The 72,089-nt window shown below is 44.4% G+C and overlaps 1 protein-coding gene across 1 annotated transcript; it reads right to left on the minus strand.

Moving 5' to 3' along the window:
- Positions 1-12,340: 12,340 nt before the first annotated feature.
- On the minus strand, positions 12,341-45,164 carry P3H4 (prolyl 3-hydroxylase family member 4 (inactive)). The gene is made up of 7 exons (XM_088474689.1): positions 44,207-45,164; positions 32,367-32,516; positions 25,231-25,402; positions 24,042-24,170; positions 21,528-21,673; positions 17,990-18,076; positions 12,341-12,977 (listed from the first exon to the last, which is right to left on the minus strand). Exons 1-7 carry the CDS (start codon positions 44,684-44,686, stop codon positions 12,840-12,842), a joined length of 1,302 nt encoding a protein of 433 aa, XP_088330815.1. The 5' UTR covers positions 44,687-45,164; the 3' UTR covers positions 12,341-12,839.
- Between the last annotated feature and the right edge of the window lie 26,925 nt (positions 45,165-72,089).

The following is a 72,089-nucleotide window of genomic DNA, read 5'->3' on the forward strand; positions in this document are numbered from 1 at the left end:
CTGCTGCAATAGAGATTAAAGCACTCACAATAAGCAGCAGGGAGTTGGCATTCAAGTGTTAGGTGCCCTTATGGGGAGTAAGGAGTAAAAGAAAATGTAAAGAGAAGTATATGAGGGAAGAGGTCCCTGCGTGTGAGAGCTTACATTCTAAAGAATTTAAATAAGCTTTAAAGATATGTTAAATAATAAATTACTTGTTGATGAAAACACACTGATACTTCTCAGAAAATGCATGTAGCCATAGGGATCATTGTGCCTTATAACCAATGCAGGGAAATTATACTAATTATCCCATTTGAATGTATATATCTCTGATTTTTTTTTATTTTTTACATAACTGCTTCATAATAAGGGTAAGGTGCAATCAGGGAGATTGCTGGACTTTTCAGTGATTCAGGGAGATTGCTACTATTTCAGGGAGTGGAAAGTTGGCATATTTGTATATGAGCGTCTGCTACCAAGCCCTGGGGTCTTGCATATCAAGACCGAGGGATAGTTCTCCTAATGTAAGTGCATAGGTACAGACCAGGGGTGTAACTAGACCTAGGGGGTCCCCATACGTCCTCCACCCCCCACTTTGGCTCCACCCCCTCCCCCTCTTTAACTTACCTCTACCTCGTAGTTGTCCTCCTTCAACGTGTACTGCGCAGGGCAGGCATAGTCCTCTCCCGGTCAACTCAGTCTCTCCTCACTGACTGATGCTGGGAGGAGGCGTGGTTGTGCTGAGCCTGTTGGAACATTTCCGGATCACGGCCACGCCTCCTCCCAGTATCAGTCAGTGAGGAGAGATGGAAGCGGAGCCGACCGGGATGGCAGATGTGCCTGCCCTGGGCAGCACACTGCTATAGGAGGACGCAACCATGGTTTGCCTGGCAGAGTAGGTGCAGGGGGAGGGCCGAGCCCCGGGGCCCATGAGATGCTCATATACAATTACACCTGATATGTAAATTTTGTTCCACAGCTCCAGGTACGCTGTGTGACAGCAGCTGGTGGGACAGAGTCAGACAAACTCACTGAGTTTCAGCGACTCTGCAGCAGCATAATTGTTGTGATGCAGATTCAGCGGTTATGGCAGTTTGCTCTCTCTATCTGTAGTCCCTGGGATAGGAGATCAGACAGGTGTCTCGGGTCCCAGTTCACTGTCCAGCAGCAGTAGCGGGTGCACCATCGCTTGCTGCAGCGCAGGCTGAGGGTTATCAGGCGGGAGCTTTCCTATTCCCTATTGCAGGTCTTAGCAGGGCTCCCGGGACAGAGCTGATGAACGCTGCAGCAGCAGCAGGTGCACCGCTGCAGTGGAAGATCAGTGGTCACACTCATTTTCCCCTGTGAACCACACAAGTGCTGCTGTACATGCTATAGATGGAGGAGCTCCTTCAGGGCTTGTCACCCGGAGGCAGGCGCCTCCACTTTGTACATCGATAAAGCTTTTCTGCGCTGTGCAGAATTCCTATAGAGCTACACCCAAATCAGTAGCAGCTGCTGCTTGGGCAGACATGGTTGGTGGGGGTGTGGTAGGAAATGTTGACAGTCAGAATGTCGACACCAAAATCTCAACATGTTCTGCATGTCGATATTCGAAATAACGACTTGGTCAAAATGTCAACATACTCATATGTCAACTTACCATGTCAACACCAAAAATGTTGACATAAAATTGTTGTATATTTTAGCCTACCTCTAACCCTAACTGTGACCCAGCACTAACCCTAAACCTAAAACTAGCCGTGACCCTAGTTCTAACCCTAAAAATAACATTAGAATGTACTGTTTGCATTCTGATGTCAATTAGTAAAGGGAGAAAAGATGACTCTTTGCTGGGGGCACTCAAATGTAGAAAAAAACTTTTTTTAAAAAATTTTACTTTTATTAATGTATATCTAAAAATTATTGTTTTGAAAATATTATTTATATATCACACTCATTACATACAACACATAACATTTAAATGTACTTAGAAGTACATTTAAATGTTATGTGTTGTATGTAATGCGTGTGATATCTTATAAATAATATTTTCAAAACAACCTGAGATCGTTAAAAAACTTACAGCAGACCCAAGCCGTGACTCTGGTTCTCTCGGAACCCCAAAAGTGATCCAAGCCAGGACTTGATTTGACTTGGAACCCCAAAGTTCGGGTGTGTTTTGTACCACACATCTCTACTAAACATTATATACACATGCTTATAGTAAATGAATGCCTGTGTGTCTTTTGCACATTCACTCCTTCTGATCTCACAGGGAAGCATTTGCTTCAGTTTTTCCTCATTAGTTATATATGGTGGCCCCTCCTGTGCCAGACATTGCTCTCCTATCCTCAGGCATTTTTTGCTGTCAGAAAATCACTGTATGCAGCTCCTCTATTTGACCATGAACAACTAGGTTGTTAACATGGGTATGGGTATGAAATCCCGGCAGTCGAGATGCCTGCTGTCTATATACCTGACAAGGGTCGGGTAAGTATACTTACCCTCCCCCCTTCACCCCCTAACCCTCTGTCTGTACATCCTAACACTAACCCTCCCCATTAGTGCCTAAACCTAAGCCCCCCCTTGGTGCCTAAACCTTAACCCTCCCCCCTTACTACCTAAACCTAACCCCCCCCCCAGTGGCGCCTAACCCTTACCCACCCCCGGGGGTACCTGACCCTAACCTCCACCACCCCTAGCCTAACCCTAACCCCCCCCCGTGACACCTAAACCTAGCCTCCCTTCCCTTCCCCCGCGGCTAAGCACTAACCAGCCCCGCTATACTCACATTCGGCATATTGGTTGTCACATTGGGCATCCTGGCTTTCAGGATTCCGGTATCAGGATGTCACCTCCTGTCGGTATTCCGGTGCTGGTCTTGTCGCTGGGTAGTGGCATTCCAGTGCCGGGATGCCGCACGTGGGGTTTATAACTACATCCCGCTAACATGTGCTCACAGCACGATGTGATACAAGGACACAATTTTCCTTATAGGTAAATCTGACATTTTGTCCACATTTTGTCTTGCCAGATGTAGTAGTCCACTGGCTCCTATCCACCCTCCTCTGCTAAATGCTGTTCTAAGAGAAAGTCTACCGCCTATTCACTAATATCCCTGGTCTGATCGACTCGCATCCCTTTATCCATCCTACCAAATACAAATAATAGGGGTCTATTTACTAAGCAGTGTTAGGAGACAGAGTGAAAAGTGATAAGGTGCCAGCCAATCAGCTCCCAACTGTCATTTTGCAAACACAGCATGTGAGATGGCAGTTAGGAGCTGATTGGCTGGTACCTTATCACTTTTCACTCTGTCTCCTTATGGAGCATAGACACGGTCAGATTTGTCAGATCTGTCAGATGAACGATTTGAACGATTTTACCAAAGATTTGAACGATTGAACGATTTTTGACTGCATTAAAATGAATGGAATCGTCCAAGTCTGACTGCAAACACATCAGATGTCAGATAGCGTTATCTGACCATCAGGAACGCGCATCGTTCAAATCGTTCATCTGACAGATATGTCAGATGTCAGATTTTCCTTCAGATATGAACGTTTGAACGATTTTTTAAATTGTTATCGTTCACATCTGAAGAAAAATCTGACCGTGTGTATACATACTAACACTGCTTAGTAAATAGACCCCTTAGACCGAAAATACAGAGAAAAAAAGATACTAACAATATTTACACTCACGTCACACCATTCTTGACTATGTATGCACTCTGACACTTTGCAAAATAAAAAAAAAGTCTCTACTGCTCTTATCAGAGCCCCTCTGCTGGACAGTGCCTTTGAGTGCCACATTGCAAGGGTTCCGGGAGCATGCTCTGGATAATTAAAAGGAGGCATACTGTGGACTAAGGGCCTTTTTCAGCAGTGCACGCTAGTGCACTCCTGAACGCAGATTCCTGATGGGCAGGAATTTGTGCAGGCACCAGACCCGTACTGCACATGTGCAGTACGGGTCCTGAGTGTTCGCTCGCAGTCCGGCAGCTGCTGCTTGTGGGCAGGAGGTGACGATGGCCTCCGTTTGAAAAGAAACTGAGGTGTGTCACTGCCGTTGGAGGGTAGGGAAGAGGCCATGTCTCTTTGTTGTATCTGTGGCGACTGGCTTGCGTGACCCCATGGGTCACTTAGCCAGCTGATGTTATCGCAGATGGACGCAGCTCTGATAAGTAATGCATGCAGGAGGCTGCTGCTTTACCAAATTGCAAGTGCAGAATTGAAGCTTTGCAATTCCATCCGGCGCTGAATCAGGCCCTAAGAGTGTTGTGAGAGAGCTATCTGCTCACTGTTCAATTCAATACCACCTGTGTGGATAACACCTTGTTGGATGCAGCAATGACTAACAACCAGTTTACTACCGGGTTTTATCTGCAGCATCTGATTTCTCATACTGTGGACATTAGTACTAACCTGATATGTTCTGTTAGTTTACATTTCATTGGTTAGGAGCACTAAAAAGCATACCTTCCGACCATCCCAATTTTGGCGGGACAATCCCCACGCTCTTGCCATGAGGCCATGCCCTCTTTTTCAGTCGTGCGTCTATGGCATGCACAAATGTCCCTATTTGGTATATCACAAAAGATTTTTGGCCTTTAGAGTAGATTACCCATACTTACCAACTTTACTTATCTGCTCCCCGGGAGATGCCATGATTCCCGCCATTTATCTCCCCATCCTGCCCACTTCACTAGGAAGTGGGCGGGATGAGGGAAATGTGGATACTTTTCTAGGGGTGCAGGGGGCTCCCCGACAATTCGGGAGCCTCCCGACACACATCCGGGAGGGTTGGCAAGTATGAGATTACCAAGTCCAAAAGTCTGGTCATCCCTGTTCTAAAGTCAGTATTTTGGTTGTTTTTCCACCAGTTTTGCCTTTAGTAAATGGTTAATTTGCAAAACCAATGGGAAAACAATCAAAATACCAAACTTGACCACTAGTAAATTTATTCTTTAGTCTTCTTCTTTGCCATATCACATGCTATTAACATCTTTGCAGTACCATGCTACGTAAAACAAACTACGAGTATCCTTATTACGGTTGTGAACATGCTAAATATTCACTGCACAAACATATATGTAGTACCCAAATAAATTTATAGTAAATGTTAGTGTTTTTCACTATCGCAGGCCCGATGTTACCCGTTTGCCTTGTGTTGGCAGGAATCCACACTTACTCAGGTACTCTGTTTGGGCAGCAATATTGCATCTTCCCTTCCTCACTCCACAGTAGGCATATGTACAGTATGGGATTGGCATGAATGACCGTCGAACATGAGCCCAGCGGTTCAAATCCCAACGCCGGCAGCCCAAAAAGTGCAGATCCCGACGGAGGTAAGTAAACCACCTAACCCTCCCCTCTCCTCCCCCAACCCTAACCTCCCCCCCTAGTGCCTAACTCTAACCTCCCCCCTGGGGTGCCCTTCCCCTTTCCGTAAGTCCGAAACTCAGTAAACAGATCCAAACTTAATTTGGATCTGTTTACATGCAATCCAAAACCCGAGATTAGTTTTTTAGAGATGAGCGGGTTCGCATCTCAGAGTTCCGAACCCACCCGAATTCCGGGGATCCGGGCGATCCGAGCAAAGCTCGGATTTCCCTGCCTGCCCCGTATCCCTCACCCAAGGCAAAACCTTGCGACCCCGCTGCCGGGTCGCAAGGTTTTGTTTTGAGCGGGCATAACGCTCAAAGAAGATGGCGCCCACCATCCCCTGCCGCCTGACACCGCCGGCACCCCCTACTGCTGACACCGCCGGCACCCCCACTGGCAGCATCCCCTGCTGCCGACACCACTGCTGCCGACACGCCTGCACTACTGCCCCACGTACTGAGGACACAGTCAGCGACTCCCACACTGCCGACACTCCCACACTGAGGACACAACCAGCACCCCTGCACTGCCTACACTGTCAGCACACCTGCACTGAGGACACCGCTGGCACCCCACTCTGCCGACACAGCCAGCAAACCTGCACCAAAGACACCGCTGGCACCCCCACACTGCCGACACAGGCAGCAAACTTGCACTAAAGACACTGCTGGCACCGCCGCACTGCCGACCCAGCCAGCAAACCAGCTATAAAGACACCGCTGGCACCCCCGCACTGCCGACATCACCCGTACCCTTCACTGAGGACACTGCCAGCACCGCAGCACTGCCATTCCATGTACTGAGGACACCGTCAGCAACCCCGCTCTGCCGACACTGCTGTCACAGTAAGTGCACTATTGGTGTATCCAACCCACATTGTATAACACACTGTATCCGTGTTGGAAATTACAAGTTGAACTGCCACATGTTAGTGCCGCCCACTGTGTCAATTAGCTTAGTCAGCCAGCTAGCTGGATGCAACCTTTTGGCCTTAACTAGATGAAGCAAATAATATTGATTGGAAATTACTGGAAATAAATGTTATTCAGGTTAATTATACTGTAGGATTTTAGTTGTTTTTATGTTTTTTTAAGAAAAAAATCCAGATTCAAAACCAAAACACGAAAACGTAACACGGAGGTGAGGTTTTGGCAAAACCAATCCAGATCCAAAACCAGGGGGGATCCAGATCCAAAACCAAAACACGAGGGTCGGCGCACATCTCTAGTTTTTATCAATTTTAAAGAAATTCAACACCGAACCAAAACATTTGCAACAACCAAAACACAGGGGTCCACGCACATCTCTAGTTTCATATAATCTGTGATAAGTGTGAACATGCTTAAAGGGGCTCTAGTAATAATAGGGTTATACCTATATTTCACTGCATAACTCTAGCCAATTAAATACTAAATTATATGCAGAAGCATCATTTAGCCGGCATAACTTCTGCTTCACACCATCAGTTAATAATTTCATTGCTAGAAACCTATTTGTGAAGCTATTTATTGTGAAGTAAATATTTAGCTTCTTGACATATTGTAGCACTACAAGAATTTTTGGAGACCAATACGTTTTAGTTATTACCTACGCAATTGCTCCATATATTTAACAGATGTTAATAAAAGTTCATTTTTAAATGTAATACATTTTTCTTTAAGCATGCCCCCACACAGAGAACTTTTTCCTTTTCTCTTAAGGGCCAATTCATCATCGATAAATGGCCCGGTAACCATGCGGAAACACTAGTTTCCTCATATTTTAGTTACCGGGCCATTCATCATCAGGGGTCCGATAGGACCCCCTGATATTCAGCAAATAGATGGCGCTTGTTCTCGTAGCCCTGCTCCTTCCTATGGGAAGGAGTTCCGGGGATGCGAAGTGGGATCCTAGCGGATCCCTCCGCCGCCTTCTCAAGGACCCCCCGGTGGCTTTGTGCACGTGAGACCTCGGGTCACGCATGTGTAGCTGGGCCAACGAGGAAGAGGTAAATAAAGTAGCAACTGTAGCTGCGATACTAACCAAGGGGACAGATGCTTTTCAGAGCAGCTGTCCCCGCACCAGAGCAATGATGAATTAGTTCCGGTGTAACCGATCCCCCACTGCGAGTTGGATACTTAAGTATCCCTCGCAGCAAGAACAATACTTCTCGCTGCCATACGGCCTCCAATGATAAATACGCCCCTTAGTTTGCAAACTTAACATGGGGAAAAGGAAAGAAGGAACACTTCCTTCTATAACAAAAGTCTAGATCAACATACCCCCTAGCTACTTTCTTTTTATCTAACTAAATCATCAGCTGAACACTGCTGACATCTGCATGTACAATAAACACAGTTGAGAACAGTGGTTGCAATATCAAAATGATATCAAAATTACGATATCAAAATGACACAAGTCTAAAGCTGGGTACACACTAAACGATGTGTACCCGGCGCGATATAGCGAGCGGCAAGGGTCCAGCATCGGAAAGTGCATACACAGTTGCCAATGCCGGCAGTGACTTGCTGATGTTAATGCCTGACGATGTCGCTGACGACGCAGTGGAGCACGCATCGGCAGCGACATAGCGAATACACACTGGCTGATGTGCCCGATATGTGACATATCGTCTAGTGTGTAGATTTGTCTGCAGCAGCATGGCTATGGGACATCACTGGCCGTGGCTGCCTGGTACTAAGAGAAAGTGATACCTTGCAACTGCGGGTATCACATATATGCTTTATTGCCATACAATAAATAAGAGAAGAATGACAAAGTCGCCAAGCTCATGCGGAAACTCTTCACACAAGATGGCAATGGACGTGCTGATCCCTGTCTCCACAGCACAGTGTACTAGATATATTTTATTTGCCATAGCAGGCCATTCTGTGTCCATGGTATACCAATCTATCTTTTTTATGCCACACTTTGCAGCCCTCCAGCTGGGCTGGTCCAGGAACAGAGGGAAAGGGGGTACAAGAGGACTCCAGCCACTAAGGGGCCCATCCATACTTACCGGATACCTGCTTATTGGACAGTAGGCAAAAATATCCCACATTTGTGTAGATGCCGACTCCAAAATTATCAACTATACATACATTAGTGTACCGAGCATCAAGATTTCCATTGCTGGTCCTGCATCTGGTTAAAAAGTTATTTAGCCCCAGAGTTGTCAGAACCTGGACAGCTGCAATATAAAATAGAAATCTCCAAACTAAACTGTTTGTGACAATATAGAGATTAAAAGTTTATAGCTTCATGTGAATTCTGTACAGTGAAGAAAGAAAAAATTAGGAGTCCTGTGTTCCATTCAGCCCTAGACTTGCCTCGTCAGCACACGTATAGGCCTCCAAGGCAGGGTGCTGCTTCTAGTCATACAGGTGTGTCACAGAAGCGAGGAGTCAGATTGCTAAGGGAGGAGGCCAGAACTCAGTCTGTGGCTGTGAAAGTTCCCTCCAGTAACCCATGTTAATGTGTAACCAAAGAGCAATGTGACAGAGAATAGTGACAATTGCTGAAATATTTACTATTCTTCTGTAGACTGCCATGCTGAGTGCTGACCAATCAGCAGTGATCGGCAGCACGGCAGACACTGGGGGAGCGTGCAGGGATGCAGATGGGCTGGGAGATCCCCCAGCTATTGGCGGCTGCTGTAAGATTATCTTTCAGCTGCCGCCCACTGTGCGTTTCTGACAGGTCACATCGTTTGCAACCATGTCAGTTAATGCACTGCCTGGTATGGTCGCAAATGATGCAACCACGCCACGCAAGTGGTTAAAAACATGGTGCAAACTGCAAAAATGGGCTGTTATCCAAAGCAACAATAAAATTGTTTTATGCTAATGGTGGTGATAATTCCTATAAAATATCATTTATGTACAACACAATCTCTAAAAACTTCACAGAGAGCAAATTAAACAAATACACACTATAAATGATTTTTTACACCCACAGAATCTGTCTTCCAGTGGTTTGTTTTGGTTGATTCAGTAATTAAAGATTTGCAGGCCCAATATTATGAATCGTCTTGTACTGCTGAGTGTTGCTCATTTTTACTTTGCTGTAAAGGTTTTAACAATATTAGATAGTTAGAAACGGTAAAAAAGGCAAACGCCCTGTAGGTTCCAGCTGTGTTAAGCCAAAGGAAGGCAAATTGCCAATATTTCATACAGTGAGTGACTCCTGGATATACCTGGATCAATCATTCCAGCAGGGATTCCTCCGAGATAAACCTAATGATTTTGAAATTTGTCCCCACGTTGTCGATAATCCCCATCTAATGACTGTACGTAAAATCTGGCACAACCTTAATACGGAGGCATATCTTAAGTCCTCATTATTCCCAATACCTTCCCTTGTTAAATAACCTCTCATCCAAGATGGCATGGCAGTCTACTCCTTCACTCTATGGCATGTGATGGATCTGAGTCATATTGGGCCATTTTTAAACCCTTCCACCAAATCCCAATCCTAATTCTCATTTCAGGACTTGCTTGATGATTAGCTCCCAATCTTTTACCATTCCTTGAAGCCCAATAATATGCGAGCCAAGGAACTTGCTTTATCTCCCCACACACAAACGGCATCATTCTATTCATTCCATACTCTCCCGACCCCCTCCAAGATCCAAGGCTATTTCGTGCTTTGGTTTACGATGTCTTACTTAGATATATTTGTCATATGCTTATGGAATTACTTTAGCCTCAAAGTGACATTTCTGCTTTTATTCTGTGCTTCTTTTCTCTTTCATGAGTTTGTGACACGTTTTAATGAAAAATAAATTTTTAAGAAAAATAATGTTATATTTGCTTATGTTACTATTTGCATCTTACAGGATCCAATCCACTTGGGTAGTTATTATTACTATTAACTGTAATGTCATTACATTGTGTACTGTTATTTTCACTTTTTATGAATTCGCAATGAAATCATGCCTCCAGTCGGAACCCAGTCTCGTCTCAGTATCATCCAATCCAGGTAACAAAAGGGGGAGCCACAGCCATTGGGAGGAAGTCATAGCTCAATATCTGCGTATGTGACCAATGCTGAGTACTCTCTGACAGATATATTGGCTGATCAATTGATCGGCCAATATATTGGGTGCTCATCGACCAGTGTGTACCAGCGATAGGTTTGTGAACAACGTTGTTCACAAACATATCGTGTCGGCTCTGCTGCACAGCCGATGGACAGATATATCTGCAGATGTATTGGGGCATTGTGCTGTGTGTACGGGCGGTCTGCCGTCCACCCGTACACTTGCTGCAGAGGCTGCGGAGAGTGGGGCGCGACACGGCCCCCGGCCAGCAGGACCCGTGGCTAGAAGACAGATGATGGTTGTTCAGTATGCATGAACAACCATCATCTGCAGATCACACGATCTGCAGATATATCTGTTAAGTGTGTACCCAGCTTAAATCTGAATTGGTCATACAAAGGTGAATAGACTAAACAAAAAGATGGTAAAAGAAAAATGTTTTCATCTCAAATTGCCAACTATTATTTGGCAAATTCAAGAAAAATCTTTTCCTTTTAGGAGATTTGCATGTAAAAAGAAAATATTTACTTTATTTGTATATATTCTATAAATGAAGCAGAAAAGCCTGGTCAGATGAAGATTTATGACTGGGTGTTGCAGAGTTTGGCCTGTGTACAGTAGCGCTGTATCCGTTGTGATATTATGCCTTTATTTATAGGCTGCCGAACAATCGCTTTGTGGAACAATATGGAGTCTTTTGTGAACAGCTAAAGCCCTTCCTGGGTATATCCTTAAGACTTGCAGCAGAGGACCGGGTTATGCAAAAAGACAGCAAACAATGATTGTATTATAGACACATATTTACATAGAATTGAAGTGGTGGAGATAGGGAAATTGTAAGGGTTTACGTGGCAGTGGAACACTTTTTCGATGAACAAATGCCTTGATTTTTTTCACTGCGTTAGTTACTATTTTCTGCTGGGGGTGTACCTCATCCTTAGTGCAAAATTTTAATTACAACACAAGGAAATCAAAGTATTTAAGCTGACAAAATCAACAAATATGATATATGAAATATACTAAGTTCCAATGCTGCCTTGCTATCACAAGTCCAATATTAGCTAAATCAGGATAACTTAGAAAGGTCATATAGATAGTGCTTTGTTTTCAAGTCCTACCCCATACATAGGAACAGCAGTAACCAAGGGACGAGAGTTTCTAAGTAGATGGACAGTTTTATTGTTCATCATAGAAAGAATGCAATTATCCAGTGGCTTTCACAAAATAAAGACAAAAATGAAGAAAAACTAGATGTAAAATGTAATGTGCCTCCTTACATATAGGATCTAAAAATAACACTTGTTTAACCATAACACAGGAGTTACTGCAGGGAACCAACTCTGGTGTTATATTCATGTATACCGGAAGACTGCCCTGCATCTACATCCATATACAACGGAGCTTCACAATGTAAATGTCACACAGATATGGTGACTCTTAGCAAACAAACATTTACATTTAATAGTCTAATTTATACTGGATTGATGAAAGCCATTATTACGGTGTTGGATTTTATAGATTACAATTGCTGCTGTACCCTAAAGATGCTGGAACCAATATATAATCATATAATATGCACATTTGTATTGTATACAGCATGCAGTGCAAGACTTAGGGCAGTGCTGAAGTGCCTCCAAGTGGTAACCAACATAAATGACACTCAAATAAAAGAATTCCCAATAATGAACTAACCACTAACCAAGGAATCACTTGATTCAAGACATTAGTTTAAAATTAAATAAGTTGATTGGGGCCATTCTCTCTCTGTAGTAAACAATATCCTATGTGCATTACTGGAGGTAGCAAATGGGAAAAATATATATATTTTTTTAAACTTGTGACATAATAATGTCACTAGTTCCTAGTGAACAGGTGTAGTCTTACATAATTCTTCAAATACTAATTCAAATATTTATTACATCTAATTGTGTAGTATGAACTTAGTGAAGGGGAGAATACAGTATAACTATTTACAGTTTAAGATGATTTTATTACACACATAACATATTAGATGCATTAATATTTTACATTAACCAAAAAAAAAAACCCCATACCAATTTTTCAGTATAGTCCCTTAAAATGCATGGGATGACAAATATGAGGACTGTTATTCCAAAATGTTCGGAGTTATAGAAAGATAAGAGGTGCAGTGATGTCTAGAACAGAGTTTGTAAAATACACAACTTATTAATTCACCAAAAAGGTAAATTTGTGCCCAGTCCCAAATTGCAGCAGTCACAGATGTGTGGGACAATGTGTGTTATCTGACAGGGAGTGAGTGCAGCAACAAGCCATGGCCTGGCCTGAATGGGATAATTGCCTTATTTGTCCTGATTTCCTATCGGGAACAGTGAGAGATGAGTAAAATGCACAGTTCCAAACTTCTTTGGCATGTTATTGGTCCAATATATTGATGATAAGAATAGCCATAGATCCGTTACTAAACCAGTTTTCATACAAGTTCAGGTTCATTTTACCGCCAGGTCCCCTTTAGTTTTGGGTTGTGTCCACCACTCAGCATAAATTCCTTCTTCATAATCCCCAACCCCTTCAAATTCAGCATCAGACGGGGGCAGGTCCGAGTCCTGCACCACTCCAATTTCAATCTGCAAAACAATATGAAATCAATCAGCAACTTAACACAGGATTTCATGTAGTTCTAATAGTGATAACAAGTTTATAGCTAAGGTCGTCACAGTGACCTAAAGGTGAAAGATAAAGCTTTCTGATAAGTTTATAATCAATACTTTTCAGTGTAATAAACAATAGCTGTTACCATACCAACAACAGGGTAACTTCCTCCTTAGAACAAAAAGAAAGGTCAAAGTACTACTTTTAATAGGAGTGATCTGTCTTGGCAACAAGTCTCCCAGGTGATGTGAATGGATCTTATGACCGACATACAGCTATATTAGATTGTACCTTTTTCCTGCACACTAACTAGAGAAAACATACTTATCCTGGGGAAACTATTTACATATTAAGTATAAAGTGTTAAAAAGTACTTAAAATAAGTTACTTATAATACACATTTATGCCTACATTAACTGTATGGGGAAATAAAACCTCTACTAGAAAGCAAATCTCCATTGCAATTGTAGCTGAGCAAGAAACCCGAATAATTGTTAAAAATCAGCTTTCTTAAATTAGCCTACTAAAAACACATGATTATCCCCAAAACAGTTCTAAGATCACAAGCTACTTTTTAAAGAGATTAATCAATTTTGAATAAAAAAATATATAATTCATATAGTAGGCCAATCTAAAATCTAACAAATGAATCAAAAATATGCTCATTGATAGTCAATTGTATAAATAGTATCAGAATCAATCAGGTCCAAATATTATAAATTCTAATTCATGATCATAATCAGGGGAAATAAAGTGGTGGTCAGACAAGGCCTGTCCTTATACACGCTGCCACCTTACAGGAGTTCCATATGGAGAGGAAAAGATAGCGGTATTCATTGTTACCTTTCCTAATTGCAACTGGCTGCAATATACTGACATTTGTCTATTCCACAACAATTAGGGATCTACTGTATTTATTCACTTGCCTAACATGGTCCCATCGTTTGCAACCACGCCAGGCTGTGTGTTACCTGACGTGGTTGCAAACAATGCGACCAGTCAGAAACGCCCACTAGGTGGCAGCCGGAAGATAATCTTTCAACAGCCGCCAATGGCAGAGGGAGCTCCTGGCCCCTTTGGATCCCTGCACCCTCCCCCAGTGTTTGCCATGCTGCCAAGCACTGCTGATTGGGCAGCCTTGCCGTATCCCACAGTGTATTGCTCTCAGCTTATTTTTGTAATAAATTTGTTTAGTAGCTTGACAGTATTGTTCAGCCCGGTGTTAACCCATATGGTGGATATGTGCCTCTGTATCTATCTAAGAGGATATGGGTAAGGAAAGGAACTAATTTGCTATAGGTGTAAAGGCAATATCATAAATTTAATAACAGACCTGCGCACTGAGTGGATGGTGCTGTAAGTACTTAGAAGTGCTGCGCTCTGCCAAGTATCTATTTTCTTATATAGGGATCTGTGTCCTTAGTAAATTATTAAGTAGAGTAGATAAAGTAGTGTCACTGATATAGAACAAATAAGTATGCAGTATCTAGGATATGGTGCAAATGTTCTTTACTTCTAAAATAAGTAAGTATAACACATAAAATATAAAACACATGCAGTACAATAGTAAACAGTAGACAATTCTAATGCATCAATCTCATCAAGTATGGATTCAAGTGTTTCTGGTCCACCTGTGGGTGCACAAGACCAGGATAATCCAGGTCAAGTGACCCGGGAATCCAACCCAGGTAGCTACCAGGGTCGGACCCAGGATGGACCCGGGGAATGGTGCAGTGTAAACGGCGTAACCCGGGTTATCCAACATGGGTCTGATCTGGGTTGGAACCATGTTTGAAAACCCAGGTCGGACACGGGGTTTCTGGTGGAAAAGGGGTATAAGTGACTGCCGCAGTCTGCCTGGACTGTCACTTAGACACACTATCCATCAGTAAATGCATCAAGCTTTAATATTATCATTTATGCAAACTGTAAGACAGCATTTTGAGCATTATGTGGTATACAATATGGAAGTGTCTGAAATAAAGTATATAGTAGTCATTTTAAAGGTCCACAAAGCCTAAATTACAAATGTATTTTATAAAAGAGCTATAATGTATAATGCTTTGCAGAGCTTGAAAGGTTTCATTATATTGATATTTGCGAAACAGAGATCAGCACAGTGGTTTAGTTTGTGTGACAAATCTTGATACCTGAAAAAAACTCTTTAAGAAAGTCTATTTAAAATATGTTATAAACAGATTATAAAATATGTTTTAGCGTTACTTGTTGGAAATTCAATTAGACGCTAATAAACTAAAAGTTAACGTCGGAGAAGTTTTCTAACACGCCTTGCCTTTTGAGTCTTTTGTTCTATGCACGCTCCCAATTTTTGCACTATCCAATTACAAAAGATGTGAAAACGCATTCGCACGAAAGTGGTTCGTTGAGTAACCTGAGAAAAGTACAGCTGCATTTTGGGATATCTGTCTGTACCCCTTAAAATAGGTAACTGTGTCAAATTGCTGTTATATGCATATTTGTATAAGTGTGGAAAAAATAATAAAAAGCTATTTTTTTTGAGAAAATAATGGCTGCAGTTAAATTGGGAGTACATTAAAATGTGTGCTAGTATATTTTTGAGTCTAAAAAGAGCACTTTTACATTTTTTTTTTAAATACACCAGGTGCAACCACATGCAATGTATAAAACACTTGTTCCATCCATACAGCCACCCAAAATACCTGACTCACTACTTTAAACCCATTTTCCACTACTTTTATTTTTTTCACTCCAAAACTAATATGTCCATTATTGGCCAAATTAAGCGGATTAAAAAATGATGTTTGCCTAATTTGTCAAGTCCCCACATTTTTTAACAAAAATCAAGATTTTGCACAACTTTTCACCTGCAGTGTGACATTCTCCTGCAGCACTTGCTCCTGTCACAGAGGAGGAGCCGACACTGAGACACTAGCCTCCGAAGGACACTGGGCACACCCTTGGAGGGATTTCCCGCAAGGCCAAGCCTCCTTTGTGTCAGGCCACACGAGGGGGAAATGGAGTGCGCACTGGGTGTCACCAGACCCGGTGACGACTCTGTGTTATACATTGCCAAAATTACGGCGACAGCAATGATTTATACAGCATACCGGACACAGCTACAATATGATGAACACCAAACATGGAAAAGCACACATCTGTAAATCCTTTACTCTCTCGGTTTACGTGACACTGCCCTCTCCTGGCTTTCCTCCTACCTCTCTGATTGTTCCTTCGCTGTGTCCTCTCATGACTCCTCTTCCCCTCCACTTCCACTAAAGGTAGGAGTTCCCCAAGGTTCTGTTCTTGGACCTCTCCTTTTCTCCCTATATACATCCTCTTTAGGTGAACTCATTAACTCCTTTGATCTCCAATATCATCTCTATGCAGATGATACTCAAATTTACCTTTCCACCCCTGAGCTCTCCCCCTCGCTCCTTACCCGTATCTCCAACTGTCTCTCTGCTGTCTCTTCGTGGATGTTCCAGCGCTTTCTTAAACTTAACATGTCTAAGACTGAGCTGATCATCTTCCCACCCTCTTCCACTACATCACTTTCCACAATTTCATTATCTATTGATGGCACAACTATCTGCTCTAGCCCCAAAGTGTGCTGTCTTGGAGTTATCCTAAACTCCTCCCTCTCCTTTAAAACGCACATTCAGCACCTCTCGCAGTCCTGCCGTTTTCACCTAAAAAATATCTCCAGGATTAGACCCTTCCTCACCCAGGATGCCACTAAAACCCTCATCCGCTCACTGGTCATATCCAGATTGGACTACTGTAACCTTCTCCTAGCTGGCCTCCCAGTCTCTCACCTCTCTCCACTACAATCTGTTCTCAATGCTGCTGCTCGGCTCATCTTCCTCTCCAGACGTTCTACATCTGCTTCCCCTCTCCTTCAAGCCCTACACTGGCTCCCCTTCCCCTTCAGATGCCAATTCAAGGTTCTTACATTCACCTACAAAGCCCTCACCAAATCCTCTCCCGCATACATTTCTGACCCTCTCTCCCTTCACACTCCCGCCCGCCCACTTCGCTCAACTAATGCAAGCCGCCAACTGATTACTTCCTCTCACTCCCGCATCCGAGATTTTGCCCATGCTGCTCCCTACCTTTGGAATGCTCTCCCTCTCCCTATCAGACTCTCCACCTCTCTACAAATCTTCAAACGGGCTCTCAAGACCCACTACTTCATCGAGGCCTTTCAGCACTCATCCTAACACACCTCATGCTCTTTCCTTCCTATCTTCCCCTTCTGTGTCACGCCTGTCTGTCTGCCCCTCCCCTTAGAATGTAAGCTCTCATGAGCAGGGACCTCTTCCCTCATGTGCTTCTCTTTAAATTTTCTTCTACTCTCTACTCCCCATTAGGGCACCTAACACGGGACTGCCAACTCCCGGCAGCTTATTGTGAGTGCTTTAATCACTATTTCAGCAATGTATATAAGTCGTGTCCTTGTCCTGCACTGTAATGTACTGTAAGTTACTTGTTTCTTGTTCACCTATTCTATGTATTATGTAAGGTGCTGCGGAACACTTGTGGCGCCATATAAATAAAGGATAATAATAATAATAATAATAATAATAATAATAATCTGTATATATGTACCCTGGACAATATTTCTTACCATTTTCTTACATATGATGAGATGGAAGATTCCTTTTTATTCTGCTATCAAATTGGTTTTTGGATTTTTGAACAGATTGACTGAATTGGCACTTCCCAGGGGTGGCATCTCCTGAATAGGAGCTGCTTATGTGCATCGTTTTTGGTGGACACCAGACTTCCATAAACACAGCTCCTTTAATTGAATGTTTTGGAGAAAAATCTTCACCAGGGAATCCCATGTCTGTGTAAACTAATCTGTTAACTGCACCCAGTTGCACTAACATGGCACTATAAAACTCTTAGTGGTGTGTGCATTCAATTATATAGTCCACTGATACCAGGACTACCTCTGGTATCACACATCATGTCTATGCTACTCTCCAGAACTTGGGCTTACCTCATCATCATCCCGACGTAGAAAGTCCTGAGCAAACTGTAATAGCTCCTTTTGCCGTGTGGTCTGGTTATGATATTGCAGAGCTTCCTGCCAACAAAACAAACATTGCCCCCAGAGGGAAGAAGGTCAGTAGACTCTATTTACCAACACTTAGGTGCAAAATTTACAGTAAAACACAACAACCAATCAGAAGTCGCCTTTATCTGATGAGTGCAAATTAGACAATGACAGGAAGTGTCTGATTGGTTGCTAAAATTTAGTGCAGACTTTGAACATAAATGCAAAGTTAGTAAACATTAAACGAGCCGTAGAGCATTACTACAGTAATATGTAAACATACCAATTTATTCCAAAAGCCATATTCACCATTTTCTTTTAGATAGACATTACCATTTATTTTTATAGGATATTCAGTTGTGAGGTAATATACCATAAGATATAGATTCTACCAGTCCACAATTTTCAGGGGCATTCCCAAGTTTTAGAGAATCGTCTATGGAAATGTCTGGTTTTTTTTTTCAATACTGAACAACTACACAGCCCAATTTGTCATTTTCAGTACATAAATTCCAATTTTCATTATTAATTGTGAGTCTTGGGTTTTGTAAGTTATTGTATATAAAAGGTAAGTATTTAAAAGGCATATTCATGATAATATATCCATGTTTAATGAACAGGTCATGATAGGATACGTATTTCACCAAGGTCCAGTAGACACTCCAGGGTTATTTTACAAAGCATCAGGTTGTAAATGGATATGGATTGATAGATCTACAGTAAAAAGGTAGACAATGTCTAGACAGACACCAGATGTTAGACAGTCAATAGGTCGACAGGGACAAAAGGTCGACACACTAGAGGTCGACATGTGAGAAGGTCGACAGGTGTAAATGGTAGTCACAATTTCATACGGTCGACACATGTTTTTCTTGTAACCCTAATCTTCATCCTAACCCTTCCCAACCCTCACTCCTGGTGCCTAACCCTAATCGTCGGGGTAGGTACCTGACCCTAGCCGTCCCTTCTAGTGTCCAACCCTAACCCTCCGGTAAGTGCCTAACCATAACCCTCCCTCCTGGTGCCTAACCCTAACCGTCGGGGTAAATGCCTAACTCTAACCGTTGGGGTAAGTGCCTAACCCTAACCCTCTGGTAAGTGCCTAACCCTAACCCTCTGGTAAGTGCCTAATTCTAACCCTAAAAAAAACAAAAAATCACGTCTACCATTTCTACATGTCAACCTTTAGTGTGTTGACCTTTTGTCCCTGTCGACCTACTGACTGTCTAACATCTGTAGATCTTTAGACCGGATCCCATTGTAAAACCTTGCACTTCTGACTGTGTTAATGCCTGATATTTAAAAAGGCAAGCAGATTCTTTATGATTCAGAACAATTTGCTGGGCATGGCTAGTCATTAAATGCATACAGAATGTGGGTCATTTGCAAAAATGAGTTGGGCAATACTATGCCCACATGGAAGATTCTGTTTTGTGGAAGGAATTATTTTAATGAACTTCAAAGGGTCAAGATTGTACATATTTGGATGTTTTCCCCAATGTACAGATGTGTCCTGTTACACCTAGCTTCAATATGCCATGCGGCACGAAACGCCTGGTATGAGTGAGCCGCCAGGTCCCATGCGACTCTGCTTGTGCCAAGCGTCTTTTTCGAAATCCATCTTAGTCATAATGCAATGCGAATAGGACGCACCAGGAGACTGCAGTGATTATTTTGATATACAACACTTGTATATCTGTGTGCAACCAAGTCTGTATATGAAGCACAACGGAACTTGGGATGGAAAAAAAAAAAGGCGTCCACTGCATTTTAGCACTTTGTATACAGAAAAAGTACCGCCGATTACGACTTTTCGGCTGTTGGAAACATCTCCATATTCAATTCCAATTACTTTTTGCGTACGCAGAAACTCAATGCAATGTAATCGGCGAAAAAGATTTGCCTCTGAATAGCAGGAGAAAGGAAGTGTATTTCTTTTATTTTGGGGTGCAAAGGTGGGGAAACCACTCTGTACCCTTGGAACAGCCCCCCAAAGGACAACTGCGTCAAAAAAATCCTTTAAATAATGTAAGAAAAAAAAAACTTCAAAAACTAGCGAAATAAGGTTCTGGTGGTGCTTTAAGAAGGGGCCAAGTGTTTTTGGGATTGCAGGTGCTTTTATGACGGAGGAATTTCACTTTTATTAAAACATCACTTTAGAGACATTAAAATATGCTAGCACCCAGTTTCAGGTACCCCAAATTTGCAAGGACTACTTATTTGCACCAAAAAATATTGCTTTATGCCATTCTTCACCATTTGTGGAAAGACGCTAATTAGAGGCTATTGAACCAACTTAAGTACCCCAAACAGTCTTAGTAGGACTAATCAGGCACTACTACATTGATCCCCAATGTTTCTGCATCTTTTTGGGGGGTTCAGGCTGATTTCCCGATTCTGACACCACTTTCGGCCTGTTCTGACTTCGCGGGTCACCGTTTTCGCATTTTTTGGTATTGAATACGGCGAATAGCAGGGACGCGCACGATAAGTTTCCGTGTCCAAAAGACACGGTGTATGCGAAAAGTCCGGCAGGCGGAACCTCAGTCGCACACAGACATACAAGTGTCTCATGTCAAATTAAACAGCTCAGTCCCCTGGTGTCTCTTAGTCGCATTGAGCAAAAAAAATAGCTGGGTACAAGCAAAGTCCCACAGGCTATGGGGCGCCAAGAGGGGCTGTTTGGCATGACTGGAGCAATAGTGTATAAGGACATATCTGTAGCAGGACTGCGCAGAGCCTTCTTATTCACACAAAACTGCTGTTGGAATGGATCCACTGCTACCACTAATATCAACCCAATGCTTTTTACTCCATCTAGGGGCATTTTATAAAGGAAGTAGAATACCACTTGAAACAATGAAAATAACATAAATAAGGTTAAAGAGATGACACTGATATCCCCTTACTAGTATGACATATTTAAGCTATAAAGGATTATCAAAAAGAAAAATGTCATATGCATAAAAGGAGGCTTGTGGAATGGTTGTAGGAGGCAGTACTTAAAGGGGAGATTTTATGCATTTCATCTCAAAATATTAATCAGAGAAACATCAAAATGTGGAATGTGAGCGTCAGGGCCAGATAAACAATGGTTCGGATGGGACTACAGCTCTAGGCCTTCACATAAAATAGGCCCACCATTGTGACAGCATGATGATGAGCAGCCAGCAGCTGGCGACATGATCGATTATAAATCATAAGTATTAAAACTGTGTTTCCATTTTCCTAACATAATTATATATCTTTTCTACTTGTATTTAGGGAGACATTAGGGCTGATAGTGTAGAGGCTACATGCCTACATACAACTCAACTTCTCACAATAGGCCCTTTATCAATTACAGCCCCAGACCCATGTGGCCCATAATCCACCCCTGGTAAGCATGCTATAATTTATGTCCATAGGGGACAAATAGGCACATTGACCCATAAAATGTGCTGTGCCGCCTTATGATCACATTTATGACCATTAATCTCACCACTCTAGGATTGAAATCTGTGTCCTCAAGGTCCCATTTTTCCTTGTAAAACTTGTAGTATGCCAGGTTTTGCTGCATCACTGTATCCAGAGGGTCAAACAGCATGTAACTTGATACACACTGAACTGCATTCTTAACATCGTTAACTGCAATATATAAATATTATGTAAAGAAATGTATACCACTTCCCAATGACAGCAGTACTAAAGCTAATTTTTGTTATAGAACTTTGTTTTGCTATAATTGTGGTCAGACCAGAAAGTTGAGTATTCTGAAACAATTTTATAATTGGACACAGCTGGGACAGTGGAAATATCTATCTTGGGGTAGCATTTCATCTTTTGTTGAGTTATGAATGTAATTAATGTGCATACAAAATAAAATGTACTAATATTTTTTAGCTTTAAGCAGTATTTACCTCAAGGCATCCTAACAGTCCATATTGTAAGGATAAACATCCTTGATCACAATTGGTTAAATCATAATGACTGATATACCAGTTAAGTCACCTGTTCTCAAGCATGGATTATTTTTTTTTTCGAATATGGACTAGAATAGTTGTTTGAGTACTGAAGGGTCTATGTACTAAGCTTTGGAGAGAGAGAAAGTGGATGGAGATAAAGTACCAATCAATCAGCTCCTGTCATTTTTCAAACATAGCCTGTAAAGTGACAGTTAGGAGCTGATTGGTTGGTACTTTATCTCCATCCACTATATCTCTCTCCAAGGCTTAGAACATAGATCGCCATGTTTCAGAAACACTGCCTTAAAAGGGTTATTCCACCATCAGATAACTTTAATTTATGTATACTCTCCTACAGCTTTATTTCATCTTCCTTGCTTCACTGTGTCATTAACAATAGTCTTTATATCATCTAGGCCTCAGCATTAAACACAAACTGTTAATAAGAAAAATTATCCAAAGAACACAGAAGAGCAGAGCTCTAACATACCTAAGGCAACATAAACAATATCACTGCCTGGTACATTTAAAGCCTTTAGTAAAAGTATATGGCAGGAAGCCTAAAAGATGAAGAAAAATGCTAAATAAAAACTGCATAAAAACACACAAGAGATTAACAGGGGTATTCAATATGAAAGGTTAACTTCCCTGGCGAAGTTAACGTTTCATATCGGAGTATTTTTCTGCGTAAAGGTATGGTGCGCGCTCCCGCTTATCCCCGTATTCAATATCAAATTAACGAAAACGGGAAACTCCGAAGTTGGATTTGCGTAAAGTTATGAATTTTTCCTTAAAATAATTGTAAGACCCCCCTAAAGTTGTAAAAACATGGGGGAACACTATGGGTACCCCCGTTTTAGACCTTAATTGAAAGTCGGGGCTTTAAATAGCCGCAGCAGGTGTTTTTTTTCCCGACATTGAAGAAGTGATGCAGAAGAGCACTTAGGTTATTTTTTTTGTTTTTTTAAGTGGTCCCATCAAATTTGGGGTACATGAAAATGGGTACTAGCATATTTTGATGTCCCTAAAGTAAGTTTTTAAAAATTCTGCATTTGTGCACCTGCCGCTATAATTCTATTCTAGAAAACACCTGCCGCATACATGCATAATAGCCCTGAACCTATTTGCCTATTGTTTAACAATTTTTTCCCATTTTATTTTTTTGCACCCCAATTTTTAAATTAATTTTTTGGGGTGTCCCTATTTTTTTTAAAAACTTTTTTTGACACAGTTCTTTTTTAAATGTCAATCTCAGGGGTGCAGGCAATTTTTTTTAAGCCTGCACCCCTAAACCCCAATTCTGCACTTGTTTTCGACCCCTATTCAATGGTGAAAAGTTATCACCGTTTTTTATCAAAGACTTTTCAAAACTACGATAAGTCTTTGAAATTGAATACGGTGTAAAACTAAAACCAGTGATATTAACGCAAAAAAGTTAAAAAGTGCGATATTAACGCAAAAAACGATGTTATTGCACCCATATTGAATACCCCTATAAAAGTTGTCTGAAGGTTGAAACCCCCTACCTCATCATTCAGATCCCCTGCAGCAAGGAAAATGAAGCCATGGTATTATCAGGTCAAAATTGGTGTAGGAAAGTTACTAATGTGAATGTATTGTCTGGTGTTATGTTTTGTCTTTGGACAATTATATATTTATATGGGGCTCAGTTATCATGGTTACAAAGAGGAGACAGCTATGAGTAATCATTGGAGGTTCCTTCCTCTTTCTCCCTCTCGTTGTCCTAGCCTCCTCCAGTGTAAATCGATGTCTGATCCAAGACAAGAACAGAGTAGGGACTTCAAAATGACTGTCTAGCAAGTATATGGTGATTAGATGAAGAGAGCCTAGGCAGATATGTAATGGACAGAGTATGAAAGAAGTGCACACATTTTGCCATTAGGCATCACAACCCACTAAGTTACAAAGCAATATAATATATAACATAGCAAATATATAAATAGAGTAATCCCCTATTTGGTTAGCCAAGTTGTACTCCTTTTATCTTGTTAGCTACCTCTCCAGTGTGAGCTTGTTTAACTGTTACTTACGTTTGTAATAAGCAAACTGCAAGTAGTGATACATGGTGGCGACAAACTTCTGAACTAAATAGCCCCCAACGTTAGGAGTCAGGTTAGACTCACACTGCACTTTACACTCAAGGACATCAGCAAGATGATCTGCCAGGAAAACAACATGAAAGAGGTTAAACAAAGTTAAGATACGAGATGATGCTTGATGGTTTCATAAATAGTGGAAGGAACATACTGTAGCGCCCATGTCCCATGGTCCATGAGCCTATAACTCAAGATGTTGGTGCATTGTCTTCATGACTCACAGGTCTGTGTGTAATCTGCAGCCATTATAGATTTGTCCTCAGTCAAGGTAATATGTCAGGCACTGCATGTAATGCAATGTAGATCATACACTACAAAGCAACAGCAGTCACAATGGCCACACTAAAACAATAATGGTACTACTCTTGGCTGGCTTTATCATGATTGAAAAAAATCATGTCTCAGATATGGAAGTACCATGTTTTATTCAGCGCAAAAAGATATTTTTATAATTTGAAAAATAAGTTATAAGAGCTGATTCAGAGGTGGACGTAGTTGCAGCCGTGTGACTGCATGTTCAGCTGCAGCGAGACTGCATCTTTATGCTAATAGCATGTCCCATGGTATTCATACTGAGATGCCCACTGACTGTTGTGCTCATCTGCCGTTGTGCGTATTGAGGTGTATCATCGGCCGCACTATCAGAGATTGCAGCTATTCTTTGGCAGTTGCAATTTCCCCTTCTGAATGCAGTCACCAACCACGAAACACTAGCATCTGGCTAGCCGCTGTCCTGTTACCTTCCTGAAATGTCCACTGAGATTACATCTCTGCGTGCAATTCCGATCTGCATCTTAGCTCAGTCCCCAACAGGGCGCATGCGCAGTGTGACTCGGAAGCATGCGTGGACTTAAAACATCAACCCGTTGCGTGCGGCATTGACATTACGTGCCCTATGAACCAGGCACTTGATCTGCTAATCTGCTATAGTGTCTGATTATTCTCTAAAAAAGGACCGTGCCAAGGATGTGATTTAAAGAACAACTCTTATCCGCAGGCCAGAATTTCAGAAAATACAATAAGCCTTTGTATAATAGTAACTTAGCAGTTAATTGTTTGATTGCCCATCAATGTCTGAATTCCTGAATCTCTGAATAGAAGATCTAATGTGGCTTTTTCTCACCTGCAACCGCTGGGTAGAAGTCTTTGAACTCCCTCATTTCATAGACTCCCTCACAGCCAGTCAGACAGCTGTTGTATGCTTTGTAATAAAGCGGTAAAGCCTGCTCCATTTCCTCGATGCTGTGTCTGAAGTCTCCAGCATTGTACGATTTTACGGCTTTCACAAATATTCCCTGTAGAGAGTTAGGACTTCTATTAACCATGAGGCTAGTAGAGGAAGCTCAGACCCACAGAAGGCGAGATGAACCCAGTGTTCTATTGCACTGTTGCCCAGTACAAATGGTCTAATGTTTTTTACAGGATCCTTCTTACAGGATCTATTCTGAGGCGCATATCGGGTCTTGTTTAGCCATGAATGGAGTTGTTAGTGAACCCAGTTAAAATGCAAATTTAGGGCTGAAAATGATATATTTTTGCACACATTTTACAGTAGGCAAACTATGCAAAACTTACAACATTGACATTTTTAAATAATAATTGAAAGGAAATACAATAAACATTCTGATATATTAAACATCCTACTAGGGTAGTGCTTCCAAAATTTAAATAAGAAAAGGTTCACTGCTGTGACATGAATTTGGAGATGACCTACCCCACATATGTACCCAAATAAGGTAAATTATTTATAGAACCCTAGTTCCACTTATCCTAAAAATCTTTTAAAAGTGTAATAGTTCCCACCCCTAAAAGCACAACCAGCCCCAGACTTTTCTGAGCCGGTTCTGGTTCTGAAAATATGGCGGGAAAAAAAGTAAGTTTCCCCTTATTTTCATCAACCAGCACCAGGCTCGGTCAGCCAGTCCAGATGTGGAAATACGGGGGACAAAATTAGTAGGGGTACCCATATTTTCCGCAACCAGCACCAGACTGTTTCTAGCAGCGGAGTAATGCCACAGCCTTGGGATCCTGTCACTGGGTTCCCCGGCCAAAGCATTATCACCCCACGCTAGTCAGCCCAGTCCTGAGATCCCTGAGGAGGTAGGGACCATAAAGGGTTTCCTCCTCTCCACGGCACCTCAGGTCTGGGTTGATTACCCGGGCTATCTCCAGCACCTCTGGCCGGTGAGTGCCCGGTCAATTGTATCAAAAATAGATGGAATAATATTGTCTTTTACAGTACAAATAGAAGTCCCAGCAAGCCTCCCCCACATGCTGGTACTTGGAGAACCGCAAGTACCAGCATGCGGGGCATTAAGGGCCCACTGGTACCTCTAGGTCATCTGCAAAAGAAATATTAAAATAAATACAGGACACACACACCCACCTTCCCAGAGATCCCTGGCCTGGGCAGGCTGGCATTTGGTGATAATGCTTTGGCTGGGGGACCCGGTGAAAGGGCCCCACGGCTTTGATATTGCACCCCCGCTAGAAAGAGTCCGGTGTTGGTCGTGGAAAATACTCTATTTTACTATTTTGTCCCCTGTATTTCTGCAACCAGAATTGGGTCACTGAGCCTGGTGCTGGTTGATGAAAATACAGGGGAACCTTACGTCTTTTTCCCCCTGTATTTTCACAACCAGGATTGGCTCAGAATAGCCTGGTGCTGGTTATGCTTTTAGGGAGGGACCCCACTGCAATTTTTTTTCTATTTTTAACATTTTACTATTTTTTAAAACACAGAACCCTTCACGGATCTCACTGATCTGTGAAGGCTTCTGTATAAGTCACACCTTGTAATGAAACTCGCAATACAAGATGTGAGTTTACATATGAAAAAACGGACTCGCACAATGTAATAGCCTCTAACTCCAAATTTGCAGGCTATTACAGGAGTGTTCTGCACTGCCTCTGCATACCCGTCCAACTGCCGGTGGGCACAAGGACCTGGAGCTGCTGTTGCCAGGGGCACAACGACTGACCTGTGCGCAGCTCCCTGCCTCACCTTTCCTGCGATCCGTCTGTGCGAACGGACATGCCTATGAGATCTAGCAGTGTGGGAGAAGCCACAGTTATTATATCCACTGTGCTGCCACCGCAACATATATTAATATATCCCACTGCCACCACTGATTTAACTCCATACTGTGTGTGTACTACACCAGGCGCACCACAATGCCCAGCAACCATACAAATGCTCTGCGTTCTTGAGTGGTGACCAGTAGATGGCCTGAAGAGAAACTAATAAAAAATCAGTTGCATGGGCGTGTTATGGGCATGTCAGTAAAAGCTGCTGTGCTCTCAAATGTAGTGCCATGGAGGCCATTTTTAGACGGAGACACTGCACCTGACCAGTGCCAGATTAAGCCCTCTGGGGGCCCCTGGGCAACAAACTTGTTGGGGCCCCATCAATAAAAGTATATATATATATATATATATATATATATATATATACACATACATACTGTACATACATACAGTGTATTCACATCCTTTGCACTTTTCATGTTTTGTCGCCTCACAACCTGGAATTAAAATGCATTGTATGAAGGTGTGCATCATTTCGTTCACAGAACATGCCTACAACTGTGAAGTTGTGTTTTTTTATATTGTGAATCAAACAACATTAAGGTCAACATAACAGAAAACTTCAGCGTGCATAACTATTCACCCCCCTAAAGTCAGTACTTTGTCGAGCCACCTTTTGCGGCAATTACAGCTGCAAGTCGTTTTGGATAAGTCTCTATGAGCTTGCTACATCTTGCCCCTGGGATTTTTGCACATTCCTCAAGGTAAAACTGCTCCAGCTCCTTTATGTTGGATGATTTCCGCTTGTGAACAGCAATCTTCAAGTCTGACCACAGATTCTCAATTGGATTCAGATCTGGGCTTTGACTAGGCCATTCCAACACATTAAATGTTTCCCCTTAAACCACTCGAGTGTTGCTTTAGCAGTATGCTACGGGTCATTGTCCTGCTGGAAGGTGAACCTCCGTCCCAGTCTCAAATCACAGGCAGACTGAAACAGGTTTTGCTCAAGAATATTCCTGTATTTAGCACCATCCATCTTTCCCTCGACTCGAATCAGTTTCCCAGTCCCTGCTGCTGAAAAATATCCCCACAGCATGATGCTGCCACCACCATGTTTCACTGTGGGGATGGTGTTCTTGGGGTGATGGGATGTGTTGGGTTTGCACCATACATAGAGTTTTCCTTGGTGGCCGAAAAGTTCAATTCTAGGACCTGGTTCAGACCCACTTCCAGCGTATGGAAATTCAGCTAAGTGACGTCAAGGGAGGCGATCGCACAGCAAGGCATAAGCATACCCACTTTGTCTTGGCGAGCGATCACTTTGTGTTCATAGACGCTCACCAGCCTGTCTTTAGCCGCCCACTAGCAAACGTAATCTCCAGGAAGTATATATAACCATCGGTACATCAGGTTCCATCACATCTGACCGCAGCGCTTGCGGTTGACTTACCATACCGCAAGCACTGCGAGCCCTTCAGTGTATAATCCAGCCAGGTAACGTGTACTATGACGCTGCCTGTTAATTATGCACGCCTCTGAAACGGCGTTGAAACACTCAGGCACGCCTGTGTTTGCACCTCCACTCCATGTTACTACTGGCTTGCCCCTGTTACCACCCTGTCCTGTCACTCATTCCACTGGGCTGTCTTTGCTGGGCAAGTGAGCGCTTCCCGGTCGCTGGAACTAGTTCGCGCACTACGATGCATATGCATGCGCAATTGCATAACATCGGTCGTGTACGAGCGAGCAGCCGCTTGCGAGAGGGTCTGAATCAGGCCCTTAGTCTCATCTGACCAGAGCACCTTCCTCCATACATTTGGGAAGTCGCCCATATGCCTTTTGGCAAACTCAAATCGCGTCTTCTTATTTTTATCACTGTGCATACACACACAACGATGTTAGTAACCAACGATTTTAGTGAACGATTTTCGGCCAGATTTTCCCTTGAAAAAGAGAATAAAAATAGTTTATAAAAATCGTTGGTTATAGAATTAATGAACGATTTTCATAAACAATGAACGATTTTTTTAATACAGTGAATGGACATCGTTCATTCTGTACAACATGAATGATTTTCTGAACGAAAATAATTTGTTGAACAGTCAGAATGAACTACAAACATAAACGCGCATGAAAGATTATCGTTCATCGTTCACCTTAAAAATATGAACGATTTTATAAACGATGTCGTTATAGTTAAATCGTTAAAAAAATCGTTACGTGTGTATGCACCTTAAGTAATGGCTTTTTTCTGGCCACTCTTCCATCAAGTCTAGCTCTATGGAGTGTACAGCTTATTGTGGTCACATGCACAGATACACCAGTCTCTGCTGTGGAACTCTGCAGCTCCTTCAGGGTTACCTTTGGTCTCTGTGCTGCCACTCTGATTAATGCCATCCTTGCTCGGTCTGTGAGTTTTGGTGGGCGGCCCTCTCTTGGCAGGTTTGTTGTGGTACCATGTTGTTTCCATTGATGATGATGGATTTGATGGTGCTTCGGGGGATCATCAAAGATTTGGATATTTTTTTTATAACCCAACTTCTCAACACCTTTGTCCCTGACTTGTTTGGAGAGCTCCTTGGTCTTCATGGTGTGATGCCTCTTGCTTAGTGGTGCTGCAGCCTCTGGGGCCTTTCAGAAAAGTTGTGTTTGTACTGACAGATCATGTGACACTTAGATTTCACACTGTTGCACTTCACTTCTGACTTCTGAAGGTAATTGGTTGCACCAGAACTTTTGAGGGGCTTTATAGCAAAGGGGGTGATTACATATGCACATGCCAATTTTCAGAATTTTGTTTATAAAGATTCTTTTTTATATATATTTTTCTCATTTCACTTCACCAAATTAGACTATTTTGTGCAGATCCATGAAATAAAATTCCGATAAAAAAAATAAAAAATACAGGTTGTAATGTAACAAAAGAGGTAAAAAGCCAAGGGGGGTGAATACTCACACACGCGCATATATATTATACATATAGTAGTTGTGCCCCTTCTGCAATGCCCCCAGTAGTTGTACCCGTTCTGCAACGCCCCCTGTAGTTGTGCCCCTTCTACAATGCCCCCAGTAGTTGTACCCCTTCTGCAGTGCCCCCTGTAGTTGTGCCCCTTCTCCAATGCCTCCTGTAGTTGTGCCCCTTCTCCAATGCCCCAGTAGTTGTGCCCCTTCTGCAATGCCTCCTGTAGTTGTGCCCCCTGCAATGCCCCCAGTAGTTGTGCCTCTTCTTCAATACCCCCTGTAGTCATGCACCCTAAAGTAGTGCCCCCAGTACTAGTTGCACCTCCCCACCCCTATGGAAAAAAGGTACCTGTCTTCGTTCAACGCTGTCAGGGCTCCTGGGTCCCACCGTTGCTGCTGCTGCCCGCTGGATCTAACTGGATCCAGTAAAGGCTCGCAGGCTCCTCTCATCGTGGGTGACGTCATGACGTCACCCGCGCAATGCATCACTGGGAATGCTGGCCTATGAAGCAATCAGAGGATTCAGAGGCCAGCATTGCCTGTTATCTTCCAGTAAGTTGGTCGCGATCTACATGCAGGAGCTCCGCGAGCTTCCAGTAAATTGCGACCAACCTTTTTAGCCGGACCTGACCTAGGGCATGTGGCCAGGGGTTGGGGACAGTGTGTGGGGGCCCTGTCACCCTGCCTTTAATCCGGCCCTGCACCTCACATAGGGCTGGTGCAAGCATCGATGGTGGATTGCTCAGAACCACAGGCATTGTGTTACAGCATGCATGGGCATTTCAAGTGGGTGTCTCAGGGATTGCACATTCCGGCACACGCTACTACACAAGAAGGAGGCTGAAATTAGCATTGTACAAAGACACAGCCACGGTGTGCACCTTCGGATTAGCCCCATAATGTGCATGAACAGCCATACAAATAAATGCACTTTTTCTGATAGATACGACAACCACTAAAGAATGAGAGTGCTATAACTGGTCATATTTCTGTTGCTCCCAAAACCAGCGCCGGCGCAGCTCACTCAGCACGGAGGCGCCAGGCTGGAGAGGCGCTCTCCATGCAGCTGCTGCTGAGTCATCGTTGCTGCTGCCGGCTGCCGCTGTGCTTGTCAAACTGTGTGACAGGCAGCGGGCAACCTGCAGCAGAGAAGTGTGGCTGAGCCTGAGCGGCTCTTGACACAGTTCAACCTCCTGGCTGGGTACCCCCCTTCCTCCCGCTTCTCCCTGCTGCGCTGCACATGACTGCTGATGAGCTGGGCTGGGGGGCAGGATGCCATACTCCTTCTGGGATGGTATTTTATTAGACATTTGGGGTCGCACAAGCCAGGAGGAAGGCTCAATCGGAGCGGCCGGCCAGTATTCTCTGCCTGCCTCCTAGCCGCCACTAGCTATGTCCAGTCCATTCAGTTTCAGTGATTCTAGTCTCGTTATTAGTTTTTTAAACTATGTGTCACTGGATTTACCTTTTACTAACTCAGCCTTACCCTTTCTGTCTGTATTGGTGACACTGGACTGTCTGAGACTTTGCTCCTTGTGCCTACCATGACCATAGCCTTTCCCCAAAGTTATGCCTTTCTACACAGGGAATCGGTACGTAATGGCGGGTGTCGGGATGCCTACTGTCAAAATACCAACAGCGGCATCCCGATGGTAGGTATCCTGACAGGGGTCAGGTAAGTATACATACCCTCCCCCCTTATCCACCTAACCCTCCCTTTTTGTAGCCTAACCGTAACAATCCCGCCCTGCACCCCAACCCTCCAAGTTAGTGGCTAGTATCCCCCCTTAGTGCCTAACCCGAACCCCCCAGTGGTGCCTAACCCTAACCACCCCTCCCAATGCTAACACCGCTATGCTTCCTAAACCTAATACTCTCCCCCGTGGCTAACACTAAGGGCGCCCCGGCTTACCTTTGTTCGGACTGTCGAAATACGACGGGCTTCCAGCGTCGGGATTGAGACTGGCGGCATCACAGCACTCTCTTTTCTAATTCTCATGCTTGTTGGTAGCCCGACAGTGAGGCCACAGTTTCCTTGCAAGTACATCTACAGGATAAGAACGTCTCAGGTACACTGAGGTTCTCTCTTTATATAAAGGTTAGTGAATGTATTCCATCATTCTGTAACTTTTAATACACTGTGTTTCCTTCAGCGTTTTAATAAACATGATGAGACTTTCTTCTCTTTGCCTTGATATTGCTTTAGAGAAGTAAATGGCAACCAAGCAACATAAGCTTACCAAATTAATTATTAGCAAAACAACTTGCCTCAAATGGTTTAGCCTCCAGATCTATAAGAAACTCATCAACGTCCAGCAAGGTTTTGTAGTAATTCATGTATCGCACAGTCATCTCGTGTTCGGGATTTTTCTGTAAATATGTGTGGGCTGCAGACACTGCCTTTTCCAATGCATTGGTCTATAAAACATGGAATGATTCAAACAAGTTACTTTCAATTTGTGAAAGCCTATACACAGTTTTCAGAAAAGGTGGATTGCCCACTCCGGACAAAAATGTGTAATGATGCATTTCAGGGTATAAGTTATGAAAAGCTCTTTAAACACTAGTACTGTGGAGAATCCATAAAAGATATAGGGGAGGCTGACACAGGCTAGCAATTTTCCTCTTAACACATAGGGGGAATTAAATTGTTTGTTCTGGCAGCTGTCAGTGATGGGGGCCCGATGAAGCAATTCAATTGTTGTGCCATTCAGGCTCGATAGCCACCGGCATTTCTGCTCGCACCCTCCTGAGGTGGTTAGCAGAAATGTGCAATAAGTCCGTGGTTTGGCCACCCTTACTGCTGTTTGGGAAACCTAACCAGTACTTTAGATGGGTTTAGCCGTTTTACGCTGTCTAATTAGACGCGACAATCGCGATAAATAATGGGCGACCAAAAACGATTGAATTGCTACATTTGGCACCCATTAATTACCGTGACTAAAAAAACTATTCAATCACCCCCATAGATTCATATCAGCTGTCAACCCCAATCGCAGTAAGTTAATGTTCTTAAAATGTATTCTATTTTTGCAAGTTAACCATAACAAAGTTTGTGGATAAACACAAGGGGTTTTAAGCAGAGTTTAACGCAACTCACCTGCAGATGATCAATTATGTACACAGGAATAAAATCTGTATGTCCATCCATATGCAGAGCTGTATGCATCTTTGTGAGTGGACCTCATCTATCCATTTTGATACCTGTCATCATCATCATTAGTGTGCACTTACACCAGCCCTTCACACTTAGGGGTAAATTTACTAAAGTGAGAGTTTTTAGAAATGGAGATGTTGCCCATAGCAACCAATCAGATTTTATTTAACATTTAACTAGCACCTTTTAGAAGGTACTAGCTAGAATCTGATTGGTTGCTATGGGCAACATCTCCACTTCTTAAAACTCTCACTTAGTAAATATATCCCTTACAGTCAACTCTGCATAGCCCATAGATGCACCTGAAATACTTACAATTCTGCATCACCCAAACTTGTGTAAACCCCCACCCCATTGACTTTAGGGGTAGATGTATCAAAGCTTGGAGAGAGATAAAGTGGAGAGAGGTAAAGTACCAAACAATCAGCTCCTCACTGTTAAGTTACACGCTCCGGGGTCTATTACTATGCCTTGGATGGAGATAAAGTACCAGCCAACCAGCTCCTAACTCATTTTTCAAACACAGCCTGTAACATGGCAGTTAGGAGCTGATTGACTTTATCTCCATTCACTTTATTTCCATCCAAGGCTTAGTAAATAGACCCATCTTCTTGAAAATTGACAGTTAGGAGCCGATTGGTTGGTACCTTATCTCTCTCCAAGCTTTCACACATCTCCCCCTTAGTAAGATTGATGTGAGAATGAAAGCAGATATAATACCCGAGGGTTACAGTACTCTTTAGTTTTAGTGCCTCCACACAAGCTATTTATACAGCAAAACTAATACTGGAGCTAACTTGGGAACAACCCCTATTTACTATTACTATTCTGTTGGATATAATCAGTATAACGTAATAGAAAATTAATTGCAAAGTCCCTCTTTGCCATGATAATGAACTTAGGGCATGATTCAGACCCGCTTGCAAGCAGGTCGATGGTTGGGCAGTGCGTACGCGAGTCGTGTGCGAGCCCCGAAGCGAGCGAGAAATCACTTGCTCCAGCGCTCGCATCCAAAAGGTGCGGCTGTCGATGTTGATCGACAGCTCGCCCCGTTTAGTAGGCGGGTCGGGGGGGGGGGTGGCTGGCCAAACGGAGGAGTGATGTGATGTCAGTGGTGAGCTTCCGGCTCTATTGGAGCCGGAAGCTCACTGGGGCTTGCGGCAGATGAGACCCTACCACAAGGGTCTCATCGCAAGCCCGATGGTCGCGACCATCACCTGGCTGCTCGCAAAAGCTGTGGGTGGTCACCCACAGCTTAAAGAGCGGCCAGAAGGCCGAACAAAAAAAATAAAAAAAACGCCCTTCAAACCTGCGAGCGGGTCTGAATCAGGGCCTTAATCCCAAAACCAACATTTCCACTGCATTTCAGCCCTGCCAACGAAAGGACCAGCTGACATCATGTCAGTGATTCTCTCGTTAACACAGGTGAGAGTGTTGATGGCTTGGACAAGGTGGGAGATCACTCTGACATGCTGATTGAGGGCCTGATTCAGAGCCGGACGCAATTAGCGCTCGCTCGTCCAGAAAATAGGGGTGGCTATTCAAATGAACCGTTCGCTCTTTGCGGTCTGTTCACGCCTCTAGGTCTGAACGAGCGAACAAATCTTGCGGTCGTTTTTTGGGAAACTACGCCCCCTGGCCGCTCGCATCCTACGTCATGTCCGCTATTTATTAGATTAATCAAGTACATCGACCAGGGTATGAACTGCTCGCTATTCTTGTGGTTGGTTTTTGCTACCATAATTTTGCGAGCAGTTCTGGCTATTAAATAACCCAGTGACGTGGTCAATGACGCTGCTGTTTTAATTATGCACACCCATAAAACGCCCGTTTTGACCTTTAAGCACGCCTGCGTTCGGATCTCCACTCCCCGTTTTCAAGCACCTTCCCCTGTTACCACCCACATACGCCTCTTTCTGGCACTCAAATTATCAGGCATTTGCTATTTTGCGAGCACATGAATTTCGACCGCACTGACTGGTTCGCACATGCGTATAACGATCCGTACGCATGCGCAGTTGGGCAAACATCGCTCGGAGCGAACGAGCGGCCGCTTACGAGCGGCTCTGAATCAGGCCCTGAGTTAGAATAACAGACTGGAAGCTTTAAAAGGAGGGTGGAGTTTGAAATCATTGTACTTCCTCTGTTAACCATGGTTACCTGTAAGGAAACACGTGCAGTCATCATTGCTTTGCACAAAAAGGGCTTCACAGGCAAGGATATTGCTGCTAGTAAGATTGCACCTAAATCAACCATTTATCGGATCATCAAGGACTTCAAGGAGAGAGGTTCAATAGTTGTGAAGAAGGCTGCTGTCAAAGTTTGGCCTAGGATCGTCCGTTACTCACCCCAGCACCAGCTTCCCCTGACTTCTCGTACGGTCAGACGTCAGGTGCAGCGGCAGGTGACGCGCTGAGGATTTTGCCTTAGGTTCTCTTGGACTTCCATGTGTGGCTCCATGTCTTGGTTTCCGTCATGGGCGTCACCATGTTAGTTTTTATCACCTGACTGTTCCTTCAACCATTGGTAGCGTAGTCTCAGTCAGCTGACGCTGATCTCCAATGAACTGCTACCTTAGGGTATATAACTGGGCTCTGGACACCAGGAAGTTGCCTGGTGTCCAGAGCCCATGTGCAATGTTGTCACTACTGGTGTATGCTTGTTGTCATTCCGTTCCAGGTTCCTGTTCCTCACACTCGAGTTATTGCCAAATATCATCTCGATACCATCCTCCGGTGCTTCTGGATTTGCACGTTGTGTATTCGGTAAACACAACTGAGTACAAATACTGAACCATCCTAGGGTGCATCTAGATTTGCACCTTGTGTACTCAGTACACACAACTGAGTACAATTACATACAGAGCCATCCACCAGTACGTCTGGATTTGCACATTGTGTACTCAGTACACAACAACTGGGTACAACTTCGGAACCACTGTCCGGTGCATCTAGATTCGCACATCGTGTACTATGTACACACCAGCTGAGTACAACCTCTGAATCACCTTCTGTACCAATGGTGCACCAGTATCCACACTCCACCCTCCTCTAGTGCCAGCAGAGTATCCTACTCCTTAGCGGATCTTCCCTTGTCATTCTGTACCAATACTGGAAGCAATCCCCATTGTGCCAACTCTGTACCGAAAGGTATAGAATACATATTAGTACTTCTCCAAAGTACCTCTGGGCCATAGCAGTGTACCTCTCTCCATTTCCCACTCATATCGGATACCTGACCAAAGGGCCGCGACCTGCTTGCCAGGAGCAGCTAAACCCATATCCTGCTTGGAGGGATCACTGGTGGCAGGTTAGACTCTGCACCTTTGGTCAGGTCTCGTCAACATCCGATACTTGTGGATGAGGAGAACTTACATTCAGACCCCTCATCTCTGATTCCTCCCTCAACCTGGGACCTCAGCTTTCAGCCCATCAGTATGGGAATCTTCGGAGCAGAGCGTGACAGCTCAAGGGCGCCCAAGAATGTCCAGCAAGCACCAGGACCGTCTCCTAAAGTTGATTCAGCTGCTGGATCGGGGCACCACCAGTGCAGAGCTTGCTCAGGAATGGCAGCAGGCAGGTGTGAGTGCATCTTCACGCACAGTGAGGCGAAGACTTTTGGAGGATGGCCTGATCTCAAGAAAGGCAGCAAAGAAGCCACTTCTCTCCAGGAAAAACATCAGGGACAGACTGATATTCTGCAAAAGGTACAGGGATTAGACTACTGAGGACTGGGGTAAAGTTATTTTCTTTGATGAATCCCCTTTCAGATTGTTTGGGGCATGTGGAAAACCGCTTGTCCAGAGAAGGAAAGGTGAGGGCTACCATCAGTCCTGTATCATGCCAACAGTAAAACATCCTGAGACCATTCATGTGGGGGGTTGCTTCTCAGCCAAGAGAGTGGGATCACTCACAATTTTGCCTAAGAACACAGCCATGAATAAAGAATGGTACCAAAACATCCTCCAAAAGCAACTTCTCCCAACCATCCAAGAACAGTTTGGTGACGAACAATGTCTTTTCCAGCATGATGGAGCACCTTGAATGTGCGGTTGCTCTCTGATATACGCAAACCTTGTTGTTCAACCACCCAAGCCGTGTGTATACCAGAGTACGACCACACACCCAAGAGTGCTATATCTATTTTATAAAATGGCCCCTGTTGTGATTAAATACAGTGCCTTGCAAAAGTATTCACCCCCCTTGGCTTTTTACCTTTTTTTGTTAAATTACAACCTGTAATTTATTTATTTTTTTAAACTGAATTTTATGTGATTAATCTGCACAAAATAGTCTAATTTGGTGAAGTGAAATGAGAAATATATATATTATATAAAAAAATCTTTATAAATAAAATTCTGAAAATTGGCATGTGCATATGTAATCACCCCCTTTGCTATGAAGCCCCTGAAAAGTTCTGGTGCAACCAATTACCTTCAGAAGTCACATACCACCTGTGTGAAATCTAAGTGTCACATGATCTGTCAACATAAATACACCTTTACTGAAAGGCCCCAGAGGCTGCAATACCACTAAGCAAGAGGCATCACGCCATGAAGACCAAGGAGCTCTCCAAACAAGTCAGGGACAAAGTTGTTGAGGAGTACAATTCTGGGTTGGGTTATAAAAAAATATCCAAATCTTTGATGATCCCCCGGAGCACCATCAATTCCATCATCAACAAATGGAAAGAACATGGTACCACAACAAACCTGCCAAGAGAGGGCTGCCCACCAAAACTCACAGACCGGGCAAGGAGGGCATTAATCAGAGAAGCAGCACAGAGACCAAAGGTAACCCTGAAGGAGCTGCAGAGTTCCACAGCAGAGACTGGTGTATCTGTGCATGTGACCACAATAAGCCGTACACTCCATAGAGCTGGGCTTTATGGAAGAGTGGCCACGAAAAAAACATTACTTAGTGATAAAAATAAGAAGACACTATTTGAGTTTGCCAAAAGGTATGCGGGTGACTCCCCAAATGTATGGAGGAAGGTGCTCTGGTCAGATGAGACTAAAATTTAACTTTTCGGCCACCAAGGAAAACGCTATGTCTGGCGCAAATACAACACATCCCATCACCCCAAGAACACCATCCCCACAGTGAAACATGGTGGTGGCAGCATCATGCTGTGGGGATGTTTTTCAGCAGCAGGGACTGGGAAACTGATTTGAGTCGATGGAAAGATGGACAGGGATATTCTTGAGCAAAACCTGTTTCAGTCTGCCTGTGATTTGAGACTGGGACGGAGGTTCACCTTCCAGCAGGACAATAACCCGAAGCATACTGCTAAAGCAACACTTGAGTGGTTTAAGGGGAAACATTTAAATGTGTTAGAATGGCCTAGCCAAAGCCCAGATCTCAATCCAATTGAGAATCTGTGGTCAGACTTGCTGTTCACAAGCGGAAACCATCCAACATGAAGGAGCTGGAGCAGTTTTGCCTTGAGGAATGGGCAAAAATCCCAGGGGCAAGATGTAGCAAACTCATAGAGACTTATCCAAAGCGACTTGCAGCTGTAATTGCCGCAAAAGGTGGCTCGACAAAGTACTGACTTTAGGGAGGTGAATAGTTATGCACGCTGAAGTTTCTGTTATGTTGTCCTAAATGTTGTTTGATTCACAATATAAAAAAACACAACTTCACAGTTGTAGGCATGTTCTGTGAATGAAATGATGCACACCTTCATACAATCCATTTTATTCCAGGTTGTGAGGCAACAAAACATGAAAGATGCAAAGGGGGGTGAATACTTTTTCAAGGCACTGTAGTTCTATGTGGAGATGATGTAGGGTGTGTATTTCTGTCTGTGAGGCAGTGGTGTGCTGCTTTTCTAGTAGTATTAGTTCTCAGTAAGTGATGCTATTGTTTAGACTTGTGGAGTGACAGTTGGAAGTAGATCAGGCGTATGGTTATGCTGGAAGTGCGATTTAGTGTGTCCAGTCATGTTAGTGGGACTGATATATTTTATAATGTGACTTGTGGCTGCCACAATACTTGCCAAAATTTTTATTTCAGTCCGGATAGGAAGTGCTGTAGTAATAGAGCTGGGGCCACATTGATGCGATTCATCGTGAATAACGTCATCAAGCCTCCAGGAAGTCTGGCAGAGCACACTGACAGTTTCCTGGACCCTCTACAGCTATGAAGTGTGTATAATGCTGCATAATTACAACAGACAAAAAAAAATACAGAACGATTTCAGTGTCTTCCAGTGGGATTATAGGACAGGAAGTCTGCTGCGCAAAGGAAAAGGATCTCCCTTACCATCCCTTACTTTATCTGAAATAAGTTCTTGAACATATAAATTCTATATATAAAATAGTACTTTAGGTTTGGAAACCTTTATATGAGCAGCAACAGGCTGAAATGTGCAGTCCATATGGATTTCTAAGTGTATTAACAGAGACTTTTGCATCTGGGAATCATATAGCAGACAGTGCCTATGGGATAGAAGGGAACCCTTCAGGCAGATTCAGTGCATATCTGTATACGTGGCAGTCCCCATCCTGTACTGTGAAATGTGAGCTGCAGATCAACCACAGATACACCAAATGATAGAAGTTACTGGCAGTTACCATCTCAGCCTCCCTGCCCTGTTAATGTAATAGCTGCTGATACCTCACAAAGTTTTACGCTTATCCCAAAACTTCCTTGAACAAAACAGGGATTTAGAAAAACAAATAAGTAACAAAATATGAAAACATTTGTTCAACAACATATAAGATTTCACACACAAAATGAATTTCTATATGATACTGGTTTGTTGAGTGTAAATAATTTGCTGTTACAGTACCAGAATAATGTTAGTCACTTGTGTAAATTTCTGGAGCTACATTTCATTCACTTTATATGTATCTTTTATAGGTAAACGTGAAAACACCTAACCTATGACAAAAACTGGCATAATTAACAGCAGCAGCTCCGTAGACTGCTAAGGGCTTGTCCCCGGTGCTTATTTTTACTGTAACAAAGCATTAGAAGTGCGTTCATTAATGCCCTTCAATGCTTCCCTGCAACAGCAGGGCTGATGTAGATTTGGACAGCATGTGGAGCTGGATGGATGTTCATCTTTGTTGTGGTCTACATGAGCTATATTTGTGTACAGTCCTTACTGTACTTGGCCAATGCTCGCAAGCACACCTCCTACCCCATTCTGCTTCTCTAAGAGTTCTAAGATGCAAAATGCTACTAAATCTACATAGGGATAGAACATTAATTCTCCTCTCTGAGAGAAGCCCGGATAGGAGATGAAGCTGGCCATTTAGGGGCTCTTTATGCCATTAGGGGACTAAAATGATGCAGCTGTCTCATTTTAGGCCCGCCCCATCCATACGGACCCGTGAGCCTATTATCTTACTACTAAGTATACGGGATGCAGGCGATCCACCTACTTTTCCGTAGGAGCGGGGGAATACCCGAAAATCATGAGTCTCCTGAAACTTCCAGGAGAGTATGTAAATTTGGGATGGAAGCATTGTATTTAGCAACTGTGGGCGCTCCCCCTGTGAAGATGGGGAGAGCCCACGTCATGGTGGGGTTATGATCACAATGACCAAGGGAGTGTCTAAGGGCTCTATTTATTATCATTATTTTTACTAAAATAAAGTGAAAAAGGGTGTTTTCACACCTTTTTCACATTATTTTAGTATCACCCAAATTTACTAAAGGGCAATTGAAGCAGAATTCGTAAAATTCTACTCCAACCCTTAATTATCACTTATTTTTAGTAATCAGATTGCATTTTGTGTATATATATATATATATATATATATATATATATATATATATTTTAATGTCAAGAAGTGTTTTTTTGTGCTTTGTAGCAGTTTTGTGAGGAGAGTGATGATCCACATGGAAAATAAGTTAAACAGGTGATAACTGGTTAATCTTAATGTCTGTGTATTGTCATGTTAGGCATTTTTGTAGAGATGTGTTTCTGTAAATTAAATAACAGTCAGGTTTGCAGAAATGCACTGGACAGAATGGTTTATTCAAATATGGGCAGGATGCTGAGAGGGGTCGGGCAGTGGGTACCACTTAGGGACCTCCCCCACTGGTCTGTCGACTACCACTGACTGGTACAGCAGTGCAGCACATTGGGCAGCTAGAGAGCAGAGACCGCTGCTGCAGCAGTCTCCTCTCACTGCCCAATGTGCCGCTGCGCAGCTATACCAATGTGGCTAGTGGTAGTGGCTAGAGAGAAGGATTCAGGTGCTCCCTTACTATGGTGGTGATACCCCTTCTCTGTGCTGAGAGTGGAGCCCCCAACCAGTACCCTAGCCCGTCAGAGATCCTGACGGCCCTGAATATGGGGCAGGGTCAATGATGTCACAGAAGTTTAAATTACTCAAAATTACTTTCCCACATGACTGAAAAATGCCACAGATAGTTATGTTAGTGGCAGTAGCAGCACAAATATGAACTGGAGTGCCTAATTAACACTAAATGTTTTGCCTTATGATTCCCAGTACTTGAAAATCTCATGTCAAATTTGGGGTTCAGTTGCCTTAAAAATATCTCTCTGCTTGTGTTCCATAATCATAAACACTTTACTTAAAGCTCACTGCCACCTGGAGCTCTTTTTAGTTCCTCCCAGGAGTCTGCTCTATGCAGCCATTTTTCTTGAGCTCTTGCAGAAATATACAGGTATTGATTATTTTACTGTGGACTTGTTACATAAATACAGTTTAGCGCAAATGAATGAGTTTAGCGTAAATGATCGCATATATCGCATCAGTTCGATGCGATATATAGCTTTGCTAAGTAGCAATTCATGTATACTTACCTTTCCGGCGATGCGATCTGGTATCCAGGGTTCCAATGGTCCTGTCTTCAGCGTCAGACCTGCTGCAAAGGCTGCTGGTTTAAAGGGGGCTCTTTTTGTTTCTCTGTACATACTACGCCATCCTGAGATGGCGAATCTTTACACAGCAGAGGAACGGAAAGCTGAGCTTTCCGTTCTTCTATGAGTCACACTCACCATAAAAAAGTATGGTGATGCGATTCATACACGAAGCAGGGGTCCTGCAGGTGAAGGAATAACCTTCTCCACGGTAACCCACTTTATGAATTGCCGATAGCAGTGAAAAGCCCTGTTTTCAGATAAACAGGGCTTTTCACTGCTCTATGAATAGACCACTTGATGTCAATACATTCATGTGCAAGGCCAATATAAAACACATATGTATGAAAACATTGGGGTATATTTACCAACATGCAGCGCTAAGAATCAATATATACCACTGCTGTAAACAGGTTACGGCTACAAATCACTAAAGTACTGATATCTTGCAATGTGAAGTGCAAATGTGGCCCAAACATGAAAGCCCACGTGTAATTCCCCGGTTTGAGGCTTCATGGCGGGGACCATGTAAAAGTATACTGCGCATGAGTAGTATGGAGTACCTGCACAGGCACAGTAATAATTTCAACCTATCTCCATACTGGGCATGTGCAAGTCGATAAGGACACACATGCCTAGTGAACTATGAGTATTTCCAATGGTTATTGTACGCAGAACATTGTAACAAGGCATTGCAGAGGCACAGCAAGGTAAGTAAGCATAAAACTATCCTGAGATGTTTGCTTCAAAAGCTGCGCTGTTTGACCAAAGACCACGATTCCAGCAACTTCCTATGGGGATGCGGTAAACTGTCATACTGATGGGATCACGTGGTTATCGCTACTGTCATACTGCTGGGATCACATGGTTATCGCTACTGTCATACTGATGGGATCACATGGTTATCGCTGCTTATTAAACATACCCCATAGTATCACTTACCTCAATTGTAAAGGTAATATAACTAGAATACAATTTCATTATCAAGTCAAACCCAGTACAAAAATGTACCAGGTGTGCTTATAGCAATAATCACAAATGTGCCAACGACCAAAAGTATTAATATGTGGAAATGATATCTATACACTGGGAAGGGATGGCCATTGACAAGAGATGGTTAACCGCAATACTTTTTCCATCGATGGCGGAGATCCAATAGTTCTCCGCCATCAATTGTACAGAGTCCTGCAATTGTTTTTTTTTTCTCCCTGGTGCTGGGACACAGAACATAGCTCGCTCACCAATGCGACCCACGAAGCCCCGCCTACAACTCTGATTGGTTCGCTTCCCAGTGAGTAAGAAAGCAGAGGTGGCCATTGAGGGCAATACCATCGATGGTACTATCGATGGTGACCATCAATGGCTAATCCACCGATGGCCAGCCCTAAAGGTGCCTACACACTTAGCGATATTTTACACGATTTGCCCGATTCCAACGCATCGTGACGACAAATCATTTAAAATATGCCCAAATCATGAGTGTCCACTCACGATCACGATGCGTGTCCCCGCAAGTCATACATCGCATCTTCAGATCTGTCATGCTGTAGGGCAGATCTGACAATCTCAGTCACGATGCACTGGAATAGTTAGGAGGCATGATAGATCGTTTGTCACATTGGACAGTTTTTAACACCAAATCGTGCCCACGACTGCCGGGGAGCTCCTGGAGAGAGTTCAAGGGAAAATCGGACACAATGTCGGATCGTGAGCACATCGCCAAGTGTGTAGGCACCTTTATATAGAGCCAATACATGGTGGACACAGCCATCCTTAATAATAACCAGTCTCCTGTCTCTTCTCTGCATATATTCCCTATTCAAAAAGAAAAGTGTAGATTAGAAATGGTCAATCGCCAATCTTATATCGGTCTTTGAAATTGTTCCAGGATCAGAATGACTGTATTTAATGCAGGAAATGATCAGCAATTTATATCAATCTTCTCGATACATTAGTCTTGGGGATCGATCTGAAGGGGTGAGGAGGCAGAGGAATTTCTTGAAGGAATTCAGAGCTGGTGTAATGTATCTTGAATTCATCCACTAAATAACACCCTGGGTTTTACCTCCCAAATACAAATACAGTAAGGAGACCTTTCCCCTCTCACCTTGAAGTAGGTGTAATGCAGGTACTGGTACGGGTCTCTCCTCTGGAAGGCTTGCAGAGTCTCCTTGTCGGGATAGGGCTGCTGAAAGACCGGTAAGGTAGCCTTACACTTCCTAAGGCACACAGCCCGTGACAGCACCCGGCCAAATAACTTCTGCTCCAGGTTCCAGTCCCGGGGCTCTTCAGCCCCCTCGTCAGCCTCCAGGCCGGGAATGGGAGACCCCTCCGTGCAGCTCTGACCACAGTAAGCCTCGCTGTCTTCAAGCAGCCTGTGAAGTCTCAGACTGGCCTCCAGCGTGCGGGTAGCTTCTCTCCACGACTCCGCCTCGTACAGGTCCATAGCTTTGGCATAGGTGGGCTGCAGTGGCTGCAGCTCGGAGCGGGGGAAGCCGCGGAAACTATATTGCTCGTACTGTGCATAGCTGGGGCAGAGGGAGAGTAACAGTGAATAGAGGATGAGGGGCAGCATGGCCGGGGGCATAGGAGATGCCAGGGGCACAGGGGGTGGCAGGTAAAAGAGCACAGAAGTAAAGTTACAGGAGGGGGGATAAGAAGTTCCTGTAAAGGCAGAGCTAGGACTGGCCCGGGGAACTGTGTAACCCAGCGAGGTATCAGCAGACTGAGACGACTACAGAAGAAGAAATCAGCCAAGAGCAGGGGGGCTGCGGGGTCTCCTATTGCCAGGCTGGCTGGGACACTGAGAACAGCCTGGAACAGGCCATGTACCCGGGAATAGCCGCCTGTGTGCTCCCTGCAGGACTCTTCTCTCCTTGGGACAGCACATCAGCTCCTCCTGCATCTCACAGACCTCTGCACATATCCATCAGAAACTCTTTCCATTCACAGCTCCCATCTTCATATAACACATAATAATAACCTAGGGGAATGCAGGCTGATGATGTGTGATTTGAGTGCTCTCTCTAGTCTGCCCACTCAGTCAGTTAGTGCTGCTCTGTTCAGACTCCACCGGGTCTTAAAGACACTAGTAGATTTTAGTTGACGTTTACAAATAGAAGGGCAGATTATACAGTTCAGGTGGTTTGGTACAAATGTACTTACACTTCCATTCATGTTGTAGAATTGAAAGAAAGGATGTATCTTTCAAATAATTAGGATAAAATATTTAAAAGGTCTCTGTCAGTTACTGTAATAGTAATCTTCACAGATACAAGCTGTTAATATGTACAAAACATTGTTTTTTTTTGTTCTAAATGTGTTTGATGGCTCCAAAGTAAATCTATATATTACATTACAATTGTATATAATGTCAAAAATTAGGACAAAAAGAACTCTTATAGGGGCATTCTTAGTAAGTTGTGTTGTTACAGAGTACTAAAACTTAACTTTTATTGTACACTGTATTATACCAATAAAATATTAAGTAACTAATACGTATAACATAAATGGTGAAACAAAGGTTGTGCTGAGATGTGATGTGTATGGTTGTGTTTATTGCGGGATGCGGTCAAGTATTCATGTGCCGGGATGCACATGGGATGTTGGCGCTTAGAATACCTGTGTCGGAATCCCAACACCTGTCAGAATCTCGGCGCTGGCATCCCGACCGCCGGCATTCCCGAAGGTAAGCAGCAGGGTTAGCGGGAGTGTTAGGGTTAGGCCCTAGGGGGGGGGGGGATTAGGCACTAGGGGGAAAAATTAAGTGCAGGGAGGGAGGGGTAGGTCTACAGGTGTCGATGTCCTAACCCTATCGGGATGCCGTTGTCGGGATCCCGTACCCGACCCTTTAAAGTGGCAAAAAATTTTTTAAGACAAATCTATAATAATAATATATAGACATTCCATTATGATAAAAATATAATACAGTTCACCAGATCTCATGACAAGGTCTATTTCTCAAATTACATGCTTATTTGTATTGACACATAAATTCCTATTATACGGGTACAGTACATGCAACACTTCAATTGATGTCTGCAGTAGCAAATGAAAATAGGAGAGTGTGAAATTGTGTTCCAAATTCTGCTTCTGTGTGTCAGCATATAGTGGACAGTGAGTGAGAGATAAGTACTAGCCACTATCCAATGGAACATCAGACATAACTGTAGTTAATCAGTCTTTTCAATTCGGGTTTTAGCTGTTTTGCCACTAGGGCATTGGATAGCCAATGAAAGATCTACTCGGACGATTTTTACTGCAGTAGGAGTCAGATAGGTGAGTGCAACATATTATATCCCAACATCCAATAAAAACAGTTTGTATGAAGTTGTTGCTATTTCATAACCAGATCTTAAAGATTTAATAATTAGTAATGTGTGACTTAGCTCTCAAACGCTTAGTACTGTACATATGGATTAAATATCTGTAATTGTAACACTAACCTTATAATAGGAAGAGGTATTACCTATGATCAAATAAAAAAAATGTATATATATTGTTAAATGCTACATACAGTATAGACAGTATTAGGAAAGTTCAGCCTTTCTGGTCTAAAATGGCAAGTGTACTTGACAAGTTAATGCAGCATCTTGTTGTTCTGGTGCAGGCAGTGGTGTAAATAAACTAAAATGGGTGTGGTCACACATCATAAGGGTGTGTGGCCATGTGGTGTGTCTGAGCAACACTCCCCCATTTTTCTGCACTCTGGGGCATGCCCAGTGCTCCAGGAGCTGCTGGGTTGCCCTTATCACTCATGGGTCAGGGTCCATTTTGACGAGCGCTGTGACTGGATTGGCGGCACAGGCATGCAGCTAATGGCACGGTAAGGTGGTCGAGCAGTATGGTGTACCGGTTACTAATTTCTTAATGGTATGAATGCCGCACTGCCCTGTATCGCTTGTTCCACTGGGTACAGAGATATCCTGTTGGCACCCCACCTGAAAAAGCCGCAGGGCAAAATGCGCTTCAGAAGCCAGTGGGGTACCTGTTTTTGCGCAACACAGGACACCCCTGCACCAGAACAACAAGTTGCTGCATTAAACTCATGTCCAAACCATACAGTGGTTTTTTACATGTGACGTTTTCTCATATCACGTTTTTAGCACAACATTTGTTTCCCCATTTAGGTTATATGTAGTGGTTAATATATTATTGGTATAATACAATTTAAGTATTAATATCGTGTAACAACACAACTTAGTAGAAGTTCTGTTTTCTTCATTTCCATAACTAGCACCTCCACATCTGCATAGTCAGGACATACTTGTCAGACTTCAATTAGACTAGTGATACCGGCCTCCATTATTCAAGTAGTGCAGAAATCTCCCTTCTTTCCTGTCACATTTTTATATGACGCTTTGTATAATAAAAGGGTCAATTGCTTCATATACAAAATTGACTACTGGTGTTTTTATACAACAGTCATGTGGAAAATAAAGTACACCCTTTAACAATCATCTGTTTGTCACCATGTCCTGTAATTAGATACAGCTAAGTTCATTTGATAAATAAACCATAACAGTTTTTATGTTATCATTAATCTACAGAAAATAAGTCAATTTGAAGAAGTGTGAAAGTAAGTACACCCTTACTGCTTCTGTAGAAATTAAGAAGATAATTTGAGCCGGGTGCTTTTAATCAAGTGCACTTAAGTAGTCGATCATCAGGAAATGCTACCACCTTTATATAAAAGCAGAATCTTTGAGTTTGGTCAAGAACAGTCTGGTTTTATTAATAACATAGCAAGGAAAAAATACATCTGCAGCGATCTCAAAGAAGTAATTGATGCTACGTAACAGTTTGTAAAGGGTTATAAGGACAAACAGTTTGAAATCTGTCACTTGACTGTGAGAAAGTTTATGTACGAATGGAGTACCCTGAAGACAACTGCTAATCTTCCCAGGAATGTGTGTCCCAGCAGTTTCCCCCAAAGATCAAACTGACTATCAAAAATACAGAGAGCCCAAAAACTACATCCAGGAATGTACCAACATCTGTCGACACAATAAATGTTAAAGTTCATGACCCTCAGTAAAAGACTGAACAAGTATGGCTTTCATGGAAGGGGAGAAAAGCTCTTCTTCCCCAAAAAGTAGGTTTGTAAAGTTGCATCTGAATGAAACACAAGACTTCTAAAACCATGTACTCTGTATAGACCAGACCGAAGAGGAGTTGTTTGGTCTTAAGGTGCGTATCCATTAGCAGATAGAGGAACGACAGTATGATTACAACATTGTAATCGTACAGTCGTTCCTCATAATGAGCTGTGCCTACACTGAATGATATGTCATTCAGTGTAGGCACCCTCCTTCATCCCCGAACATGGTCAATCTGTCGTTATCAGCAGATTGACCGGCATGTTCGGGCGATGATTGATTTCGGAAACGACCAGCGGGAGCACGCATCGCTGGTCGTTTCCGACATTAGAGTGTACAATTAATGAGCAATTGAACGATTACGATGTCGTAATCATTCAATAGCTCATTTAAATCGCCTTGTGGATACGCGGCATCAGGGCCTGATTCAGATATGGACACTATTGCGATTCTCACGCAGATCGAGTGATTGGTAAGCCGCACTGCGCGTGCGCAGCGATCGCACTGCAATCGTGGACCCACATAGGAATCCATCGCAGAGTGAGTGACAGGTAGTCAGTGTTTGGGGGTGGTAACGTGGAGTGGGTAGAAAAATGCCTGTCCTTTTGAACATTGTTACATGGGCGTGCATAACTTAGCCACTGCGAGTGCATACAAAGCTCTGTCAGGAGAGCTCCCAAGGTTGCGACTATTCAGACCTTCTGCAAGGTCCAACGCAGCTAAGAAGGCAGCAGTGGGCGTCTCGGATGATCTCTGCAGACATTAGCATATTTTCTGCATTCCGTGCGAATTACACCTGCGATCGCATTAGCATCCATCTCTGAATCAGGCCCTTAATGCACAATTCTATGTTTTGCAAAAATCAAACACAGTATAAAGTATAAACAATACAATTACCCTATACCAACCCTCAAGCACGGTGATGGAGGGATGATGATTTGAGGAGGTTTTTTTTTATAGTCACAGGATCTGAACACCTTGCAATCAAAGTCTACCATAAATTTCTCTTTATATCAAAGTATTCTAGAGGAAACTGTGCACCTATTTGTCTGATAAATTAAGTTTCCTGAAATTGGATCATGCAATAGGATAGTTGTCCTAAGCAGGGCTGCCACCAGAAATTGTGGGGCCCGGTACTGATAAAATAACAGGGCCCCCCTGAGGGGGAGCACAAGGTAAGGAAGGCTGGATTAGGGGGGAGGCATGGAAGGATGGAGTAGGGGGCAGTCAAAGGGCAGGGAAGGCTAGCAGGACTAGGAGGGGGGACGCCGGACACGCAGTGCATTAGGACCTGTGTACTTACCAGGCTACCTTCAGCTAGTCCGAAGAGAGCGAGACCCCGAGTGGCAGCGGCAGCCAGGTAGAAACAGCGCCGGCGGCAATGGAATTTCAAATATGGCACCGCTCACGAGCCAATCACAGCTCACGAACTGGTAGCCAATTACGCCTGATTGGCTGCCGGTCTGCGAGCTGTGATTGGCTCGTGGTTGGTGCCAAATTTGAAGTGCTGCCTGCGGCACCGTTTTTTCCAATTGGGCCCCAGCTCTCTCCAGGACTATGGGCCCGGCAGTGTACTCCTGATGGCGGTCCAGATCCTAAGCAAACAAGCAAATACACAAATCAACAAACGAAAGACTAAATAATAAAAGGAGCAAAGTTTTGGAATGAAATGCTGTGGCTGGACTTTCAGAGACCTGTGTACAGTATAAGTGAATGCTCTCAACCATCAATGAACTGAAACAGAGTGGAGAGGCAGAGAGGATCAAAATTCCTCAAATATGATGTAAAAGACTAAGGGGCCTATTCATCAACACTAAATTAAAGTTTTTAAGGAAATTTTCCTTAAATAACGTTATTTTAGTATTCATGAAGCCACTTAGCACAGGAGATATCATTGATATCTCCTTGCTAAGTCCCCCTGCGTTAATTTCCACACTCCCCATACATTAGTATGGGGATGTGGAAATTATGGTATTCATCAAATTCCAAAAATTATGAATTTTCGGAATTTGATGGAGGTACTATCCGCCACTGTGAGGTGGCGAATAGCAGATGAAACTTACCTGCTTCCAGCTGGACAGGTCCCCCGGCGTCTTCCTCCAGCGGTCTGGTGCGTCCTCTGGCTCCGGAGGCTGGTCGGACACTGTGTTCTCCCAGCAGAACACAATAAGGATTAGAAAAAAAAAAAAAAACTTTTTTTTTTTTCTAATCTGTACTGTGGTCTGCTGGGAGACCACATGACAGACCAGCAGGACAGAGCCGGAGGCTGCTGCGTGGACAGGTAAGTGCTGAAGGGGGTGGGGCAGGTGAGCGGAGGGGGGACACAAACTTACCACATGTGTAGGCAGTGCTGCACATGCGCTGGGTTAACGAATTTAACAGCGCATGCGCAGCACTGTTTCCAGCTGCAGTAAGTTAGTGTAGACAGGGATAACTATCTATTTCCTGAAAAGCTGTCTTCGTAAAAATGACAGCTTTTCGGAATAGATAGTTATGGAGAGGAGGAATGATGCTTTCCTCTAGTGATTAGGTAGAACTCCATGCGAGTTCTATTACCTCCAGGGAAAGTTTAGTAATGATGAATAGGCCCCTGAATACAGAAAATATTTACTGCAAGTTATTGTTGATAAAGGTTGTTCTAGAAGCTACTGAATCAAGAAGTGTACTTCTTTTTAAAACATGTATTCATGTTGTGTAAATTAATTGTTGCATAAATAATAACAACAATAAAATCTGTTATGTGCTGTTTGTCTTGATAAGATTAGATATATCAAATGTTAGAACTTGTTGAGGACTAGATGATTGTTGTGTTCTGATGTGTACGATAAAAATACAGATGCCATTGTGTACTTTCTCTTCATAGGATTTATTGATTTTACTCTTGAATTCCCTGATCTATTGATCTACACTGGGGCATTAAGGGCCCACCAGAGAAATGCAAAGGCAGGGGCACACTGAATGGGTGTGACCAGCCATTGGGTAGGAGTGGGCATCAACTGGTGGGGAGTGGCTATCCCACAAAGGACATAGCATGTAATACATCCTCAGATCCCGTGCCCATTTAGGGCCATATTCAATTTGAGGCAAAAACATGACGTCATTTTCGCCTGTTTCAATTATCAACCGTATTCAATTACAAAGACTTTTTGCTTTTGCGAAAAGTCTTTGTTAAAAAACGGGGATAAGTTTTGACCATGTTATAATTGGGTTTAGGGGTGCAGGCTTAAAAAAATAGTCTGCAGCCCTGGGGGGTTTCCCTAAAAGTAATCTGTGCTAAAAAATATTTAGAAAAATCCTCAGGACACCCCAAAAAATTAACTTTAATTTTGGGGGCAAAAATAAATAAATAAGGGAACAAAGTTTTAAACTTGCAAAATTGGTTCAGGGGGGGTCCCCATGTATGCGGCAGGTGTTTTCAAGAATGCGGGTAGTAGCGGCAGGTGCATTTTTGAAGAATTTTCAAAATTCACTTTAGGGACTTAAAAATATGCTTGTACCCATTTTCATGACTTTTCGCCATCAAATGAATATGGTCCATAGTCTAATAACTTTAATCTGCAGGGGCATATCTTTCCCTTGGCCAGGATGGCACTCGCCAGGGGCACCAGCCGGGGAAGGGCTGCTGCCTGGTGGTACCTGCTATGACCAGGGAGTAGTGAACCAGCCAGCGGCCCGTCCAGTGAGGCGAACATATGTCAAGCTGCTGCTGCTGTCAGAAGCGGATCTACTGTGAAACTAATTGTCACAACCAGGCACTTGGGAAACCTCTGATGAGGTTAGAAACCGGGGGGTTGCAGGCTAAGTCTCCTAATTGCGGCCAACCCAGATTTGACTAGACCTGCCAGAGGCATGGAGTCTAACTTGGTGATTTTCTCCAGTGACCCCACCAATCGCGATTTGGGTTTTCGCTGCACCAAGGGAGCAGGTTGCAGCCCTCTGGACAGGTACCTGGGAGTGACTGAAGACTGAATATATATATATATGTAACACAGAGAACACTAGGAATAACACAGAGGAATAATTAGGACTGAAGCACAGGGACTAAGTACACTAAGATGCTCCAAAGACGTACTGGGTGTGCAGGGATGGGGTTACACTGAGACTCGAACAAGGTACATGAAGATGCCACTTGGGGGCGTACTAGGAGTGTAGACAGGACTTGCACAAAAGCACAGGGATAGAGTACACTAGGATACCACTTGGTACGCACTGTAGGTGTAGACGGGAGTTGTACAGAAGCACAGGGATAGAGTACACAAGGATGTGTATTTTGTACACAGAGCTGTGGCTCCGGACACACTGACAGATTACCTTGGGATTTGTACACAGGGATGTGTATTTTGTTCACACAGGTGTGACTCCAGACGCACAGGTAGATGACTTGTGGATTTGTACACAGAGATGTGTATTTTGTACACAAAGATGCAACTCCGGATGCACTGGCAGATAACTTGGGAATTTGTACACAGTGATGTGTATTTTGTAAACAAAGGTGCTGCTCTGGGCACACTGGCAGATGACCTTGGGATTTGTACACAGGGATGTGTCTTTTGTGCACAAAGGTGTGACTCCAGATGCACTGGCAGATGACTTGTGGATTTGTACACAGGGATGCAACTTGAGACACACAGGATGAACTTGTACTGAACACAGGGACTGAATGCACAGAGGTGCCACTAGAGACACACAGGATGAATTTGTAACTTGTACTGAATACAGAAACTAAATGCACAGCGGTGCAACTTTGAGACACGCAGGATGAACTTGAAACTTGTACCGAACACAGGGACTGAATGCACAGTGGTGCAACTTGGGACACACAGGACAAACTCGTAGTGAACACAGAATTGAATACACGGAGGTCTCAAGGAAAGCACAAGTAACCAGGAACACTGAGGAAAGTAATACAGCCTCTGGAACATGAGACGGTTGTCACAAGGAATGACTACGTGCAGTCATACGGTGATGTTGAACAGCAACTTCCTGTTGCAGGAGTCAGACCTAAATACCCCTAGGCAGCTGGTCATTGGATCATAAAATCAGCTGGGAGACTTGCAGGGCTGCCATTGGAGGAGACTGATCAGGTGAGATGAACCAACATGGCTGTGCCCATGCCTGCTAACACATGAGTCAGGATGCACGCATGGAAGTCCAAATGGACGCCAGGGAAAATCCTCAGCCATAACCCACCACTCCCACTGGTGCCTGAACGCCTCGGAGCCTAAAGACACAAGTTCAGCAGTGAGTAAAAGGCCGATCCCAGGCCGGATCCTGACAGTACCCCCCCTTTCAGGGTGGACTCCGAACACCAAAAACATGCACAAGTATTCCTTCCAGAAAAAAATTCCAGGAATGCAAGAAGGTTTCCCAAAAAACTAGAAAAAATCTTCATCAGAAGCATTTTTCATAAATCTTGAATGACTTCTACTAGAAACATCAAAAAAGTGACTCCTAAAATATCTTGTTTAAAGACATAAGAAAAAATTGGACATCCAGAACTTTGAAAAACAATTTCCAGACTCAATATGAGGACTTTGTAGATTTACCAATCTTGAGCTGATATTTAGTAGGAAATGATGTTCTCTTCTTCCGGACTGATAATTCCTGTACCGTATTGTCTTGAAATGGGAGTAACGTGATACATCTGAGTTTAATATCTGAAGGTGGTGAAATCAAACTAAAACCTTTATCAGAAAAGGTAATCGAAGATGGATCCACAGGAGTAAATTCATTAATTAGGGCCGCACTGAAAGCCATCACATCTTGTAGGATTGGATCCTTGGACTCAATAAGTGGGTTAGCCCACTCCAAAGCTCTTCCTCTGAAGTTCATGATGAGAAATTTGACGAGATTGGTGGAAGTGATACCACAAGATGGATCGGTTCTCATTAGTGTGCCAAAATGTTTAAGCAATGCGGAGTATTGGGGCACTTCACCATCAAAGACTATGGGCACCAATGCATCAGATGAGTCCTGAGAAACAGAATTTTCCTTGGAGACAATATCAGCTAACCCTGATTAGAGCTCCTCACTCAAATCAACAGAAGAACTAGAAAGGATTTCAGGAGAATTGGAGTTGATATTGATTAATTCAAAGAGGCCGGCTTCATCAATAATTTTAGTCCCTAAGCCCTTTGCCTTCTTTCGCTTGGACTCTCCTCCATCACGTCCCATGATTAGGTAATTGATCTTAATACTAATATTCTTTAAGACTTTGCCTCCATATCCTTCTATTAATGTCTTCGCCTCATTTTTAGTTATGGACTCCAAGACTCCTGTAAACACGAAAGTTAGACCTTTCAGGCATCTATTTGTACCTAGGAAACTCTGCTTGGTGTTGAAAGCTTTAGCTGTAGAATTAATTTTGTTTTCAGAAGAAAGATCTGACAAAGAACAAAAAATGTTTTTGGTCTTTAATTTAGAACTCTTTTCTTGGAGAAAGACACTTGAAGACCTCTCCTGAGATACGGCACTCGAAAGCTTTGCCTGAGGTGTGAAACTAGAATCAGAGACCCCCTCGTGGGATACCGAACTTGGAATCCCCTCTTGGAATGAGATTTTTGAGCCCCCATCCTGGGGTGAGAGACTTGAAACCCCCTAGTGGGATGAGTGACTTGAAACCCCCTCCTGGGGTGTGAGCCTTGAGACTCCCTCCTGGGGTATGGGACTTGAAACTCCTTCTTAGGGTTTGAAACTTGAAAACCCCTCCTGGGGTGAGAGACTGGAGACCTGCTCCTGGGATATGACACTTGAACCCCCCTCTTGGGGTGAGAGACTTGAATCCCCCTCTTGGGGTGACAGACTCAAGGCCCCTTCTTGGGGTACGATACTCAAAAACTCCTCATGGGGTATAACACAAAATGGCCCCTCCTGGGGTGCAGAACTTGAAACCCCCTGCTGGGGTATGGGACTTAAAACCCTCTCCGGGGAAGCTGACTTGACTTTTCGTCTTGGGGTATGGAACATGAAACCCTCAGTTGGAGTACAAGACCAGAGACTCCCTCCTGGAGTGAAAGATCGAAGACCCCCTCTTGGGGTACGAAACTTGAGACCGTCTACTGGGGAATAGCACCAGAAGACCCCTCCTGGGGAACAAAATTTGTAACCCTCTCTTGGGGTGTGAAACTCGAAATGAAGGCCAACCCCTGAGGTATGAAACTTGAAAGGAATGCCCCCTCCTGGGGCGTGAAACTCAAAATGAAGGTCCCCTCCTGGGGGCGTGAAACTCGAAACAATGGCCCCCTCCTTGTGCGTGAAACTCTAAATGTTTCCTTGTGGAGAGAAACCCAAAACCCTCTCCTGGGGTTCGCCACTTGAAATTTCTCCCTGGGGAATGGAACTAGATACCTCATGCTGCTGTTCAAGACTTGAATTCCCCTCCTGGGGCTTGAAACTTGGAATAATAGAAATAGGAACAGGTTGTTCTGAAGACCCTTCTTGAACCATACTAGGAACTAATTTTGGAGTATCGAAATTTCTCCTAGAGACTTTAGTACATTTTACCCTTGATAGTACTGAAAACTCAGGTGAGGCACTGGTTTCTGGTAAGGCAAACTGCTCATCTGAAGGTGCTAATACACCCGCTTCTAGCGTGGACCTCAGACTCCCCCCCAGTGGGTAGCAACATAGTTGCCCCTCCAGAACCTACTAGATCACAAGAGTTCTTAGTGTAGGGTTCCTGGAGATGAAGTGTACTAAGAAAGATAGGTGGGCGTATTTATACTGGCATGCGCTTGCTCTGCAGTCGTTCTCTAAGGCTTAGAGGGCGTCCTTCCAAGAGACAGTGCGATTGCGGCATTTGCATACCTTGCCCCTTTTAGCTGCGTGAGAGCGCAGCTTAGCGTCAGGGTCTGAATGAGTTCCTAAGTATACTAAGATGCTCCGAAGATGGACATTTTTTTTAATTGGCCAGAAAATTCTTGCAGTTGCTGACTCATGAGTTGCAGACTGATCTCATGAGCTTTAATTCGAGAAAGTAATTCATGACAACTTGCTCGATCCTGAAACCCGGCAGCTTTCATGTTGGGTTGTTCAAACTGTCACAAATCGGGCACTTGGGAAACCTCAGATGAGGTTAGAAACCGGGGGGTTGCAGGCTAAGGGCCTGATTCAGAGGCGCTCGCTGTTTGCGAGTGTTCGCTCTGAATCAGGGCATTTTTTTGTTTCGGCTTCCAGGCCACCCACAGCTAGTCTGAGTGGACTGGCGATTGTCGCGATTATCGCGACCATCGGGCTTTCGGCGAGACCCTGCAGGAGGCTCTCGGCTCCCGCAAGCCCGAGTGGACTTCCTGCTCTAATAGAGCAGGATGTCCATTACTGACATCACGACTGATGTCAGTAGGGCCGCCCACAAATGGCAGGCGTTCCTAAGGGAATGCCTGAGTTTGTACAGCCACCCGCCCTCCCCGCCTACAAAACGGGGCGAGCTGTCAATTAACATCGACAGCCGCCCTATCTTGTAGTGAGCCCCGGAGGTGGCGCATGCGCAGTGGGGGAACATCGACCCGCTCTGCGCTCGCGAGCGGGTCTGAATCAGGCCCTAAGTCTCCTAATTGCGGCCAAACACAGATTTGCTTATTCCTGCTCACAGGCGCGGAGTCTAACTCACTTAGTGGTTTTCTCCAGTGACCCCTCCAATCGGGATTTGGGTTTTTGCTGCACCAAGTGAGCAGGTCGAGGCCCTTTGGACAGGTACCTGGGAGTGACAGAAGACTGAATATATATATGTAACACAGGGAACACTAGGAATAACACAGCAGAATAAGTAGGACTGAAGAACAGGGACTAAGGGCCCAATTCAGACCCGTTCGCTAAGCTGTGAACGCACGCTATGGGCAATTATTGCATGTTTGCCTATGTGTCAAAGTAAACATGCGTGAACCAGTCACTGCATATGGGAATCGTGCGCTTGTAGTACATAGACTGGACACTATTTTGAGTGACAGCGCCAGTTGGGGGTGGTAATAGGGGAAGGTGCTTGTGAACGAGGGAGTGGTGCTGCGAACGCAGGCGTGTCTGGGCATCAAAACGGAGTTTTATGGGTGTGCATAATTAGCAAAGAAGCGTCATTGTAGTTGTCACTTGGTTGTATTTCAGCCTGCAGTGATCGCAGCTCTTTATTTTCAACACACACAAAATGACTGTAGCTCAGCCTAATGGAGATTTACATAGTCCATTTTTTTCACAACATATTTAAATACAATAATAAAATGTGAAAAGCCGTTAGTAACATACATTTACTACGTATAATTATACTTAGATGCTGCTTGAGCTTGGAAGGGAAGAAGATGGAGGAGGGATATAGCTACCGCTTGAAATGAGCCGCAGATCCCTATTAGAGAAGTTTCCTGATAAGAAGCCGATAGGATTCCAATAGGGAACATGTTGCCTATCGGATCCAAGTTTGGCGCATATGGAAAATGCGGTCAAACCCCCGGAATATTAGCTTTGATACATCCCGCCCACAGTATTTACACTGCATAATCCTTTTTATTGTTGTTTCTTTTTGCTCCCAGCTCTGTATCATCCACAAAGTTCCCGATCTGCAGGAATACAGGGGTCTATTTTAGGGGTGTGCACCGGCCACTTTTCGTGTTTTGTGTTTTGGTTTTGGATCTGGATCTTTCTTCGTGTTTTGGATCTGGATTGGTTTTGCCAAAACCACCCTTCCGTGTTTTGGGTTCTGGGTTTTGTGTTTTGGATCTGTATTTTTTTGAAAAAAAGCATAAAAACAGCTAAAATCACAGAATTTGTAGGTTTTTCTGCTCCTATGCTATTATTAACCTCAATAACCTTAATTTCCACTCATTTCCAGTCTATTCTGAACACCTCACACCTCACAATAGTGTTTTTATGTCCAAAAGGTTGCACCGAGGTAGCTGGATGACTATGCTAAGCGACACGAGTGGGCGGCACAAACACGTGACCCATCTAGGAGTGACACTGCAGTGGCAGACAGGATGGCAGTTAGAAAAACTAGGCCCCAAACTGTACATAATGCAAAGAAAAAAAGAGGTGCAAGATGGAATTGTCCTTGGGCCCTCCCACCCACCCTTATGTTGTATAAACAGGACATGCACACTTTAACAAATCAATCATTTCAGCGCCAGGGTCTGCCACACAACTGTGGCTGAAATGATTGGTTCGTTTGGGCCCCCACAAAACAAGCTGGCAATTAATGTGTCCCTGCACAAACTGGCTCTACGGAGGCAAGATGTCATCCTCATCCTCCTCATCCACCGATTCCTCACCCTCTTCAGTGTGTACATCCTCATCCTCACAAAGTATTAACTCGTCCCCACTTGAATCCACCACCACAGGTCCCTCTGTACGTTCTGGAGGCTGGTCTCCCTGGAAGAGCTGATAATTCATTTTGATGAACATCATCTTCTCCACATTCTGTGGAAGCAACCTCCTACGCCTTTCGCTGACAAGGTTCCCGGCTGCACTAAACACTCTTTCGGAGTACACACTGGAGGGGGGGCAACTCAGGTAAAATAGAGCCAGTTTGTACAGGGGCCTCCAAATTGCCTCTTTTTCCTGCCAGTACAGGTATGGACTGTCTGACATGCCTACTTGGATGCTGTCACCGATGTAATCCTCCACCATTCTGTCAATGGTGACAGTATCATATGCAGTGACAGTAGACATGTCAGAAATTGTTGCCAGGTCCTTCAGTCCGGACCAGATGTCCAAACTTGGTCCTGCCTGCCCTGCATCACCGCCAGCGGGTTGCTTAGGATACCTAAGTTTTTTCCTGGCAGCCCCAGTTGCGGGAGAAAATGAAGAAGGAGCCGTTGACGTGTCACGTTCCGCTTCAGCTGACAGTGTGTTCACCAGCAGGTCTTTGCACCTCTGCAGGCTTGTGTCGGCCGGAAAGAGAGACACCACATAGGCTTTAAACCTAGGATCGAGCACGGTGGCCAAAATGTAGTGGTCTGATTTCAACAGATTGACCACCCTGGAATCCTGGCAAAGCGAATGAAGGGCTTCATCCACAAGTCCCACATGCCGAGCGGAATCGCTCCGTCTTAGCTCCTCCTTCACTTTCTCCAGCTGCTTCTGCAAAAGCCTGATGAGGGGAATGACCTGACTCAAGCTGGCAGTGTCTGAACTGACTTCACGTGTGGCAAGTTCGAAGGGCTGAAGAACCTTGCACAACACGGAAATCATTCTCCACTGCGCTTGAGTCAGGTGCATACCCCCTCCTTTGCCAATGTCATAGGTGGATGTATAGGCTTGTATGGCCTTTTGCTGCTCCTCCATCCTCTGAAGCATATAGAGGGTAGAGTTCCACCGCGTCACAACCTCTTGCTTCAGGTGATGGCGGGGCAGGTTCAAGAGTGTTTGCTGGCGCTCCAGTCTTCGGCACGCTGTCGCTGAATGGCGAAAGTGGCCAGAAATTTTTCAGGCCACCCAAAGCGTCTCCTGCACGCCCCTGTCGCTTTTCAGAAAATTCTGCACCACCAAGTTTATTGTGTGAGCAAAACATGGGACGTGCTGGAATTTGCCCAGATGTAATGCCCGCACAATATTGGTGGCGTTGTCAGATATCACAAATCCCCAGGAGAGTCTAAGTGGGGTAAGCCACTGGGCGATGATTTCCCTCAGTTTCTCTAAGAGGTTGTCGGCGGTGTGCCTCTTACTGAAACCGGTGATACACAGCGTAGCCTGCCTTGTAACGAGCTGGCGTTTCTGAGATGCTGCTACTGGTGACGCTGCTGCTGTTGCTGCGTAAGGTGATACATCTACCCAGTGGGCTGTCACAGTCATATAGTCCTTAGTCTGCCCTGTTCCACTTGTCCACATGTCCGTGGTTAAGTGGACATTGTGTACAACGGCATTTTTCAGGACACTGAGGACACTTTTTCTGACGTTTCTGTACAGTCTCGGTATCGCCTGCCTAGTGAAGTGGAATCTAGACGGGATTTGGAACCGGGGACACACTACCTCCATCAATTGTCTAAATCCCACTGCACTAATGGCGGATACCGGACGCACGTCTAACACCAACATAGCAGTCAAGGCCTCAGTTATACGTTTTGCTTCAGGATGACTGCTGTCGTACTTCATCCTCCTCGCTAAGGACTGTTGGAGGGTCAATTGTTTAGTAAAAGTAGTGGTGTTCCTACTTCCTCTCTGGGATGATGAACGACTCCCAGCAGCAGCAACAGCAGCAGCGGCAGCAGTAGGCGTAGCAATGCAGGATCCTCCAGAGGAATCCCGGATAGGAGAGTCAGTCATGCCAGTGACATGGCCTGCAGGACTACTTCCGATCCTGACTAAGGAGGAAATTGACGAGGAGGGAGTTGACGGTGTGGTTTGCAGGCGCTTGGATACAACAGGACAACGGGATTTAGGTGTCCCTGGACTGCTTACGGTCTTAGCCAAAGTTTCTGAACTTGACAGTAACTTTTTATGAACGCGCTGCAGGTGCCGTATAAGGGAGGATGTTCCTAGGTGGTTGACGTCCCTACCCCTACTTATTTCACCTTTACATATGGTACATATGGCAAGACAGTTGTTGTCCGGATTTGGATAGAAATATTGCCAGACCAAAGAGGTGGAATGTTTGGTCTTCTGCCCAGGCATGACCGTGATGGGCTTTTTCATCCCACGGACAACAACTGTCTCCCCCGGAGCCTGATTTAAACAAACCACATCACCATCAGAATCCTCCTCGCCAACTTCCTCCTCAGCGCCAGCTACACCAGTATCCTCATCCTGTTGTACTTCAACAGTGACATCTTCAATTTGCATATCAGCAAGTGGACTGTGGGTGCTCCTTTCAGCACTTGCAGGGGGCGTGCAAATGGTGGAAAGAGCCACCTCTTCCCGTCCAGTGCTGGGAAGGTCAGGCATCGCAACCACCACCACACTTGGACTCTCCTTGGGGATTTGTGATATCTTCTTAGAAAGCACAGTTCTTCGCTGTGCTTTTGCCAGCTTAACTCTTTTGATTTTTTTAGTGGGAGGAGGGCTTCCATCGTCATGTGAAGCTGAACCACTAGTCATGAACATACTAGGGATCGACCTTAGCCGTTCCTCGCCACTCCGTGTCGTAAATGGCATATTGGCAAGTTTACGTTTCTCTTCAGCTGATTTAAATGTCTTTTTCAAGGTCATTTTCCTGAACTTTGCCATTTGGGATTGTATGTGCCCTCTACTATGACATTGGGCATCGGCCTTGGCAGACGACGTTGATGGCATGTTATCGTCTATGTCATGACTAGTGGCAGCAGCTTCAGCACTAGGAGGAAGTGGTTCTTGATCTTTCTCTATTTTATTTTTATCGGAGAAAGTTTGGTCCTCCATTTATGTTATATCGATTTGATATATACGTGCGGCTAAACCCAGAAAATAATTTTTTTTTTGGTTTGGACTGGAGTGTACTTTGGGGGTTACAGCACCCTTTAACGGTCAAGCCAGCCGGCCCTTTACTTATGACACAGGCACACTCTTGGCACTACTTTGTTGATGCACGTGCAGCTACTGCGCACACAATTCACAAACACAGAAAATAATTTTTTTTTTGGTTTGGACTGGAGTGTACTTTCGGGGGTTACAGCACCCTTAACGGTCAAGCCAGCCGGCCCTTTACTTATGACACAGGCGCACGCTTGGCACTACTTTGTTGATGCACGTGCGGCTACTGCGCACACAATTCACAAACACAGAAAATAATTTTTTTTTTGGTTTGGACTGGAGTGTACTTTCGGGGGTTACAGCACCCTTAACGGTCAAGCCAGCCGGCCCTTTACTTATGACACAGGCGCACGCTTGGCACTACTTTGTTGATGCACGTGCGGCTACTGCGCACACAATTCACAAACACAGAAAATAATTTTTTTTTTGGTTTGGACTGGAGTGTACTTTCGGGGGTTACAGCACCCTTAACGGTCAAGCCAGCCGGCCCTTTACTTATGACACAGGCGCACGCTTGGCACTACTTTGTTGATGCACGTGCGGCTACTGCGCACACAATTCACAAACACAGAAAATAATTTATTTTTTGGTTTGGACTGGAGTGTACTTTCGGGGGTTACAGCACCCTTAACGGTCAAGCCAGCCGGCCCTTTACTTATGACACAGGCGCACGCTTGGCACTACTTTGTTGATGCACGTGCGGCTACTGCGCACACAATTCACAAACACAGAAAATAATTTTTTTTTTGGTTTGGACTGGAGTGTACTTTCGGGGGTTACAGCACCCTTAACGGTCAAGCCAGCCGGCCCTTTACTTATGACACAGGCGCACGCTTGGCACTACTTTGTTGATGCACGTGCGGCTACTGCGCACACAATTCACAAACACAGAAAATAATTTTTTTTTTGGTTTGGACTGGAGTGTACTTTCGGGGGTTACAGCACCCTTAACGGTCAAGCCAGCCGGCCCTTTACTTATGACACAGGCGCACGCTTGGCACTACTTTGTTGATGCACGTGCGGCTACTGCGCACACAATTCACAAACACAGAAAATAATTTATTTTTTGGTTTGGACTGGAGTGTACTTTCGGGGGTTACAGCACCCTTAACGGTCAAGCCAGCCGGCCCTTTACTTATGACACAGGCGCACGCTTGGCACTACTTTGTTGATGCACGTGCGGCTACTGCGCACACAATTCACAAACACAGAAAATAATTTTTTTTTTGGTTTGGACTGGAGTGTACTTTCGGGGGTTACAGCACCCTTAACGGTCAAGCCAGCCGGCCCTTTACTTATGACACAGGCGCACGCTTGCCACTACTTTGTTGATGCACGTGCGGCTACTGCGCACACAATTCACAAACACAGAAAATAATTTTTTTTTGGTTTGGACTGGAGTGTACTTTCGGGGGTTACAGCACCCTTTAACGGTCAAGCCAGCCGGCCCTTTACTTATGACACAGGCGCACGCTTGGCACTACTTTGTTGATGCACGTGCGGCTACTGCGCACACAATTCACAAACACAGAAAATAATTTTTTTTTTGGTTTGGACTGGAGTGTACTTTCGGGGGTTACAGCACCCTTTAACGGTCAAGCCAGCCGGCCCTTTACTTATGACACAGGCGCACGCTTGGCACTACTTTGTTGATGCACGTGCGGCTACTGCGCACACAATTCACAAACACAGAAAATAATTTTTTTTTGGTTTGGACTGGAGTGTACTTTCGGGGGTTACAGCACCCTTTAACGGTCAAGCCAGCCGGCCCTTTACTTATGACACAGGCGCACGCTTGGCACTACTTTGTTGATGCACGTGCGGCTACTGCGCACACAATTCACAAACACAGAAAATAATTTTTTTTTGGTTTGGACTGGAGTGTACTTTCGGGGGTTACAGCACCCTTTAACGGTCAAGCCAGCCGGCCCTTTACTTATGACACAGGCGCACGCTTGGCACTACTTTGTTGATGCACGTGCGGCTACTGCGCACACAATTCACAAACACAGAAAATAATTTTTTTTTAGGTTTGGACTGGAGTGTACTTTCGGGGGTTACAGCACCCTTAACGGTCAAGCCAGCCGGCCCTTTACTTATGACACAGGCGCACGCTTGGCACTACTTTGTTGATGCACGTGCGGCTACTGCGCACACAATTCACAAACACAGAAAATAATTTTTTTTTTGGTTTGGACTGGAGTGTACTTTCGGGGGTTACAGCACCCTTTAACGGTCAAGCCAGCCGGCCCTTTACTTATGACACAGGCGCACGCTTGGCACTACTTTGTTGATGCACGTGCGGCTACTGCGCACACAATTCACAAACACAGAAAATAATTTTTTTTTAGGTTTGGACTGGAGTGTACTTTCGGGGGTTACAGCACCCTTAACGGTCAAGCCAGCCGGCCCTTTACTTATGACACAGGCGCACGCTTGGCACTACTTTGTTGATGCACGTGCGGCTACTGCGCACACAATTCACAAACACAGAAAATAATTTTTTTTTGGTTTGGACTGGAGTGTACTTTCGGAGGTTACAGCACCCTTTAACGGTCAAGCCAGCCGGCCCTTTACTTATGACACAGGCGCACGCTTGGCACTACTTTGTTGATGCACGTGCGGCTACTGCGCACACAATTCACAAACACAGAAAATAATTTTTTTTTAGGTTTGGACTGGAGTGTACTTTCGGGGGTTACAGCACCCTTAACGGTCAAGCCAGCCGGCCCTTTACTTATGACACAGGCGCACGCTTGGCACTACTTTGTTGATGCACGTGCGGCTACTGCGCACACAATTCACAAACACAGAAAATAATATTTTTTTTGGTTTGGACTGGAGTGTACTTTCGGGGGTTACAGCACCCTTAACGGTCAAGCCAGCCGGCCCTTTACTTATGACACAGGCGCACGTTTGGCACTACTTTGTTGATGCACGTGCGGCTACTGCGCACACAATTCACAAACACAGAAAATAATTTTTTTTTTGGTTTGGACTGGAGTGTACTTTCGGGGGTTACAGCACCCTTAACGGTCAAGCCAGCCGGCCCTTTACTTATGACACAGGCGCACGTTTGGCACTACTTTGTTGATGCACGTGCGGCTACTGCGCACACAATTCACAAACACAGAAAATAATTTTTTTTTTGGTTTGGACTGGAGTGTACTTTCGGGGGTTACAGCACCCTTAACGGTCAAGCCAGCCGGCCCTTTACTTATGACACAGGCGCACGCTTGGCACTACTTTGTTGATGCACGTGCGGCTACTGCGCACACAATTCACAAACACAGAAAATAATTTTTTTTTTGGTTTGGACTGGAGTGTACTTTCGGGGGTTACAGCACCCTTAATGGTCAAGCCAGCCGGCCCTTTACTTATGACACAGGCGCACGCTTGGCACTACTTTGTTGATGCACGTGCGGCTACTGCGCACACAATTCACAAACACAGAAAATAATTTTTTTTTTGGTTTGGACTGGAGTGTACTTTCGGGGGTTACAGCACCCTTAACGGTCAAGCCAGCCGGCCCTTTACTTATGACACAGGCGCACGCTTGGCACTACTTTGTTGATGCACGTGCGGCTACTGCGCACACAATTCACAAACACAGAAAATAATTTTTTTTTTGGTTTGGACTGGAGTGTACTTTCGGGGGTTACAGCACCCTTAACGGTCAAGCCAGCCGGCCCTTTACTTATGACACAGGCGCACGCTTGGCACTACTTTGTTGATGCACGTGCGGCTACTGCGCACACAATTCACAAACACAGAAAATAATTTTTTTTTTGGTTTGGACTGGAGTGTACTTTCGGGGGTTACAGCACCCTTAACGGTCAAGCCAGCCGGCCCTTTACTTATGACACAGGCGCACGCTTGGCACTACTTTGTTGATGCACGTGCGGCTACTGCGCACACAATTCACAAACACAGAAAATAATTTTTTTTTTGGTTTGGACTGGAGTGTACTTTCGGGGGTTACAGCACCCTTAACGGTCAAGCCAGCCGGCCCTTTACTTATGACACAGGCGCACGCTTGGCACTACTTTGTTGATGCACGTGCGGCTACTGCGCACACAATTCACAAACACAGAAAATATATTATTTTTTTAGCACTTGGGGGGAGCACCCCTGATGGACAGAGCACCCCCTGGACAACACTACAGCACCCCTTTAGGACTGGGACACTGCACAGGACTTTGGAGTGGACACAGCCCCTATGGAGAACTGACTGCACAACACAGTCCAGCCAGCCCCTATGGACTTTGAAGTAGTGGACACAGCCCCTATTAACAACAGCAGCACAGCACAACACAGCCAGCCCCTATGGACTTTGAAGTAGTGGACAACAGCAGCACTACACTACACTACACTACACAGCACTAACTCCCACCCTCCCTCTTCACTGTCCACAGCCGAGTGAGAAAATGGCGCCGACGCGGGTACCTTATATAGGATCCAAAACCCGCGAGACTCGGAAGGCGGGATGATGACGTTTTGCCTCGATTTCAGATCCGAGTCAGGCGGGAAAAGTCGAGCCTGACTCGGATCGGACTCGGATCGGGGGGGCTCGGGGGGGTTCGGATTTCAGAAATCCGAACCCGCTCACCCCTAGTCTATTTACTAAGCAGTGTTAGGAGACTGAGTGAAAAGTGATAAGGTGCCAGCCAATCAGCTCCCAACTGTCATTTTTCAAACACAGCCTGTGAGATGACAGTTAGGAGCTGATTGGCTGGCACCTTATCACTTTTCACTCTGTCTCCTAACACTGCTTAGTAAATAGACCCCACAGAGAGTTACAGACCCAGTGAGGGATGATTGTGCTGGATATCAGCTAATGGAGATAAATGACCATTATCAGAGAGATGGGCTAAATACCTCATTCCAGTATCCATCCAAACTTCACCACATCTAGGAGCCAGCAAGAGCCAGGTTATATGATGTATGTGAGTGCTGGCTGGGAGTGATGATGAGAGACTGATATACTACAGCCTATGTCAGGGAAACCACAAGCCAATCACCATCATTGCTTTCTGTAAGAACCATGTGTGTGACCCCCGGGCGCCTCCACCACAGACATCTGGCAAACGCTCTCTGATCTGACAATGAGGACAGACTATGGGGCTGCTAATGGATGGGGGTCACAGTATATAATCATTTAGGGACTATGTTAATTTTGATAGCCATGGTCCTTCACAGCCACGAGATTACCCAGGGCTCCATCAGTATATATCCCATGAGACGCTATGAGCCATATTCAATTAGAGGCAAAAAGTCTGAGGTCGGACTTTTCACCATCATTGCCATTTTTTACTCGGATAAAGTATTGGGTGCGTGCCCGCTTATCCCAGTATTCAGGTGAAAAAACGGGAAAGGTAAGTATCGAAAAGTCCTGGCAATTTTCGGGAAATCATCCTGGCACCCCCCTAAAGATGGTCTGACATGGGGGATCACTATGGGTACCCCCAATTTGGCCTGCTGAAGGTAGTCGGGGTTTTTAAATAGCCGCGGCAGGTGCATAAATGCGCCTGTGAAGAAGGGGTGAAGAATAGTATTTATCTCTTTTTTTGGGGGGTGGGGTAATAACTATGCCCATCAATTGTGGGGTACATGAAAATGGGTGCAAGCATATTTTTAAGTCCCTAAAATGATTTTTAAAAATTCTTCAAAAATGCACCTGCCGCTACCAGCCGCTACAAGCCGCTACCAGCCGCATTCAAGAAAACTCCTACCGCATACTTGGGGACCCTCCCCCCACCCCTCCCGGGATCGATTTCACTAGTTTCGAAGTTTGGCCCCCAATAATTTTTTTTTCCCCAAAAATTAAAATGCCTTTTTTTGGGGTGTCCTAAGAAACTTTTTTAAAACATTTTTTGACACAGATTACTTTAAGGAGACATTATAAAGGCTGCACGCTATATTTTTTTTAAGCTTGCACCCCTAAACCCCAATTCTGTACTTTTTTTCACCACCTAAACAGTGGTGAAAATATATCCCCGGTTTTTTACAAACACTTCTCACACCTGCGAAAAGTCTTTGTAATTGAATATGGGGATAAGTGAAACAGGCGAAAATGACGTCATTGGCGATAAATTATCGCCAATAACGGGTTTTCACAGCCTAATTGATTACGGCCCTATGTATGAGAGGGGGACGATTTCTTGGTATAAACATCAAATACAATGTGACAAAGCTCCCAGGTGCTTTATATTATTACCAATCAATGATCTGAGCATAAGAAAGACAGCAATATAACTGTGATAAGTAATCAGCACTGATAACACATATACCATAATGAGACTTCCCATCGTAATAATGTATATAACATACTCTGCAACAGGAGGTCCACGCTATAATGGCAGATGGGATAACGTCAGTATGTCCACAGTGATATTGTCTGCAAAGTCACTGTTGCAGCATTACGTCGACACCATATTGCCGACACAGTTATAATGCTAGATAGATATAGATAGTAACTATATTTTTATTCTGTCACAAAGACGACTCAGCACCAGCATCCCCAGTGAAGATCTTTATTACGAGAACAAGGATGTTATATTATATTCCGGTCCCAGGTGTTGTTTGTAGGGATGGTGGTGGTGGTGGTGGGTAGGCCGGGTGTAAGGCCATTAATTGTCGTTACTCATCCTCCTCTGAAAAGACACAATCCCAGCTCCTCATTCTCCTGCTTCGCACTGCTCACTTTTCTCTCTAAATTGATGTTGGTTTCCATCTGCCATAAGGAAAGAAGGAAATGATCACATTAGTAGAAGGACAACGGCCAGATCACATATAGTGAGACTGTGTATAACCATAATCAGGCCTACATCAGCATGAGAGCCTGCACTGACTGCCATGTGTAACATCACCTGCATACAATTCCATCCGTAAGGGAAGAGAGCATGGGCAGGTCTTCCAATATGTGTAACACAGGTGGCCGGCAGCTATTGTGGTGTGATATCAGGGCCAGACTGGGACTAACAATCTGCCCTGGCGTGTAACTACACAGGGTCACCAGCTGGGGGAGCCATGCACAATACTGCTGCACGCTGATGGGGAGTAGCTGGTACAATGCAACATGAAGCATCAGCACACATGTATGTCCACACCCATCATTTCCCTTGTTGTGTGACTCCACTGGCAGCATCCGGAGAATGGATAACACCATAATGTGTAATAGGAACATATACATGGCTATAACACAGTATAGCATTTATTTATAATCTTTAGCATTTAATACAAAGGGGGTATAAGTAAACGTGGAACAAGGATATAAGGGGACAACTATTGTGACCTGGAAAACTAATAATTGTTAGGATCTGCACTTAGCAGATCATTTTAGTTGCTGCTAATTACTGCCTGTCTGTGTGCAGTGTCAGGTGCACACTGATTGATTCTCCTGTCTGTGCACTGCCCAGATACACACCAGTTTGTCATTAAGGAAGGCTTGCTCTGGTTCTGTTAAATTTCAGTCAGTCCTTCAATCCATGCTGGTGATAAAGTTTCTCGTACTTCCTGTTGTTCCAGTCTCCTGATTCCCAGTCGAGTTCCTGAGCCAGTTCACTGTGTTTGTCTCCTGCCGTTTGTATCATCCAGGCTGCACAGTCTGCATTCCACCTGCTCATGTTGCTTGTGTCATCTAGGTGGCATGGTGTGCTTCTTCCTCCTGAAGCACCAGCCTAGCCCGGCGGCTTGTGTCAACCCGGCGACATCGGCCACAATCCAGCGTTCCGAGTGCGCAATCCAGTGCACCGTCGCCAGTGTCATTCGGCGGCACTGGTTGCAACTCAGCATTCTAACTGCACAATCTAGCGCATCCCGGCGACCCTGGTAGCAGCTCAGCATCTCCAGTGCGCATTCCGGAGCACCACCGCCAGTGTCAACCCGGTGACATTGGTAGCAGCGCTACATCCCTGTGCTTCCACCATTTAAGACTCAACAGCCTAAAGGCCGCATCTAACCCTGGGGCCCCAGGTCACAACTTTCCAAGGCAAATGAGCCCTCAAGGCTGCTCCACCAGCCCAAAGGCTGCATCTTGCTCCAGGCTCTCAGGCCACTACCAGCCAAGGCAAACCAGCCCTCTAGGCTGCTTCAACAGCTCAAAGACTGTCTCTCACCCTTAGGGCTCTATTTACTACAATATGCATATTGAATGCAGATTGTAGTGTGATATTACCGAGTGAATTCGCATTGCGAATTCAGGCAATATCACAGGGATTTACTACAAATCCCTTACAGGGACAGAGCTTGCGATAAAGCTCTGTCTCTGCAAATCCCCTTCGGAGCCTTATCACGGTATTTTTGCAAAAAATACCGTGATTAAGTGCCCACGCATGCGCCGACCGGTCACCGCAGCTACCCCCGGTGCTAAGCCTCACCCCCAGTGCTAAGCCCCGCCCCCTGCAATCACGGACCCCCCCAAGACCCCCCTCCCCCCCATGACCCCCCTCTCCCTTGATTACACTTACCTGCATGCTCCGGGCCTCCGGTGATGTCCTCCATTCCTCCGGTCAGGTGATCTCCCATACTGCACTGGGGCCCGATCACCTGATGACCGGGCAGCAGTGCACTATGGGAGACCAGACCGGAGGGGAGTCATCCCCGGAGGCCCGATCACCGGTTCCTGGAGTCAGGTAAGTAAATTTTTTTTTGTACTATTTTTTTTTTCTTTTTTTTACAGTAATCAGCTTGCGGTCTGTTTAGACCACACAGCTGATTACTGGGACCGACCCCCGGCTCTGCTCTCCCCGTTAGAGCAGAGTAGGAGGCCGGTAACCGGGGGAGACCCTGGATAACGCCACCTCCAGGTGGCGTTATTATCACAGGGCTTTCCCAGATATTTTTTCACATTTTATTTTTAGTAACTATGGTCAGATCACATTTGCCATTACAATTATGGGAAATGCGATCTGCTTTACTAAATATAAGTGATACTTAGGGGTTGGAGAAGAATTTTACGAATTCTACTCCAATTGCCCTGTAATAACTATAGGTGATACTAAAATAATGTGAAAAGGGTGTGAAAACACCCTTTTTCACTTTATTTTAGTCAAAATAATGTTAATAAATAGAGCCCTTAGCCTCTTGGCTACAAATAATCCATGCAAATCAGCCCCCAAGGCTGTTCACAAATTAGGTCAGACCAAGACTAACCCTCTGCCCTTAACAATAATACCTGTATTACAGCAAAATAACGCACCTCTGACTACGGCCGTCATATATAATATAGCAAGAAGGAAACATATATTATGCTCCAGCATCCCTACAGGGTTTCACTAGGCAGTTGCTATGTAACATTACAATGCGTCATTCTGTTATTCAGAATTCTAACCACAGGCATACAGTATTACATAGTGATTTACAGCATACTCTGATTAGTACCCGTCCTCTATATTATATAATGCATTTCCACTATATTAGATATTATATAATGCACTTCCGCTATATTAGATATTATATAATGCACTCTCTCTATTATATGTTATATCATGCACTTTCTGTATGTTATATATAATATAATGCACTTCCTCTGTTATATATTATATAATGCACTTCCTGTATATTATATAATGCACTTCCTCTATAGTAGATATTATATAATGCAATTCCTTTATATTAGATATTATATAATGCTCCAACCAGATTGGATTATTTTGCTATAATAAAGATGTTAGTGTTACGATAATTGGGTCTGATTCATAGCTATCAATGGTTTGCATACAGCTATGATGGTGGGTAGTCTGCGAATGTGCAAAATGGGTCCTGTGTCATCATACATTGTGCTCCCTGAGCCACAGCCTAGTTGACAGGCTGGAGCCTTTTGGGGGCGGCACTGGGCAGCGTGTTGTCCCCATTTTTTGGGAGTGTCAAGGCCAGTAAGCTTAGGCTTACTCAGATGGCCAATGGCTGCGACCGATGACCATGATGGTGATCGGATGCTGCGTCTTCAGATGTAGCACTCAGAGCTGAGATGCCAACAGGAGGCGTCTATGTTCTTCAGATGCCTCCTGGGGTAATAACTTTTTGGTATCGCTGCTGCATCGGGATCGGTACGATATCCCACCGGATGTTAGCCCGGCGGATGTAATACCGACAGGACTAGATCCCAACACGGTAAGTATCTAATCTATCCCTAACCTTTGCCCCCTTAACCCTAACCCTCCTTTAGGGGTGCTAACCCTAACCTCCCCCTCAAGTGCCTAACCCTAACCTCCCCCAGGGTTGCCTAAACCTAACCACCCCTCCCCACCCCCTAAACCTAACCATCCCGGGGGGGTGCCTAAACCTAACCTCCCCACGGGGGTGCCTAACCCCCCCTTCCCCTAGCCTAACCCTCCCGGGGGGGCCTAACCCTAAGTCCCCCCCAGGGGCCCCTAACCTAACCCTCCCCCCCACATCTGCCCTCTGCCGCCGCCCGGCTTACCTTACCTTAGTTTTGTATGCCGGGCGTCGGTCTTGCAGCGTAGG

Source organism: Taudactylus pleione, unplaced genomic scaffold (assembly GCF_031769625.1).
Source record: "Taudactylus pleione unplaced genomic scaffold, aTauple2 ptg000155l, whole genome shotgun sequence".
Classification (NCBI taxonomy): Eukaryota; Metazoa; Chordata; class Amphibia; order Anura; family Myobatrachidae; genus Taudactylus; species Taudactylus pleione.

Coding starts and splice junctions, on each gene's coding strand:
- P3H4 (XM_088474689.1), bottom strand. CDS start 44,686: ATGCCCCCGGCCATGCTGCCCCTCATCCTCTATTCACTGTTACTCTCC. Junction 25,403..32,366: donor TGGAGGCTAAACCATTTGAG/GCAAGTTGTTTT, acceptor AACTCTCTACAG/GGAATATTTGTGAAAGCCGT. Junction 12,978..17,989: donor TACGTCGGGATGATGATGAG/GTAAGCCCAAGT, acceptor ATTGTTTTGCAG/ATTGAAATTGGAGTGGTGCA.